Source organism: Cavia porcellus, unplaced genomic scaffold, assembly GCF_034190915.1.
Source record: "Cavia porcellus strain 051 isolate PalLab524CR breed Dunkin Hartley unplaced genomic scaffold, mCavPor4.1 scaffold_6, whole genome shotgun sequence".
In the NCBI taxonomy this organism is placed as follows: Eukaryota; Metazoa; Chordata; class Mammalia; order Rodentia; family Caviidae; genus Cavia; species Cavia porcellus.
In genome coordinates this window covers 72,168,403-72,240,491 of record NW_026947489.1, presented here as the reverse complement: position 1 = coordinate 72,240,491, position 72,089 = coordinate 72,168,403, and the positions used below count along the sequence as shown (strand labels likewise).

Here is a 72,089-nt window from a genome sequence, read left to right as displayed (position 1 = left end):
ACTTTTCATGGTGCTAATGATATTTAGCATTTATTGAGCATTTGTATTTCTTCTTTTAAGAAGCATTTATTTATCTCATGAGTCCATTTTTGAAACTGTTTATTTACTAGTTTATTTGGTATCAAGTTTTATTTGTTTCTTACATATTCTAGAATTTGTTTTTTTTTTTAGTTAAATAGTTATCAAATATTCACAGCCAATCTATAGGTTGTCTCTTCATTCCGTTGTTCCCTTTAATGTATAGAGTCATTTTAATTTGATGTAATCCCAATTGCCCACTTCTGATTCTGTTTCCTCAGTTTTGGGTTTCTCTCTCTTTCTTTCTTAATCTATTTATTGTGCCATGTTGACAACTGAAAGGTCTATTTAATAAGATCTCTATTTCCATTCTTCCGTATGTTCTGCCATTCTATGATTTGTTTCCAGGTTTTGTGTAAGGTCAAATAGGATTTCTTGTCTCTCTTACTGAAAACCATAAAATGTCTCATCAGAACATTCTTGAAGTATCAGAATATACTATAGAAGGCCTTAGAGAATGCTAGCACTGCTTGATTTCAGAAGATATATCCATGACCATTGTTTGACAGTGATGGGGATCAACCCCAGAGTCCTGTACATGCTATGGAAGCACTGTTCCCTGAAATACACTTCTATTCCTTTACAGACATTTCAGCCAGTTAATTTACTAACCAGTTCTTGAGGTATTAGGAAATAATGTAGCAGGATTAGCGTAGTATGATTTTTAAACCAATAATGTCTATTTATACATGAAACACTGAGTGAATCACAAAAGATAGAAAACATAATGGTGCTATGGTAAAGCATTTTTTCTAGGTAGAAAAGAATAATTCACTAATACTATCCATTAGGAGTAAAATAGTAATCACTCATTCACAAGTCACACAAGTGTCTGCTTCAAAATTAACATCAAATAAATTAAATGTAATACAGGAAGTTAAATAGATATACAAAATATGATCTTAAAAGATTATTAAGTGTCATCTATAAATAAGGTAAATGTGTAATATAAGCATTCAGTTAAAAAACACAAATCGTTCTGACATATTTGAAATTTTGAATAAAATTAGAGATCAGGGGCTGGGGATTTAGCTCAGCGGCATAAGCGCCTGCCTTGCAAGCAGGCAGTCATGAGTTCGATCCCTGGTACCGGTAAAAATGAAACAGACCAAAAAAAAAATTAGAGATCAAATTGTGTTGAGTAAAAAAATAGAATCAAAATTATGCAAACAAAAATTTTGCTTAAAATAATCTATAAACAACTATCATGTTCATTAAATGCCCTGTAGTTCTTTTCAGTTGCTATCAAGAGATGCAAGGATACATTGCAAAGAAAATATTGCAGAGACAAGAAAACGTTTTCTGTAAAGGGTATCAAAAATATATTATAAACCTATAATGGTTAATCAATAATTAATTTCATCAAAATCTAAAAAATGAAGCAAATTCAGTACAAATAAGATTTAATTTCAGAAATTAAAATATTGTAAAGAACACATTACAATCACTATGTGAGAACATAAAAGATTAATAAAAATTATAGTATGTAATGATTGTAAAACTTTAGGTCAATACTAGCATCATAAATCTCTAAGGGTTTTATCACATGTATTTTGGCAAAATAGTTCCATATGATTAGAAGACTGTCAAGTAAGTGTAAGATTTTATAAGCATGTATTAATATTTTTGTTTTTGTTTTCTTTGCAGTGCTGGAATTTCAATTCATTATCTCATGCATGTTAGACAAGCACTTTGCCACTAAGCTACATTTCTGGCCTAATATTTTTGAAGCTGAAGTTCAGAAAACTTTTTTAAGTCAGCTGTAAGTTTAGGACTAGATTCTAGTTTACATGATTTTCTATGAGGGAATTAAACTTGTTGTTTTGGGGGGAGACCAGTGAGACAATGTTTCTCAATCTCAGCTGATAGAGTGTAAAGTCTTTCAGAGGGTCAGGGAACAGTAGATGTAGCATATACATCCTGTATCATAGATCTACATTGAAAGGAAATAAATAAATGACAAAATATGAAATAAATGTATAACAGGATTTTGCTCTTAGTATTATTGATAAAGTAAACTAACTAGAAATTAACTATTTAAGGAAAAGAAATTGTATAAGTGGATACATTTATACAATATAGAATCCTAAATTACTATAAAATCTGTAATAACTAGAAATAAAGCTGTCAAAAAAAAACACTTGCAGAGCAGAACGCTGTTTAACTTCATGGTGGACGTAATGGCATTTTGCATAAATAGATATTTGAGATTTACTCACAATATTTGTCGATAGAGAAATTTTAAGTAATTGCATACTTGTTCCTTTATTCCCAACTCAATTTTCTATTTTTTGAGCGGTATCATTTATTGTTTTGCTGATTTTCAAATCCAGATGTCTGAAACACAGTGAAGAAAAAAGGTATATTTATGTAGCTGCAATGTCCATGGTAAAACATAATACAGTGTGGGAGAACGGACCTGAGGCACCTGTTAGCAGCTTCATGTCCTTTATCACCAGCTGTGTGTTCCAGCAGGAGTCCCTGGCTATGCCCCACATCCTTTTTCTGGAAAGACCGCTAAACACCTTACAAACTTTATGTTTTAATAATCATAACTTTTGTTTCATTTGGCAGATATGAAAGTTTGATTTTCCTAATAATACAAAAAAGACAGTGTAGATCTAGACGGTAAACTGAGGTCTGTCTGACTCCAAGTCCTCAGAATAACTCCACAGCAGACATGGCTTTAGGTAGGAATTTTGATAAACTAAGACAAAAAGGCAAGACATCTGGAATAAGACACTTGTCTTAGCTAGAGAATCCAGAAACACAAATTCAAATGGCCAAAACAGGTTAAAAAGAAGTTTGAACTGTAAAATCCTCTCAGTGTCTTTTTGTATGTCATCAGACTGGGACATATTTCACCCTTTTAATGTCATAACTAACCTTTCCCTTACTTAATACTTTGTTCAAATTATAAAACAGGGAAACTGTGAAGAGCATTAGAAAATCAGATTACTCAAATGACTTATGAAAATGATTGTTTTCCAAATGGAAGACTTGGGAAGCTGTGAGATTATAGGATATAGTGTTTTGGGTTTTTTTTTTTTCAGTCAGAATTGAATCTGTAGTCTAAGAGACCCAGAAGTCTCACGTTAGTTGGAAGAGAAAACCTATACTATTTTCGTAACTTCAACAATTAATTAAAACATTAAGAACCCTAAGATTCATATGTTGCTATGAAAAATGCTACCAAAAGTTGTTTAAATTAGTGAATGGAAGAAGGTGAAAGTTTCCAAATGAGAGAGTTTGTGACTGACTTACCTACTAGAACTGCTTTTGGAAACCAGATCCTTTGTTGATGATGTAGTTTTCTTCAGATTCTACATTAATGATGCAATGGAGCTCAATTTGTTTTCTGCAAAGACTCATTTTATTGAGAATGTATCCTCCTTAGTAGGCAGTTCTGTATAGAGTAGCTCTGGGGCACAAAATCTGCTCAGCTGTTTTGTTTTAAACAGAGGCAAAATCTGGAAAGACTTTCCATGTCATTCTCCTGGGGGATCCCCTAGCTACATATTTTCTCATAAGAGTTTAAGTGATGATAATTTATTCAAGCTATCTAGTAAAATCCAAGAAAGAATGTTACAACAACATAATAAAATTTAGGTTTAAAGTGTGCATTTATTATTTTTCTTAGTAGTACATAACACTCAATTCTTTGCACAGTATCCAGTATATAATACAACTGAATCAAGATGTGAATCCCATGCCTAACAGAAATTAAATAAGTTTCACAGACAGGCAGTGACAGCCAGACAGCTCAGCTTTGGGAGGTTATCACTATATTCAGGATCGAAGGGCCTACTTAAACTCTTGCTTCCTGTGCATTAGAGGAACATTCGATTTCATTTTTCTCAGTTCTTCTTTTATGTATGTTAATGGTTTTATGTACATTAGTGTATGTATTTTAGTGGTGTTGTGAACATTATCAGTTTTATTGTGAAGCCATATTTTAGGCATATGTCTAAGTGAAAGAAAAATAATAGAAGGATAGTTCCTAATTTGCTATTGTATAAAATAATGTGTCAATATAGCTCAATTTATTTTTTTATTTTAAAAAAAATATTAAGACAAAAGAGGACATAACAACACAGGTCAGAACAGAACAATTTAAGCAACATAGTGTTTCACCACAAAACAATCTGACATAACTGTAGCTACCATAGTGTATCTTTGCTTGAAGTATTTGAGTATAACTTCATATACTATAGTATCAAACACAACAAGACAGTGTAAAACCATTCAAGAGAATGAAAGTATTACAGGGTACTCAGAACCAACTAACAGTAAATGAACAATGGTTACTATAGTATCTCCTTGTCTATAAAAAATTTTTATACTATCACATATAATAAAGTACAATAAGATACAACATGATAAAACTGATGGAGGCAGAAGAACAAAAAGCTTTGTGGGACTTCAAAACAAGATGATATCAAAATATCACTAGCTATTATAGTGTCTTGTTTTCTCAAAAATAGCTGTTTATATGATCACAGACAATAAAATCAGACAACCCGGAATAAAACCATTCCAACTACTGAGTGAAAACATTATAAGGCTTCAAAGCAATATAATGGGGAATCATGATTACCACATACTTTTATGTATTCTTATCATTTCTTACACTAGGGAAATTATTTGGTATTTATACATGTGAGTTTGATTTATTTTGCTTATGTGTATGGTCTCAAGCTGTGTCCATTTATTTATAAATATCTCAATGTGATCATTCTTTATAGCTGAGTAGTACTCCATTGTATAAATACCACAGCTTTTTTATCCATTTCTCAGGTGATGGACACTTAGGTTGTTTCCAAGACCTGGCTATTACAAATTGTGCTGCTATAAACATGGGTACACATATATCACTGTAGTATGATGTTTTCAGTTTTTCTGGGAATATGCCTAGAAGGGGAATAGCTGGAACGAATGGGACTTACAATCCCAGCTTTTTAAGAAATCTCCAGACTGACCTCAATTTACTGAGAATAAAAATTCATCGGAATTCCTTACAGCAAATAATGAATATTCCCTTTATTTGTCCTCTCTCAATATTACTGATCATTGACCAAATCACTGCCCATCTTATAGTGTATCTTTCTATTACTGTTCTGATAAATAATTAGAAATATACATAAAATGACCAGCAAAATATTGGGGCAGAAAAGAAGTCAAATCATTGCCGTTATCTGAGCTCAAGGCAGTACAGAAATCAACAGGCCTTTACATGGCCTTTACATTTGAGTATCTCTGGTGCTTCCACCCCTTTTCTAGGGGCATCACTAACACTGGATTAGGATTCCCTTTGAATCCTATTTTATATTAACCACTGTTAAGTATCTTATTGTCAAAAAGGGTTATTTTCAAAGGTACTGGGGGTTGGAATTGCAATGTATGAATTGGGAGGGCAAAATTCAACCTACAGAATTAATCCTTGTGATAATTATTGCCACCCTGAGTTTGAAGGCTCAGCCAAATCTTCCAATTTTCTTTAGCTTTCCTAGAAATTTTTTAACACTTTGACTCCAATAAGCCAAATTCCACAGTAGAACTCCAGAATTCCAGTGTACATCAATGTACAACTTAAAAAAAATATTGTTGACCATCTCAATGGTATTTTCTGAACACTGTCAGAGAATATATTTTTTTAAAATCTCAACAAATCATAACATGATTTCCAGTGCCTTCAAAGTACTTTGCAAATTAATTCTAGCTACTTTATTTGAAAATAGGCTTTGTGGTATGGGGCCACATGACCAAGAAACTTTTAACATTTGTGTGGATCTAACTGCTGAAGAAAATTAATATCATGGAATAGTTGCTAAACAATGTATTGAGTGTCACAACTTAAACTGTTTTCTAGATTATTAAAACAGTTTGTCATTACAGTTTTAAGGTAAAGAATTTTGAATGATAGAATTTAAGATTCTGTCATAGATGGGACATTTAATAGGATTACTTTTATTTTTTGACATGAAAAATGGACAGTATGGGAGCCATTATGCTTGATTCCTGACTATAAGATGACAAAGACAAAGTCATTGATAGGGAAGAAAACTCCATCTTAATATGAGAACATAATATCAACAATTAAAGTTTTCCAAAGGATGCTATGTTGCTCTGGGTGCTGGTTGGTTTCCCAGGCCTGAGAGTCTCAGAGCACAGATTTTTATCACTGAACAAGAATAGTATTCATTCCCATAATTTTTATTTCAAGGAGAATAAAACCCAACAATACAAAACAAAATGAAGCCAATCAAAACAAAGAAGTGAAAGTGGTACATAACTTCAAAATGGGATAAAAGGCCATCAACAATGTCTATAGTAATATATTTTGTTATCTTCACAAATGTTGATTTCTTCAGACACAGTAAAATTGAATAAAACAAAACAGAATAAAACCAATCAAAATGGAGCATTGAATAAAACAAAACAATATATTGGAATGAAACCAAACAGTGACAATAATATTGTATTTCAAAAACAAGACAGAAAGAAATCCCCCATATTTCATGTGTTGCATATGGCCATCCTAGTAATACACACTTAGATCACTGCCTTTATCCTACAAAGTCATCAAACAATATAATCTGGCTTCTCTCTCCTGGGCCCCACCTGGTTTGCATGGCTTACTGGAAGACCAAACAAGCTTCTTGATGTGCTCTTCTCAAACCCTTATGGCCTCTCTGACTCATGGTGAACAGTGAACTGGCTTCTCTTCTCTGGGCCCACATGGTCTGACTCATCCCTGTATTTTATCAGTTGATGGGTGAGAGTATATATATGAGGTTGCCCTCTTTAACATTTCTTGAATTTCAAGTTAGTTTTACTTTGATGGCTCGATGTAATTTCTAAATTTTCTACTTCAGTTCATGTTTAAGAGCAAGGTACAATCAAGGTTAAGGGGAAGACAAATTTTGTTCTCATAGTGACCAGATCCCAGATGGCATTCAAAATGCAGTTTCTCCATCAGCTTAATTATTTATTAAACAATTTTTATTTTATTAAACAAATTAAGCTTCTTTCTAAAATTATATTAATGTTACTCATTACATCTATTATGTGCAATAGAATGAACAGAAAGACAAAGATCTGATCAATATAGAATGTCAACCTATTTGTTTCCGAAATGCTGTGACAAGAAAAACTGTACTGTTTAGATGAAAATGTGTTTAACCCAATGAGAGAAGAAAGTATCAATTTAAACAAATAGGTCTGAAAAATATGTACAATGGATCCTATGAATAAACTGAACCTGCTGATTTTTCTGCTAGGGGTGGTGGTGTGTGCCTGTAGCCCTGGTGCTCAGATGACTGTGGCAATGCATTGCCAGAAGTTTGAGGTCACACTGAGGACTACATAGTGAGCTCAATGTTAGCCTGAACTACATGTGTGAGAACCTGTCTCAGAAAACCAAACTAATCCAAATCAAAACAAACCAGATTAAACCAAACCTAAGCAAACCAAACACAAGCAAAGAAACAAAACAAGTAGCTTTTTGGAATAATCAAAATACGATTTACATAAAAATACTATTTTAAACTCTTACATAAAATCACTCATAGGTAGCCTACTAAACATATGATTAAGGTATTAGTTATACATTTGAAATAAACTATCAAATGTTTTGAAATGCTAAATGACAATAAATTTTCTCAAGGTAATAGAGTCCTAAGAGCTTACAGAAAGCACCAATGTGTTCTTATAAATTTTTTAGGAAACTTCCCAAACTCAGTAACTGACTAGTAAGTCTTTTCATTGCAAGCCTCATGTCTTTATTCCTTAGTGTGTAAATGGCAGGATTCAGGATAGGTGTAATCATAAAGTCCACAATGGCAAGAAACTTATCCACTGACACTGTGGGAAATGGCCATGTATAAACAAAAATGCATGGTGCAAAGAACAAAACTACTACAGATATGTGAGCTGAGAGAGTAGAAAGGGCCTTGGCTGACCCTCCTGAAGAGCGTTTCCACACAGTGACCAGGATGAAGACGTAGGAGATGATCAGTAAGAAGAAGGTGCCTGTTGAAATGAATCCACTATTGGCAGTAACCATGAACTCCATTCTGTAGGTGTTTGAGCAAGCAAGCTTTATAAATTGAGGAAGATCACAATAAAAGCTATCTATTTCATTTGGACCACAAAATGGTAAATGAATGACAAAAGCTAGCTGGGCAATTGAGTGAATGAGACCAATAACCCAAGCACTTGACACAAGCAAAATGCACGTCCATGGGCTCATCATGGTCAGGTAGTGCAAGGGCTTGCATATGGCCACATATCTGTCCAATGCCATGGCTATGAGGAGCACCATCTCAGATCCACCCAGTACATGAAGGACAAATATCTGGAGGATGCACCCCTTAAATGAAATGGTATTGTGCCCAGAATATATGTCAGAAATCATCTTAGGAACTGTTAAAGTAGAAAGAAATAAATCAATGCATGAAAGGTTGCCTAAAAAGAAGTACATGGGGGAGTGTAAGTGAGGGTCAATGACCACTGTAAATACAACAAAAATGTTTCCCAGAAAAGTTGTTATGTAAAACACTGTAGAGAAGGTAAGGAGAACATACTGTATTGGTCTAGATGCAGAAAGTCCTAGAAACACAAATTCAGATACCTCAGTGTAATTTTCTTCATACATTGATTTTGTCTGGTATTACCTAGAGAAAAAATAATAAATAATCATAAAAAGAACTTATCCAAAATAAATATTGAATGAAACAGATTTGTGTTATTTTCAAATATTGAATAAAAGAAAAACACACATGTTTACTTACCACAGTGAATTTTGGAAAATTTTGCTTTCATTTTGTTTATTCAGCCAGCTATAATTTCTAACAATCCACTGTATACCAGAAAGTATTTCAGGTTCTAAGATGAAATATGATCATGACTTCAGGTGGAGCTGAACAAATAGCCATAATCAATATATGCTGTGTTAATTAATTTTGTGGAGAGGGACAGAGTATTAAGAGAACAATGTGATTTATACCAAGGATATTTCTCAGACTATGGTGAAGAGACAGGGTACCATTAAACAATGAGTACAGTAAGAATGTTGCCTTTTATCCTACATAGTAAGGAGGCATTGCAAGGTTACAAACAGTAGCCTAATCATATTTCTATTTTCAAATTGTAACAATGTAAGGAACAGAATGAAAATATTAAAGAAACTATAATGACTATCAGGACAGCACTGAAAAACTGTATCACATTATGTGAACAGGATGAAATTGTTCAATCAAGGACCCTCACAATTAAAACTTAAAAAATATGTAACTTGCTTCTCAATATAAACTCAAAGGAGTTTCAGATGATTATTTAAATATTAAAAACAGAAACAAACTTCAAAGAAATATAGGAATACTTGGGTAAATACCAGGTTGGAAAATTCATTCTTAATTATATAGCTACATTAACAAATCAAAAAATAATATTTTGAAACCACTAAAATAGGAACTATTATGTGTACACATTGAGCTATAAAAGATATTATACAATAGGTCTACAGTAATATTTTATATGGATACGTAAGTGCTACAAAATGTAAGTATTATTTATATTATTGTTGAAAACACCTTCAAAATTTCAAATGATCAAGATATTTTATACAAAATTATTTCTTCTTAATTGTTAGAGAAAACAAGGGAAATAGATTTAAAAATGAAAAAATATATGGAGTTTATTGCAAAAGATGATATCTGAATATTCATTAATTATATTGAAAGCAAAACTCATATAATCAAAGGTCACATAGGGTGTTATGTAGCAGAAAATAAATTGTCAAAGTCTTTAAGTATTATAATACCATGGATGAGGCTCTGAAGATGGATGCTTAGGTGCTGGTACCAATGGTACAAACTGATATAGTGTCTACATAAGGCATATTTAAAGAAGATCTCAAGAACGTAAAAGTCTTCTTTACTCATCACTAAGAATACTACCTAAGAAAGTTTGCCTAATAAATTAATGTTAGGTAAACTAAAAAATAAGTTAAGGGAGCACATTACATACATATCTATAGAAAGAAAATTTATAAACAAACTAAATGCTTAGAACATAGAACAATGCTAAGTAAGTACAGTTGAGTAGAAAGTGAAGGTTACAAGTTATAAACTATAGAAATCCTATTTTTTAAAAAATTAACTAGAAAAAATCTAACAGATACTTATCTTTAATATTTATTTAGCTAAATTGATAACCACCATGCTTATGTGCCTTATTAGTTAGAATAACTTGAAATTGTTATGTTAGTACATAAAAATATGGTCAAATATCAATTTTTATACAATTTGATGCAATGTTAATTTTTCTTTATGTAATTTTCTAGACTATCTTTAAGTGGCTAAACATTATAAATGATCTGTCTACACCTGAAAAAAACCCCATGAACTACCCAATTATATAGCGACTACCATGCTGTGGTACAGGCCTAGACATCCTAAGAATTATTGCCATAGATCAGGCATTGTAGCCAAAATAACTGCAGGGGTAATGCTGGAGCTTTTCCGCGAGGGCCCTGGAGGACACGTTTCATAGGGCACGGCTGATGCACAATAGGGTAGGACTGAACAAGGAAGAATGGGGCCAGCTGTAGTGGGGATAGCAACTGGCGTGACTTGCAAGTGCTTCCCAGACATGTATCGATCTAAAAGCTTTAGCAACACAGTGAGTGGAATTAAAATATGAATGCTATGAACTACAAAATCAGTGACTGCAAAATAAAAGAAAACATTTAGCAATCACCAAAACATTTCAGTTTAAAAAGCAGTACTGATAGATTAGTTTCCTGAGTGATAAAAAACAGTGACAAAAAATTTGTTTTTGTTTTCATGTTAGTTATTTTCTAAGTGCTTAAAATATTTTTACTTATAAAATTTTCTTCAAGGATGGGTAAGGTCGTAGATACCTGTAATCCCAGCACTCGGGAGGATGAGGCACAACTTCAAGGTCGGTCCGGGCTACAAAGTGAGTTCAAGGCCAATATGAACCTCATAGTGAGACCCTGTCTCAAATGGAGAAAAATAAATTTTAAAAAAATACTCTCTTCAAAGTAAGGCAAAAATCTTGTCATCAGTCAATCGGAATATTATGAATCACAGAAAGGTCAGTACACTGTCTACAAAGAATAGGTTTCATTTGGAAAAATAGGAAGGCATGCACAGATGTAATAGGAAACATGCATACAGTTTGTCAATAAGCATATTTCCTAAAGTTCAGCTTCATCAATCATTAGGATATCTCATTACTTTTTGTTTTACTAATCAATAGAGAAATAGAGGGGGGGAGAAAGAGAGAAAAGAGGTAGACATGAGAAGGAAATCAGCATTTCTGAAGATTTTTAAAATAAAAATTACTTATATACTTCAAGGTGCTATACATTGAAAATATTTATAATATTTTAAAATGTAAAAATTTATTCCTAGAGATACTAACATAAGAGTGGATGTTTTAAATAAAATGGTAGCATGTTATTTACATATATACAAATTTATAATAGAATGTAACAGAAACATGTCAATAGTGAATGTATTAATTACAATACAGAACATGTCTACCATGGAATAAAGCCAATAAAATCATCCAAAAAGTTCTGTTTATATAGATCTAGAATGATTTCTATATAAACAATAAATAAGAGAATGTAAAATAAAATATTAACAGGACACTTCAAACAAATGTTTGAGCAAACAAAGTTCTCTAAAAATGTGTATGAAGTATTATTTACAGTGAATATTGAAAAATAGGATTTCATTTCCTAAGGCCTACATTTATATGTTATTTAAATGATCTACTGGTAGGTGTTGTAAGTTTGACAGAGAGATGAGTGGTGGGGTGGATATGAGCATGCATGAGTATTTAAATTGATACATAAATGATGCTAGTGGTTTCTTAATAAAAAGTGTTCCTCTTACATCTGGACCCTAGTGAAAACTGATGCTATCAGAACTATTAAAAATAATTGCTTCTCTGGAAATTATCACACACATATAGTAGGTCTGTATTAATTTCTTGTAAAAACCACTTCCAAGATTTTTTCTAAATTTTTAAACAAATGAAATGTACAACAAGAAATTTCCCTCGAACCAAGACAGAATCCAGACTTGTGGCAAAATGATGGTTTTCATTTACTATTGAAAATAGGCATGCATCACTGTTTATTTAAATGCACTTGAAATGAGAAATGGAAAGCAGGAAGAGTGTGAATTTCAACACTATTCATTATCTATATAAGGAAAATAATTGATAGTATTTTAGGCTATTGAGTTTAATAATAACATCCTCACTTACCTGTACCTACCACCTTGTCAAGAAAAGATGCCAGAAAGCAGTATTTCCATCACTCCTGGATCTCTTAAGATGTATTTTCTTCTGCTGCATGCTTAGTATTTCTCACAACTGCTATAGCTCTAAAAACAAACAAACAGCAGCAATGGGTGACCACTTGATGGCCTGTGATCTCATCCTCCAAATCGGTTATCATGGGAATTCTACTTGTGACTCTCTATTGTCTTCAAAATAAAAGTGCTGGAAGTTTTAAAAAACTAAATAGAAATCAGAGGAAACTTGTCTAATAAAACATAAAAATAAATTACCTCAAAAGAAAATTCACATCTGACATTTTGTTTATTCATAATTAAACATGCTTTGGACTAGTATTAGTGAAAAAACAATAGCCTTGACCTTGACAAACAATGTGTACACAAATAAGCAGTCATATGACACTCCTCAATCATACACATTTACTATTGTATATTGTATGAACTCCCTTTCAATGCATTACTTCATTTAGAACTTAATTTTTCTTTTTTTTCAACACATTACATTTTATTATCTTTAAAGTAGTTCTCAAGATAAAAGATATGGGAATAAAAGTTTTTTTTAATTTATTTTATTTAAAAAGATTAAGATAAAAGAGGACATAACAACACAGGTCAGAACAGAACAATTTAAGCAAAATAGTGTTTCACCACAAGATAACCTGACATAAGAGTAGTTACCATACTATCCCTTTCCTTGAAATATTTGAGTATACCTTCAGATACTATTGCATCAAACATAACAAGACAGTGTAAAACCATTGAAGAGAATGAAAATATTACATGGTATTCAAAACCAACTAACAGAAAATGAACAACGATTACTATATTATCCCCTTATCTATAAAAAATTTTGTTTGTACTATCACATATAATAAAATACAAAATGATACAACATGATAAAACCGAGGCAGACAGAAGAACAAAAGCTAGGTGGGACTTCAAAATGAGATGATATTAAATCATTACTAACTGTTATAGTGTCTTGTTTTCTTCAAAATAGCTGTTCATACCATCACAGACAATAAAATCAAGCAATCTAGAATAAAACCATTCCAAGTAATGAGTGAAAATATTATAAGGCTTCAAATCAATATACTGGGGAATCATGATCACTACATACTTTTATATATTCTTATCATTTCTTACACTAGGGAAACTATTTGGAAATTATACATGTGAGATAGATTTATTTTGCTTATGAGTATGGTCTCAAGCTGTGTCCATTTATTTATAAATATCTCAATGTAATAATTCTCTATAGCTAAGTAATACTCCATTGTATAAAAATACCACAGCTTTTTTATCCATTACTCAGTTGATGGACACTTAGGTCACTTCCAAGTTCTCAATACTACAAATTTTGCTGCTATAAAGATAGGTGCACATATATCACTGTGGTATGCTTTCAGTCCTTCTGGGAATATGCCTAGAAGTGGAACAGCTGGAACAGAAAAGATTTCCAATCCCAGCTTTTTGAGAAATCTCCAGACTGACCTCCACAATGGTTGCACCAGTCTACACTCCCACCAACAGTGCAGGAGAGTTCCTTTTACCCAACGCCCTCTCCAGTATTTGTTCCTCGTAGTTTTCTTGATCTTCGCCATTCTTTCAGGAGTGAGATGAAATCTCAGTGTGGTTTTAATTTGCATTTCTCTAATGACTAATGATAATGAACATTTTTTCATGTATTTATTTGCCATTTGTATTTCTTCATCTGAGAATTGTGTATTCATCTCAGATGCCCATTTTTGGACTGAATCTTTGAATTTTGGGGCCTGATTTTTTTTTAATTCTTTATATGTTTTATACAGAAGTCCTTTGTCTGAGGGACAGTTCACTAAGATTTTTTCCCAGTTTGTGGGTTTTCTTTTCACTATGCTGGGGATTTCTTTTGACATGCAGAAACTTTTTAATAAGAGGTGATCCCAGTTATTCGTTCTGGGAAGTATTTCCAGTGCAGTTTGATTCCTGTTCATGAATTCTATACCTTACCCCTATGTCTATAAGGATTTTACCCAATTTGTCTTCCAATAGGTTTAGTGTCTCTGTTTTAATATTCAGATCTTTGATCCATTTAGATTTTAATTTAGTACATGGTAATAGGTATGGGTCAAGTTTTAGTTTTGGGCATGTGGACAGCCAGTTTTTCCAACACCATTTATTTTTTTAACACCATTTATTAAAGAGCCTGTCGTTCTTCCAGTGTTTGGCCCCTTTATCAAAGATAAGGTGGTTGAATGTGTTTGCAGTTGTGGTTGTATCTTGAAATCTATTCCATTGATCTTCAGCTGTTTTTATTCTAGTACCATGCTGATTTTACCACAGTTGCTTTGTAGTATAAATTCAAATCAAGGATTATGATGCCTCCTTCCTTGCCTTTGTTGCTTAGAAATTTCTTTGCAATTCTAGGTCACTTGTGGTTCCAGATGAATTTTAGGGGTGATTTGTCTAGATTTATGAGGTATGTTGATGGTATTTTTATTGGGATTGCATTGAATCTGTATAACAGTTTGGGAGGATGGTCATTTTCACAATGCTTATTTTTCCTATCCATGAACACGGTATGTCTTTCCATTTTCTGAGACCCTCTTCAATTACTTTTTTCAGTGTATTATAATTTTCACTATATAGAACTTCCACTTTTTTTCATGAGAATAATTCCTAAATATGTCATCTTTTTGGTTGCTAGTGTGAAGGGTGTGGCTCCTCATTTCTAGGTCAGTGATTTTGTTGTTAGTGTATAGGAATGCTATTAATTTTTGAGTATTTCTTTGGTATCCAGCTACATTGCTGAATTTGTCTGTCATATCAAGGAGTCTCTCAGTGGAGTTTTGCCGGTTTTCTATGTAGAGTATCGTGTCATCTGCAAATAATGATAATTTAATTTCTTCTTTTCCTATCTTTACCCATTTTATTTCTCTCTCTTGACTAATTGTTCTGGCTAGTATTTCCAGTACTATATTAAATAGGAACGGTGATAAGGGACATCCTCATCTTGTGCTTGATTGTAAGGTAAAGGCCTTCATTTTTAGGCCATTTAGTATGATTCTGGCTGTTGGTTTGTCATACATGGCCTTTATTTAGTTGAGATAAAGACCATCTATTCCAATTTTCTGTAAGGTTTGTATCATAAATGAATGCTGGAACTTATCAAAAGATTTTTCTGCCTCTATAGAAATGATAATGTGATTCTTGCTTTTGGTTTTATTGATATGGTGGATTACATTTATTAATTTACATGTGTTGAACCATCCCTGCATACCGGTAATGAATCCTACTTGGTCATGGTATATAACCTTCTTGATGATTTGCTGCATCCTACTTGCCAATATTGAGGATTTTTGCATCTGTGTTTATTAAGGAGATTGGCTTGTAGTTCTCTTTTTTTAGCTGGGTCTTTCTCAGGTTTTGGTACTAGAGAAATATTTGCTTCCAGGAATGACTTAGGAAGGATTGCTTCTCTTTCAATTTCATTGAAGAGTCTGAGGAGTGTCATCACTAAGTCTTCTTTGTATTTCTTGTACAATTCTGCAGTGCATCTGTCTGGGCATGGCCTCTTAGTAGGAGGTAAGGACTTAATTCCATTTTCAATTTCATTAATAGAAACTGGGCTATTCAGCAGTTTTACATCCTCTTGACCTGGCTTTGGTACTTCATATGTTTCTAAGAATCTGTCTATTTCTTCTGTGTTATCAAACCTATGAGAGGAGAGGTTTTTGAAACAGGTGTTGATGATCTTCTGTATTTCTACAGAGCCTGTAGTGATTTCACCTTTTTCATTCCTTATTGCATGAATTTGAGCTTTTTCTTCTCTTTTTAAAATAAGGTTGGCTAAGGGCTTATCAGTTTTATTTATTCTTTCAAAGAACCAACTCTTTGATACACTGATTCTTTGGATTATTTTCTTAATCTCTCTGTTGCATTAATTTCTGATCTGACTTTTGTAATTTCCTCCCTTCTCTTGGCTTTGGGCTTGACTTGCTCTTCTTTTTCTAGATGCTTTAGGTATAGCCTCAGGTTGTTTATTTGTATTCGTTCTGTTTTTCTAATGTGGGAACTCAGTGCAATAAATTTTCCACTGAGGACAGCTTCCATAGATTTCATAGATTCCAATAAGTTGTATTTGGATTTGCTTCTAGGTATTGTTTAATTTCTGCTTTAATTTCCCCTGTGACCCACTTATTACTCAAGAGTGTGTTATTCAGATTCCATGTATTTGTGTGATTCTTGCAGTATCTTTAATCATTAATTTCTAGATTTATGGTGCTATGATCTTATAACACACATGGGATAATTTCAGTTCTTTTGCATTTATTTAAATATGTTCTGTTGGCTAGTATATGGTCTGTTTTAGAGAATGCCCCATGTACTGCTGAGAAGAATGTTTATTCTGATGTTGGATAGAACACCCTGCATATGTCTATCAAGTTCATTTGTTCACAGGTATGATTCAGTTCTGTTATTTCTTTGCTAACTTTCTGTCTGTTTGATCTGTCCCTTGGTGTCAATGGTGTGTTAAGGTCTCCTGTTACAATTGTGTTATTGCTAATTTGGTTTTTCATTTCTATTAATACTTGCTTTATTTAACTGGGTGCTATGGAATTTGGTGTATATATATATTTAAGATTGTTATCTCCTCCTCTTGAAGTTTTCCCATAATCGGTATGTAATGATCTTCTTTATCTCTTCTGATCATTCTTGGTTTGAAGTTCACATTGTCTGCCAACAGAATAGCTACCCTGCTTTTTTTAGGTTCCTGATGCGTGAAGTATTGTTTTCCATCCTTTGACTTTCAGTTGTGAGTATCCTTTTGGGTTAGATGGGTTTCTTGTAGACAGCATATGGTTAGATGTTGTTTCTTGATCCATTCTGCCAGTCTGTTTCATTTAACCGGTGCATACAGACCACTTACATTAATGGTTATAACTGTTATATGTTGGTTTATTGTTGACATGTTATCTTTCTGCTGTTGCATCTTTATCCTTCTGTTCTGTTTAATTGTCTTCTTTGCTTAGTGTTTTTTTTTCCTAAGTGTATCTAAACTGTCTTTCAGTATTCTTTGCAGGACTGGCTTGGTGATCATGAAGTTCTTCCACTGCTCTTTGCTGGGGAAGCATCTTACTTCTCCATCAATTTTGAAAGACAGTTTTTAGGGTGCATCAGTCTAGGTTGGAAATCATTTTCCTTTAGGATCTGAAATACTTCACTCCATACTCTTCTTGAATTTGTTGTTTGTGCTGATAAGTCTGCTGTGATTCTGATAGGTTTTTTTTTTTTTTATAAGTGATCGGTCTTTTCTCTCTGGCAGCTTTTAATATTCTATTCTTATGTTGGACTCTGGGATGGTGATTATTATATGTCTGGGTGTAGTTTCACTTTGGCTATGACTATTTGGAGTTCTATATGCTTCACTGATCCTGAGGTCAGTTTCCATTCTCATGTTTGAGAAATTTTCAGTGATTACTTCTCTAAATATCCTCTTACATTTTTTATGTTGACCCCTTCTTTTTCATTTATCCCTATCAGTTGTATGTTGTTTTTCTTTGCATCATCTTGCAGCTGTTGAATTGTTATTTCCCGATTCCTTGTTATTTTTGAAAGATCTTTCCTTTCCTGTTCACTAGCTGCAATAATGTCTTCGAGGTCTGAAATTTTATCTTCACTTTCATTGAGGCTGTTTTTACAACTTTCAATGGAATTTTTATTTCTTGTATATCTCTTTGCATCTGCTTTATGTATTGTTTGTTTCTTATATTGGTCACCCAGGGATTCTACCTTTTTGTTAGTTCCTCCAATTATTTAACTGTGTCTTCTTTAGATATGTTCATCATCTCTTTCATTTCTTTTATCATTTCATCTTTTACCTGGGAGATTATTTCTTGTTTGAATTCCTTTATAGCTTCCTGGAGTTGCTTCTTTATTTCAGTTGCTATTATATTAGGTATTTCAGGTGTATGGCATATATTTTCTTCTATGTACATGGCTCCTAAGCTTTCTTGTAATGGACTGGAAGTTTGAGATTGTATTTTGGTCTTTCATTTTGTCATTTTCCTGTATTTCTGTGTTTCAAGTGTTATTCCAAGACTTCCCCAGGGCCTGTTGGAAATCCTCTTGAATGCTCTCAGCTCCTGGAACTCTGGCTTCCCAGTTCTCTGGATTGAGAGAGGGTCACTGGGTGTTGGGCAGCCAGGCCCAAGCCTCTAGTGCAGGTTGAGTGTGGCAGAGAGCTGTGAAGTTCCTTGGCTGGTGGGAGCGATGATCCCAAACTCCTGGGTTTGGGATGGTGCAAGGACAATCACCTCAGGCCACTCAGTTTCCAGAATTAAGGGCACAGGCAGGCCCAAATCCCCAGAGTCTTCCAAGCATGGCAGGAGACCTGGAAGTTGATGCAGGCAGGCCCAAGACCTGCTGAGCTGGTCCAGTGCAGCAGAAGCCATAAAGTTTCCTGGCTGGGACAGGAGTTAGGATCTTAAACTCCAAGGGCTCAGGGGATAATGTTGAGACATTCACCCCAGACCACCTAGTCTCCGGAATTGAGGGCATAGGCAGGCCCAAATCCCCAGAGTCCACCAAACAAGGCAAGAAGCTGGGAAGTTGGTGCAGGCAGGCTCAAGACTTGCTTGAACTTAATTTTTTTAATGAAAAGTTAATTATTACTATTTTTGGCCCAAGTTTTATATAACACCTATCCTGTAGAATGTAAAATGACAGAAAACTTATTGTATTAATGATAATGTTATTAAAATCAAAGTATATCTTTATAATATAAGGGAAAAAGGAAAAATGATCCTATGTCAAGAAAGATTTTCAAAGAACTACTATGACAAACTGAATGATTAAAATATTACTTCATAATGTAAAGTATTTCTCCATTTAGCTTTATTTTACTTTAATTTCATTCATTTTAGTGAGTTATAATTCATATAAAATAAAATTCATCACTTTGAGTATAGACCTTAGTGGTATTTAGCATATTGAGAATTTTGTGCAGCAATCATTTCCACTGAATTCTAAAATATTTCCATTATTCTCAAAGGAAATCTCAGATCAATCAGCAGTTGATTTCAAGTCTACTCTCTCTTTATCTTCTGTAACTGCTAATCTGCTGTCTGTTTGAATTTATTTATTCATATAAATAATGTGACATTTCATATAAATGGAAGCCAAACAGTGTAAGAACTTTATTTTCTGTTTTTTTTTTTACTTAGCATACTATTTTCAAGGATCAGCAGCATGTATCAGCCCATTATTGTTTTTGCTTTGCTGAATACCATTCCATTGCATAGATATAGCATACTTGTTTATCTTTTCATCAAGTAGCTAACATCTAGATTTTGGCTGTTATAAATACAGCTACCATGAATGTTTATGTATAAATTTTTGTTAGAAAACCTATAATTGTTTTGTAACTATTTTGAATAAAAACCTACAATGGAATTATTGGTCATGTTGACATAAGGGAAAGAAACTCCCACCCTATAAGATGTTTGGTATGAATTTGTGTTCTCTAAAATTGAAGAATGAATTTTAAGAACAATGGAGCATAAGAGTAGAATGTATTTATTGAGAGAAAGAATGGTTCCATCTGAGAGAGACACAGAAGGAACCCCAAGTGGGTTGCTGAGGACCTTGTCTTTTCAAGAGATTTTTATAGAGCAAAACCCCAAGGTGAGGTAGATCCAATGCGGGGTAAAAAATGGGAACTCACAAGATGGGCATGAGGTGGGATGGAACTATGGTAAAACCAAAAAACAGACAAAGAATTTCAGACTTTCACAACTCTCTTAACTAGCCAGTGGTTTCTATATTACTGGTTTTTCCTGGGCACTAGCATATGTGTTACAGTCAAAACCATTTGTTCTGTCCATGGGGGGAAGGTATGATATCACTGAATGATTGTCGTGTTATTGCTGCAAAAGACCTGAGGGTCCCTAAGCCAGTGAAGAAAGCTCTGCTTGTTTGACTGTGTATGATGTGTAACTCTCATCCTTTCACAATGGTCTCCAGGCTGAGAGATGCAGTGTTAAAATTCTAGGAAGTTCACATCCTTCTCTTGATGGCTAGAAACAAATTTACATGAGGAACTTGTCAGAGTTCTTATGTCTCCCTCTCAACTTCACATTTTAAGTCCACTTCAGGGCTTTCATAAAAAACAAGCAAAATTAAGATCTGGACCTATTAGCCTTTCCTTCTAGATTAGTAATGTGGATATTGTTTTACATCTTATGGGACATAGTATGGTTATTTTTTGTAAATAGTTGGTTGGCTACAAATAGACACTTCTCTTGCAACTCCGCCAGGTCCTAGGCAGCTTGGAAGAAACTGTCAACTTGTTGGTATCTGTGTAGCAGAAGAATCTGATACCTTGAAGGGTTCTCGATTGATACAAGAGAGCTCTTTACTGCTTGGATAATGTCTTGCCTCATTGGTGACCAAGCAAAAGGAGGATGGAAAAATGTGAGGACAATGCATATTTGCTAGGGACATGAAGTTGAGGTTGCGATGGAGACCCCATGAAGTTAGAAATGCCAACATGGAACATCGTCTAGGAAAGTCTCAGGCTGAGAGCAAAGCCAACCCAAGAGAGAGAGCAAATGAGCTGCAACCAGCAAGGACATAGGTGTGGAGCCACTCACTTAAAATTCCCATCTCACCACCGTCTTCCCCAGTGGTATGACTTAATGCTTGCCCTGATGGGTTTTGGCTTTCTTTGGTCCTATTTTTTCCATATGATTTTTCCTCCTTTCTGGAATAAAGATGTTTTCCTGTGTCACTGTATATTGTCAACATGTAATTCACTTTTTGAACTTTATAGTTTGCCTTGATATTTAGCCCAGTGGCTTAAGTGCCTGCCTGTCAAGCACAAGGTCATAAGTTTGATCCCCAGCACCAAAAGAAAAAACAAGTAGGCTTTAAGAAGCCTATAATTTTGAATAATATGAGCAATATAAATTTTTACAAAATATATTAAACCTAGAATATTGTTCAATTGTCATGAAAATTTTTGAGACCTTAACATTTCTCTATTCTCCACTAAACTGTCAAAGCCATTGAAGTCTAGCCTGTTGTGGGCACAGAGTTGGTCTCTTCAGTGACCAGCTCACCACCACTGGTAATCATTCAGTTCCACTCCACGACTCGTCTGGTTCTATGATGAGAAATGACAACACAATTATGAAATAAAGTGACAATTTTTGTTTTATAAAATCATTATAGAAATAACTATTTAATTGTGCTTACCCATAGGATCAGAAGCTTTATTTATCAGTTCTTTTAACAGCAGACATACTTCCAGATGATGCTCTCAATTCAGAAAGGCTCAGAAACCACAAAGTGCCAAAAGAGAATGATATAGATAGATTGAAAGTTTCCAACCCTAGAGACCACTCTCTAAGTTAAATAAATAACCCTCACTCTGTCATGAACATTGATCACAGCAGAAAATGGCTTTGTTTTGCTGCAATATGATTTTTTTTCAGACTGAAATCAGAATATGCATAATACTTTATCCATGGGAAAAAATCTATCAGATCTGATACTTCTCTGGCAATATACATTTCATACTCTATTCTTAACTTACTCCTAATTCTCTTGGTCTAGCATATTTAGGACAATTTCACATTTTTAAAATACCATCTTACTATGTGTACTGATTTGAATTGTTTAAAGTACTCCAAAGCTTCCTGAAATATCAAGGATTTTTTTCTTGCATTTATGTCTGGGAATCTCTGGACTCCCTAAGCATCAGGGAAAATGCATACTTTAAGTTTGAAGAGCTCTCCGGATGATTTGGTTGAAGAAGAGTTGTCCTCATAAATTCAGAACTATCAGGGTCCACAGTTACTCTAGGCCAAGGGATTCATACAGGCAGACAAGTAAATGAAATTAACAGAAAGTTTCATAAGGAGAAAGTTGATTATCAGTAATTTACATTGAGAAAAACTTGTCAAAAATATGGGGAGAAGAATCTGTAAACAGCTATAAAAATTTTTACTACTGAAATGGAATCGTGCTTTTGGACCAGAAGATTAGGAACAAGAGCAAAAAGGGGAGGGCTGGAGTCAGAGAACACTGGTGTACATATTGTCTGGCTCGTAGCCCTGAGGCTTCTCAGTGTAACAGGTAATATTGATAGTGCATTTCAGAGGAAGACTCTTTTCATGGGCTATTGTGAAGATTCAGTTACAGAAGATTAAGTTTCTGGCACCTGGTAAGGTACATGGAGACACAAGGGACGTAACTTTGAAATTATCAACTTCAAAAGAAAAAAGGGAACTGTACCATTTTCTTAAGAGTTTTAATAACTTTTCATAAGAGTTTTAAATAACATTTTTTGTAATTTTCTTTAAGGGTTATTTAAGTCTTTTGGATAAATAAATATATACTTTTAGTATCAACCACCAATGCATGCTTTAAAGTTAACTCTAACAACTTTACTAATATTGGAACTAATATGAATTACTTAGTAGTAACACTTTCTGTTTTGTAATTCAACTAAATGTTAACAACTTTTGAAGTGACCTGAAGGCCACACTGCAGCTGCTTGCCGGGAGGAGTGAGCTGGGTCAAGCCACGGACTCTGTTCCAGCCTCGCTGACCACCCTCTCTCACCCGGAGGGCACACAGCAGCTGTCCCACATGAAGGAGAGAAGTGGACCAAGGTGCAGGAAACTGCTCCAACCTTGCCTGCGACCTTCTTTCCACCTGGAGAGTACCAGCACTACTGCCACTGCCTGGAGGAGGGAGTAGCACTGCTGAGGAGGTTTGAGGCCTACCTAGGCCATAGGGGGACCCTCTATCAGCCTGGGGAGCTTTGCCATCTAAGGAGCTGGATGGTTCCACAGCATCCAATCCCCGGGAGAGTATGAAATACTTTCTTTAGGGGGTTGGGGGGCTCTGGGCTTGCAGCCAAACTAGATTGGGCTTAGCAGAATTTGGGATTGCCTGAACCATGCCAGGTGGCCCTCTTTCCCTCAGGGAAGCTTTGCTGCCAGAGGGGGCCCTATGTAGCTTGAGGAGGCTTTAGGCTACCTGAGAGGAGCCTGGCAACATTCTTTAATCTGGGGCCTTGCTGCCCAAGGAGAGAGCTATACTACCAAAGGAGTACCAGGAGTCCAGGACATAAGAGACAATTTCCAACATGCCCAGGGAAAGCTTTCTAACAACACTTGAAACACAAAAATACAGGAACATTACAAAATGAAAGACCAAAATGCAATCTCAAACATCCAGCCCAACCCAAGAAAGCTTAGGAGCCACATACATAGAGGAAAATGCATGCCATATGCCTGAAATACCTGAAATAATAGTAACCAAAACAAAGAAGCAACTCCGGGAAGCCTTAAAGGAATTTAAACCAGAAATAATCTCTCAGGTAAAAGAAGAAATGATAAAAGAAATGAAGGAGACGATGAACATATCTAAAAAAGACACAGTTAAATAATTGAAGGAACTAGACAAAAAGGTAGAATCCCTGGATGACCAATATAAGAAACAAACAGAATACATAAAGCAGATGCAAAGAGATATAAAAGAAACAAAAAAAGAAATCCATTGAAAGTTGTAAAACACTGCCTCAATGAATGTGAAGATAGAATTTCAGACCTCAAAGACAAGATTGCAGCCAATGAACAAAAAAGGAAAGATCTTATAAAAATAACAAGAAGTCAGGAAATAAAAATTCAACACCTGCAAAATGATGCAACGAAAAACAACAGAAGTTTGATAGGGATTAATGAAGAGTTCAAAATAAAGGATGTCAAGAGGATATTTAGAGAAGTAATAGTTGAAAATTTCCCAAACATGAGAATGGACACTGATAGGAAGATCAATTAAGCATATAGAACTCCAAATAGCCATAACCAAAATAAAACTACACCCAGATATTTAATAACCACCATCCCAGAAATTGAACAAAAGAAAGAATATTAAAAGCTGTCAGAGAGAAAAGACAGATCACTTATAAAGGAAAACCTATCAGATTCACAGTAGACATTTCAGCACAAACAATAAAGTCAAGAAGAGTATGAAGTGAAGTATTTCAGATCCTAAAGGAAAATGATTTCCAACCTAGACTGATGTACCCTGCAAAACTGTCCTTCAGAATCGATGGAGAAATAAGATACTTCCATGACAAAGAACAGCTGAAGAACTTCATGATCACGAAGCCAACCCTGCAAAGAATACTGAAAGACAGTTTAGATACACTTAGGAAAAAAACACTAAGCAAAGAAGACAATTAAACAGAACAGAAAGATAAAGATGCAACAGCTGAAAGATAACATGTCAACAATAAATCAATATATAGCAGTTATAACCATTAATGTAAATGGTTTCAATGCACAGATTCAAAGAAACAGACCAGCAGAATGGATCAAGAAACAAAATCCAACCATAGGCTGCCTTCAAGAAAGCCATCTAACCCAAAAGGATACTCACAGATTGAAAGTCAAAGGATGGAAAACAATACTTCATGCAATAGGAACTCAAAAAAAGAGCAGGGGTAGCTATTCTGTTTGTGGGCAATGTGAACTTCAAACCAATAATGATCAGAAGAGATAAAAAAGGTCACTACATACTGGTTGGGGAAAACTTCAAGAGGAAGAGATAACTATCTTAAATATATATGCACCAAATTCCAGAGTACCTAGTTAAACAAAGCAAGTATTAATAGAAATGAAAAACCAAATTAGCAGCAATGCAATTATAACAGGAGATATTAACACCCATTGACAGCAATGGACAGATCAACCAGATAGAAAATCAGCAAAGAAATAAAAGAATTGAATCATACCTGTGAATAAATGGATTTGATAGACTTACACAGAGTATTCCACACAACAACAACAGAATACAAATTCTTCTCAGCAGTACATAGGTCAGTCTCTAAAATAGACCATATAGTAGCTCACAGAACATATTTAAATAAATGCAAAAGAGTGGGAATTATCCCTTGCATGTTATCAGATCATAGCGTTATGACATTAGAAATTAATGGTAAAAGATACTGCAAAAAATCCCACAAATACATGGAACCTGAATATCACACTCTTGAATAATCAGTGGGTTACAGAGGAAATTAAAGAAGAAATTAAACAATACCTACGAACAAAAGAAACATAAATACAACCTACCAGAATCTGTGGGATACAATTAAAGCTGCCCTCAAAGAAAAACTTATTGCACTGAGTTCCCACATTTGCACAACAGAACAAATACAAATAAATAACCTGATGTTATACCTCAAACATCTAGAAAAAGAAGAGCAAGTCAAGCCCAACGCCAAAAGAGAGAGGAAGTTATAAAAATCAGAGTGGATATCAATGCAATAGAGACTAAGAAAACAATCCAAAATATCAATGAATCAAAGAGTTGGTTCTTTGAAAGAATGAATAAAATCGATAAGCCCCTAGCCAACCTTATTTTAAAAAGGGAAGAAAAAGCTCAAATTCATGCAATAAGGAATAAAAAAGGCGAAATCACTACAGACCCTATAGAAATACAGAAGATCATCAACACCTATTTTGAAAACCTCTACTCTCAAAGATTTGATAACATAGAAGAAATATACAGATTCCTAGAAGAATATGAAGTATCAAAGCTAGGTCAGAAGATACAGAAATGCTGAATAACCCAATTTCTATGAATGAAATTGAAAACATAGTTAAGTCCTTACCTACAAAGAAGAGCCCAGGCCCAGATGGATTCATTGCAGAATTCTACAATAAATACAAAGAAGACCAAAAGGCAACATTCCTCAAACTCCTCAATGAAATTGAAAGGGAAGCAATCCTTCCTAAATCATTCGTAGAAACAAATATTACCAAAACCTAAGAAAGAACCAACTAAAAAAGAGAACTACAGACCAATTTCCCTAATGAACACAGATGCAAAAGTCCTCAATGAAATATTGGCAAATAGGATGCAGCAAATCAAGATCATACAACATGACCAAAAGGGATTCATTCCAGGCATGCAGAGATGGTACAACATATGTAAATCAGTAAATGTAATACACCATATCAATAGAGGCAAAATTAAAAATCACATGATCATTTCTATAGATGCAGAAAAAGCTTTTGATAAGGTCCAACACTCATTTATAATAAGAACCTTGCAGAAAATTGGAACAGATGGTCTTTACCTCAATATAATAAAGGCTGTCTATGATAAACCAACAGCCAGTATCATACTAAAAGGCCAAAAATTGAAGGCCTTTACTTTAAAATCAGGCACAAGACAAGGATGTCCCTTATCACTGCTCTTATTTAATATAGTACTGGAAATACTAGCCAGAGCATTTAAAAAAGAGAGAGAAATATAAGGCAAGAAGATAGGAAAGGAAGAAGTTAAATTATCATTATTTGCAAATGACATGATACTCTCATAGAAGACCCCCAAAACTCCATTGAAAGACTCCTAGATATAATAAATAAATTCAGTAATGTGACTGATACAAATAAATATTCAAAATTTGATAGCATTTCTATACACTAACAACAAAATCACAAAGAGAGAAATAAGAGAAGCCACACCCTTCACACTAGCAACAAAATAAATGAAACATTTAGGAATTACTCTCCCAAAAGAAGAGAAAAACCTGTACAGGGAAAACTATAATACACTGAAAAATGAAATTGAAGATGATCTCAGAAAATGGAAAGACATCCCTTGCTCATTAATAGGAAGAACAAATATTGTGAAAATGGCCATTCTCCCAAAACTCTTATACAGATTCAATGCAATCCCAATAAAAATACCGTCAACATTCCTCAAAGATCTTGAGAAATCACTCCTAAAATTCAACTGGAGTGAGAAGAGACTTAGAATAGCAAGGACAAATCTAAGCAGCAAAGGCAAGGCAGGAGGCATCACAATCCCTGACTTGAAGTTATATTACAAAGCAACTGTAGTAAAATCAACATGGTACTGGAAACAAAACAGAGCCGAAGATCAGTGTAATAGATTAGAAGATACAACCACAAGTACAAAGACACTCAACCACCTTATCATTGATAAAGGGACCAAACATCTTCACTGGAAGAATGACAGTATCTTTAATAAATGATGTTGGAAAAACTGGCTCTCCACATGCTGAAAACTAAAACTAGACCCATGCCTATCACCAGGTACTAAAATAAAATCTAAATGGATCAAAGATCTAAATTTTTTTTATTTAAAGAAAAGGAAACAAAAAAATACATGGAGATAAAAAAGGGTAGAAATAATACATAATTACAGAAAAACAAACAGTAAGAAATCACTGGTTGACAAGTTACATATTGTCATCTTAGAAATAGCTGTTCAGGTTACAAAATTAAAGTATTTAGAATGACATTCAAAAAGTGACATTACAAACAGTTCTGCTCAATGATCAAAGAAAAACTCAGTAATATGATTATCAGTCCTACACTCTTATTTTACATCTCAAAGAGGGTAACAAACATATCAAAACAGAACAAAACAGTTAAAAATACAATTTAAAGAAATACAGATTTCAAAGCAAGTCCACTGGAGATCTTCACTGTCTATCTAACTGTCTCTAGTTTCTTACAAGTAGTTGTCCCCATCTTCACCCACTTTATATACTTATTGCATATTATAGAACTAATCAAATCATTACAGGATGATAAAGGCTTTTTAGGTTTTCAAGATCCAACATTAGGGAAGACAATAATAACTACCATTGCATCTCTCATTCTCTTCATGGTAGCCGTCCCCATCTCTACATATGCTGAAAATGAACTCAAGAGACCAGACCAATGTCAAGAATTCTAATCAGTGAACAATAGTATTGCTAGAATTTATATCATAATGCTACAAAATTAGCATTGGGTTTCTTAGCATCTCTTCTTCAGAGTATCTGTTCAATACATCATGCATTATATAACCTGTTCCCATAAATAATTTTTTTAAAAAACTCATGTGTGAATCTCTACATATATATCTATCCTCTCTGTATTATAGGGAATACCAAGTCATAACAAGACACCAAAACAAATTCCTAGAAAAACATGCAATGGATAAGACATATAAGACCACAACATAGGTGATCTTCTGTAGTTACTATGTTTTCTCTTGTTATTTTCAATAGATTTGTCCACAACACCGGCTTAATATTGTTAAACATAGTATTACCTATTTTTATAAAAACACAACTTTGAAAGCGTTGTAGAATTTGAGAGCTGTTAATAGTTAATACCAGTATGGATATCCTTTACATCTTGTCATCTTCAGAGTAGTTGCCTTTACTTTTAGGGTTGATACTAACAAGCATACCAAATTCAAATAAAATCAGCCAAGGCCAGCCCATGGTCTTATGATTCAGATTCAATTAAGATCAGTCATAGTAAGACAATGTAAGTAATACAGGATCTCAATTTAAGTTAAAGGAAAGTAAGGATAGTTACCATGGTATAACCTGCTATTTTGGGGTCAGATGTCTGTGCCCTCAAATCTGACATGAGTGGACAGACCAGAACAAATTAAATTCAAACTAAATATGGTGATAAGATAAGACTACTGTGTCTTTTAAATCCTGGTACACTATTAACAATGACCTCTGCCTTTTTTTATAGTGTTTCAGTGCTGTCTATACTAAAGACTATAGCTTACCATCTCTGCCTCATGTCTGTTACTCCACTTTTCTGCTATAATTTGTCCACCTTATTCCCTCATTCCACTGTCTGCCCCATTGCTGGAATCCTGGTATCACTTCCTCTCTTCCTCTGGAATGTCCTTCAGAACTCTCTGTAGGGTTGGATTGGTAGTCATGAACTCCCACAGTTCCTCCTTGTCTTGGAAGCATCTTATTTCTCCATTAATTTTGAGAGAGAGTTTTGATGGGTATATGAGCCTTGGTTGCATATTATTTTCTTTCAGGACTTGGAATATTTCTCCCCATTCCCTTCTTGACTTAGGAGTTTGTGTTGATAAGTCTGTTGTTATTTTGATAATTTTCCCATTGTAGGTAATCTGCTTCTTTTCTCTGGGTGCTTTTAATATTCTGTTCTTTTGGTAGATTTCTGGAATCTTGATTATTATATGTCTAGGCGTAGATGTGTTTTGGTTGTAGGTAGCTGGTGTTCTGTATACCTCTTTTATCTGGATATCATTTCTTTTTGCTATCCATGGGAAATTTTGCTTTAATATATCTGTGAATATCCTTTGTATTTCATTTTTGGTTGCTCCTGCTTCCTCACTCACATTCTTTATTCTTAAGTTATGTATCTTTTTGTCATCTTCTAGCCTTTTAATTGTTTCTTTCTGGTTCCTTGTTATTTTTAAGAGGCTTTTTCTTTCACGATCATATGCCATAAATCTCTCTTCAAGTTTCAGAAGGCTGTCTTTAGTTTCTGTCAGGATATTTTGCCAGTGTTCAGTGGAGTTTTTAGTTTCCTGGTAATCTCTTTGGATCTGTTTCATGTATTCTAAGTTATGTTTAAATTCTTCTTCAGAAGTTTCTCTTTCTTTTCTGATTTCCTCAGTTCTTCCATCTGTGTTCTCTTGGTCAGGGCTTGTCATTTCTTTAATTAATCTCTTTATATCTTGCCTCACTTGGATCAGGAGTACAGCTTTAAATTCATCTATGAGGTCATGGAGGTATTTTTTTTAATTTTGGCTGATGCTGTGTCCAGTATTGGATGGTTACTGTGCTTGTTCTCTTCAGTGTTTAATTCTCCTAGGCTTATTTTCCCATGTTGGGCAGCTGGAGATTTTTTTTTTATCTCTTGTCATGTTTCTGGATTCTTTCAGACTGGGGTGTTCTGGGGGTCTCTGGCCCTCTCCGTATTGCTTAGGGCCTTTCAGAAGCTTGCTGACTTGAGTTTTTGCTGTCCTCCCCAATTTGCTGTTATCTGAGGTAGGCTGGGATGCAGGGTCGGTACAAGCAAGCCTCCAGCGTCTGTGCCAGTCAATCCGTAAATTAGGCTGTACTTTCTGGATGTCACAGAGTTGTGACTATTTTGTACCTGCTTATTGGGCCCCAAGCAGAGGCTTGGTTTAGCCCCAGCAGATCCTGCCAGTTCTCTCTGTGCCAGAAGCAGCTGACTAATGTCACCGTGGCACAGGATTCTGCCCAAATCCCAGCTGTTCTCTTCCAGACCTCTCTGTGACAGGAGCACCAGGACAGTGGGTCTGCCCAATTCCAAGATGTCTTCCGCTAGTTTTCTGTATGATGCTGAAGCCAACATGGCATCAGGCTCTGCCCAATTTCAAGATGTCCTCCACCAGACCTCGCTACAGGGGTGAGTCAGTGATGTCACCGAGCTGCAGGTTCTGCCCAATTCTAAGATGTCTTCCACCAGACTCTCTGTGTTATTGATGTCCCTGTGGTGGTGGGCTCTGCCCAGTTCCCAGATGTTCTCTGGCCAACCCCAGCAGCCGTGGGACCCAGTCCCCAGTACTCACCAGGGCTTGGTGCAGGTCCTTCTCTTGAGTCTACTGCACACCACGCCACTCGCCCTCACTGTGCTCCTGGCACAGTGTGGAATGGTCAGAAAACTGCACAGTATTCAGCTTCGTAGCTCCAGAGCCTTTCACAATCTCCTCTGGTGCAGTCGGGCAGTCCTGGCTGCTTCTTGGGGTCCCAGGTATCAATTTCCAGCAGGCACCAAAAGCCAACACAGCTTTTCCTGTTGGGTCCACAGGTCAGTTTGCTGCATTAAAGGCATGGGATTTGCAGCCTCCCATTATCAGCCTTTGCAGTCTCAGCATGATTTTAAATCCTCCAGCCACACTGTCTTGGTTAATAAGCTTCATTATCCATTCATCTGGCCCTCTCCATGTTGTCATATTCTAGCATCTTATACGATTTCTTCAGAGAGACTCTCTACCCGATCCCCTAGCAAGCCACCATTTTGAATGTCATCCAAAGATCTAAATATTAAAACAGAAACACTAAATCTATTGGAAGAAAAATTGGATGAAAACCTTCCTAGAAGAAGATAGAGAATTCATGAACAGGACTCAAACCACATGGTAATGCTTCCCAGAGTCAATAACTGGGATCACCTCTTATTAAAAAGTTTCTGCACATCAAAAGAAATCTCCAGCACAGTGAAAAGAAAACCCACAAACTGAGAAAAAATCTTAATGAGCTGCCCCTCAGACAAAGGACTTCTGTCTAAAACATATAAAGTATTAAAAATAAATCAGACCCCCAAAATTCAAAGATCCAATCCAAAAATGGGCATCTGAGATGAATACACAATTGACCACATTGAGATATATAGCAGCACAAGTAATAGCCAGATCTTGGAAACAATCTAAGTGTCCATAAGCTGAGGAATGGATAAAAAAAGTTGTGGTATTTTTATACAATGGAGTACTACTCAACTATAAAGAATGATCACATTGAGATACTCATAAATAAACGGATGCAACTTGAGACCATACTCATAAGTAAAATAAATCAAACTTACATGTATAAATACCAAATAATTTCCCTAGTATAACAAATGATAAGAATATGTAAAAGTATGTGGTAATCATGATTCCCAGTCATATTGGTTTGAAGCCATATAATGTTTTCACTCATTAATTGGAATAGTTTTAATCTGGGTTATCCAATTTTATTGTCTGTGATAGTACAAATAGTTATTTTGAAGAAAACAAGATATCATAATAGCCAGTGCTGATTTAATATCATCTTGTTTTGAAGTCCCATCAAATTGTTGTTCACCTGTTTCCATTGGTTTTAACATGTTGTATCTTATTATATTTTACTATATGTGATAGTATAATCAAAATTCTTTATAGGCAAAGAGATAATATAGAAACCATTGTTCATTTTCTGTTAGCTGGTTCTCAATATCCTGTAATGCTTTCATTCTCCTGAATGGCTTCACACTGTCTTGATATGTTTGATGCTACAGTATACGAAGTTGTACTCAAATATTTCAAGGAAAGAAACACTGTGGTGACTACTATTATGTCAGGTTATCTGGTGCTGAAACACAATCATGCTTCAAATTTTCGGTTCTGACATTTGTTGTTCTGTTGCTATGTCCTCTTTTATCTCAATCTCCCCCTTTTTTTCCATTTTTTAAAAAATTAATTTATTTTTTAATTAAGGTAAAACTAAATTTAAAAATAGTGGGATATATTATAGTAATTTTTTATTTTCCTTTTAACCTACTTGAACCCCTATACTGCTCTCCTCATCTTGTTCTGACTGGTTTTACTCTATTCTGTTTTGTTTGATAGTATCAAGTTTGAGGATATACGCAACCACTTTTAAGACAATAAGATTTACTATGATGCCCATTATGGTTTGACTATTATCTTCTTTTGAAGTCCTCTAAGGTCTCCAATATAGGTTTTATTGGTCTTATTCTGTACTGTTTTGTTCAATTTTATTATACCTGATGACATAGGAAAATCTTTTTAAGATAGCAAGAGGCATAATGGTAACCATTGTTGATCACTTGGTATTCTGTTTTTGCATTATGTACTAAGTCCATCCTTATGTTCTAACTGACTTTTTGCTTTGTCATTTTTTTTCTCTTCAAAAAAGAAGTTATAAGAACTACAGGAGTAATAAAACACAAAAAGTGTAATTGTTATTGTAAAAAAGAGAGGAAATGAAAGTGATCTAAAGGATATAACTGCAGGTATATTTAAGTGTGTAGGATAGAAAACCATATTACCGAGTTTTTGTTGGATCATTGAACAGAACTGTCTGGAATCTCACTATATGAATGTCCACTTTGTATTCTTTAATTTTGTAATTTGGTCAACTGTTTCTAAGATGATAATATGTAATCTATTAACTAGTGATTTCTTACTGTATATTTTTTATTGAAATTTTGTATTACTTGTACACTTTTACTGCTTTGTTTTGTTTTGTTTGTTTTTCTCTTTAAATAAAAAAAAAACTTTTGAGGCAAATAATAAGGTAAGAAACCTGCATAGGGCTTTACTTTTTTGGTATAATATAAAATATTCAGGGTTTACTGCTTTTTCATCTGATCTCCTGGTAGAATTTAATGTATACATTAAGAAAATACTTGATGAGTTCTTGTTGTTCTCATGGAAAAAACAAAACCCCCTCCTATAACTGGTAATTTCTAATTCTATGCTTACTGTCATCTCTGGTATATGATAACACTGTTGAATTCAAACAAGAATTTCAGTACCTTCAATTCTATCTAACAACAGGGATACGTACAGGCAATATGTAGCAGAAAATGTGGGGCGATTATGCCAAGAGCAACACAATAATGTAGTTTTTATAAATATGTAGAATATTCTTAATACATCTATTTGGTCATACCTTTTCATAGTAGTGTGTGGTTAGGAAGAGTTAATTATTTTTATGATTCCTAAAAGTCATATTCCTTTTTAAACAAATTAAACTTTTAAAATAAAGATGGTTTCCAGCATTTAGCTAGTAGGTCTTCAATTAATTGTGATACTTTGGGCTGCTACTTTTTGTTGACTCAGTTTTAAAATGAGCATAGTTATTACTACAAGTATAAAACAGTGATTAAAATATTTTAAAACTTACCCGAGCTGTAAATGAATGAAAATAACAAAATCAATTAGGAACTGGCTATCTAACTGCTAAGTTTGAGTGACGGTGATGAAAATCAGTCATTAGGACACAGCAGTGGCTGATGGAATTAATTGGTAAACATTAGCAAATCCCATGAAGTAGGAAAATCAAGGAGACTAAGATGTAAAAGGAAGAGAATACAAAAAGAAAAACTGGAAGAGGAAGGGAAGGACATACTAGGTTTGGGAGGATGGGGAAGAGACAGTACTAGAAGGGAAAAGAATATTGATCTATTTTCCAGCTTTATAGAATTAGGTAACTACAGGCATTACTTTAAATAGTAAGATGAATACAGAGAAAATTTCTGTAATTTGTTGGTAAGGAATACAATTGGCTCATGCTATATGTCATTTCTGTGACACAGCAAAAAAGACTCCTATTAAGGCTGCCTGGTCTGGAACTTCCTGGTGTGCTGCGGTGGGCAGGAACACCTAACCGGCACAATTTGATCAGGCTGTGGCTGACAGGGAGGGAAGCTGGGTCTCCTATATAAGCTTGCATATATAAGGAACAAAGAATATGGGAAAAGGCAGCAACAAGAAAGGCTCCTCGGCCCCCAATCCTGAGAAACAGGTAATAGCAGACACCGCACCAATAGACATAAAGCGCCATCTAGAGAGCCTCATAGATCAGTTCAGGAATGAAGTTATCAATGACCTGAAGCTTGAAGTAAGCACAATAGTTAGAGAAATGCTAAGCACCACCCAAGAAAAAACAGATGGTAGAATGGAAGAACAGAAAAAGAGGGGAGAATTGTTTGATGGAGAAAATAGAGAAAGCATAGAATACATGAAGCAGGTTCAAGGGAACTACCAGGAAACTAAAAAGTCTATCAAAAACTGGCATAACAGCTTGAAAGAAACTAAGGACAGACTATCTGAACTGGAGGGCAGAGTTGAAATATGGGAGAATGAAATAACAAATAACAAATAACAAATAAAAAAATTTTGTTAAAAATAACAAAGAAACAATCAGCAATAACACAAAGACAAGAAGATGATAAGAGGATCCATAACTTAAGAATTAAGAACATAAAAGAAGTAGGGACACAAAAAAATGAACTACAAAAGCTACTCACAGAAATAATCCAGGAGAATTTTCCTAATTTAGAAAAAGGTAAAGATACTCAGATGTTGAGGCATACAGGACCCCAGCCACCTACAACCCAAACAGAGCAACACCCAGGCATATAATAATAAAAATTCCAGAAATTCAATACAAGAACAGAATATTAAAAGCTGTCAGAGATAAGAAACAGACCACTTACAAGGGAACATCCATCAGAATTACAGCAGATTTCTCTGCACAAACCATCAAATCACGAGGAGCGTGGGGGGAAATAATTCAAGCTTTGAAAGATAATAATCTCCAGCCAAGATTGAGATATCCTGCACAACTGTCCCTGGAAATTGATGGAAAAACAAGGTGCTTCCAGGATAAAGAGGAACTAGGGGAATTTGCAACCACGAATTCAACTCTACAGAGAGTATTGCAGGATATTGTAAAAAAAGAAAAATACAAAGAATCCAGAAATAGTGGCGGGGAGGCCACAATGAATGGATCAGAAAACAAAATGAAGAAGACAAACTGACAGCTAATGACAGAAAAAGAGCTCAGAAATGAGGCAGAGAAGATTGGATGATAGGAACAGCTATTTTGGAGAAAATGATGTCTAAATAGGCAATACTGATTTAGTACCATCTTGTTTTGAAGTCTCATCAAGCTTTTGTTCTTCTGTCTCCATTGGTCTAAAAAGGTTGTATCTTATTGGATTTTATTATGTACGATAGTATAAGCAAAAGCTTTTAAAGACAAGGAGATTTTACAGAAACCATTGTTCATTTTCTGTTAGTTGATTCTAAATACCCTGTAATGCTGTCATTCTCTTAAATGGTTTTACATTGTTTTGATATATTTAATGCTACAGTATACGCAGTTGTACTCAAGGATTTCAAGGAAAGAGACAATATGGTAACTACTTTTATGTCAGGATTATCTTGTGGTGAAACACTATTCTGCTTAAATGGTTATGTTTTGATCTGCGCTGTTTTGCTGTTATGCCCTCTTTTATCTCAATCTCCACTCCATTATTTACTTTTTTATTTTTATCCTTTTAATTAAGGGAAAAATAAATAAAAAGTAGCAGGATATATTATAGTAACCCACTTTGACTTTCCATTATCTTGATTTAAAGCCCTGTATTACTCTCACCATCTTGTTTTTGACTGATGTCCCCCTATTCTGTTTTGCTGGATAGTACCAGGTTCGAAAGTTTAGGCAACAGCTGTGAAGATAGTGAGATTCACTATGATGCCCATTCTCGATGACTTTTATCTACTTTTGAAGACCTACAATGTCTCCAATGTTTCAGTTTTGTCGGTTTTGTTCTTTACTGTTTTGTTCAATTTTATTATAACTGATGATATAGGCAATTCTATTAGAAATAGCGGGAGGCATTATGGTAACCATTGTTGATCACCTTGTATTATGTTTTTACATTATCTATTATGTCAACCCTTTTGATTTGACCAACTCTGTTCTGTTATGTCACATTTGGTTTTACTCTCTTCCAAAAAAGTAATAAGAACCGTGGGAGCAATAAAACCCAAAATGTGTAATAGTCATTGTACAAAAGAGAGGAAAAGAAAGTGCTCTAAATGATATAACTGCATGTATATTCAAGTGTATAAGATAGAAAATGATATCACTGAGTTTTATTGGATCATTGAACAGAACTGTTTGCAGTATCATTGTTGGAATGTCCACTTTACAAGCTTTAATTTTGTGACTTGAACAATTATTTCTAAGATGACAATATGTAATCCATTAACTAGTGATTTCCTACTGTTTATTTTTTCTGTAAATCTGTATAACTTGTACCCTTTCTCTCTTTTTTTCTCCTTAAATAAAATTTAATAACAAATAAATTTTTAAAAAAGGCTAAGAGGGATAGGACATATTTCAAAAATCATAACTTCTCTGTAAAACAGTTTAGAGTGAATAGAAATCTCACCTAAGAGTTTGTCAGAAATGTGAGTTACTGAACTCTGAGTATACAGGGTGGAAGTCTGAGGTCCCAAGCATCTTTGTATTTTTAACTGTAAAAATCTTTGTCTCAAATTACATTTTGTATGGCCACAATCTAAAACTTAACCACAGACTTTGGTTTATTTCATCATATAGTTTCAGTTTCATAGTCCACTTTCAGTTTATCAAAAGCCAACTTGTTTGAATTGGAAATGTAATGGCAGTTGGTGTACTTTATTAATTTTAGAATTCTGTAATGAAAGATAACCATCAGGAGCCAGAACTCAGATTTCAAAGCAGACATCACGTTTTGAGTTATATAAGTTTTTAAAGCTTTGTAGCAAAACACAGGCTGAAGCATATCTTAGGTTTTAAGTTATATCTTATAGGTTTAATAAGCTTAGGGGCTCATGATCACAGAACTTTTCTTGATAATGCCTATGACTGATCATTTATTTATGTCCAGGACATTTATTCTTCCACAGATGATTAACCATCTTCTCCCTGACTAGGTTTGTGCTTTTGTATTTAACTATGTGTATTGGTAAAAATAGTTTTGTTGTTTTTTCAAAATTAGATTATACTTTTATTTATAATTGTTTTATTTATATATTCATTAGTGAAATTATTATTGATCTTCAATAATTTGCTAAATATTCTAAGAATATTTAAAATGTATATATTGGGACTTTTTTTTTCAAAAACAGTTCCTCAGCAATAAAGTACACCTTTAAAATATATAATAATTAGTTCTACTAAATTGAATTAATGATAATTTTTGTTTCATACTATAGTATCATTTTTTCATGAACATTGTGTTTGTTCAAGAAAATTATACCTAGGAAAATATTACCTAATACAAGAAATAAACCATTTGCAATTCCTTCCTATGCTTGGGTCTTCAGCTGTGTACCTACCTCTGACATCCTCTCACTTGAAGTTACCATTGCCTTACTTTTTCTCTTTTTAAAATTTCATATGTAGTTTGTTGTAGCACACAAAGGGTATCTTAATACTTTTCAATTCCTTTTTCCCTTTGTAAAACATGCTGAATGAACCCTTTCTGAGCATTCTTCTTCTGTTACTATATTTTACTAGGATATTTCTATGACATCTTATAGAGGAGCACTTCGGTAGTTGTAGTTCAGAACAATATTCCCCACTTTGTCAGTGTGCATTATTGCAAACTCATGTACAATGCTTGCATATATGTGCAATTGATCCTGAGAGTAGAATCACTGAGCCATAGGGTATGTGAATGTTCTAGGATAGGGCCAATTTTTTCAAATCAATTAATCTAGAAATAATTTCTATTAGTAATGTTGTACAATGATTCACATAGTCAGAAAATCTAATACTTTGCCTTTTCATTTAGATAGATTTAAAACTGAATTAAATGGAAGAAGTAAACCAATTTGTGGTGTCAAAATTCTTTATTCTTGAGCTTTGTGACTCATGGGAGCTTCAAGGCTTCTTTCTAGTGATATTTTCTTTGCTTTGTTTGATCACTGTTTTAGGCAACACCTTTACTGTGGTAATAATCATTACTGAGCCCCATTTCAAGTCACCCATGTACTTCCTGTTGGAAAACTTTTCTTTCATTGACTTCTGCCTTTTCTCAGTCACCAAGCCTAAAATGATCAGATTTTCTCATGGAAAACAAGACCATATCCTTTGGAGAGCATGTGTGTCAGATTTTCTTCAGATACTTCTTTTGAGGAGGTGAAATAGTACTGCTTGTTTCAATGGCCTATGACCACTATGTGGCCATCTGTAAACCACTCCATTGCAGTAGCATCATGAACAGATGTAAATGCATTGGGTTAGTTATGACATCATGGATCATTGGCTTTGTACATTCAATTAGCCAGTTAGTTATTATTTTAAAGCTGCCCTTCTATGGACCTAGAGAACTGGATAGCTTTTTTGTGACATTCCATTGATCAAGTTAGCTTGCATGGACACTTATATTGTAGAAATTTTGATAAATGCTGACAGTGATGTACTGGCAACTATCTGCTTCTTTCTGTTGTTGATCTCTTATTCTCATGTTCTGTTTACTGTCTGCTTTCACTCTATGAGTGGATCATCCAAGGCTCTTTCTACCTGCACTGCCCACATCATGGTGGTGGTGTTATGCTTTGGGGCCACATCTGTATCTATCTGTGGCCAGCCAACATTGGATGAGTTCTTGCTGTGTTTTATGCAGTAATAACTCCTCTACTAAATCCAGCCATTTATACCTTTAGAAACAAAGAGATTAAAATTGCCATGAGGAGACTAAAATGTTAGCATATGAATTTCAATGATTATTTCAGGGACTCACAATATTAGAGTGTTCACTGTAAGGTCTCTAAATAGATGTGATTGTCCTATTACACAGCAAAATAGACATGATCAGGAAAAATATGATTTTGACTGTTTATATAATCTAAGAATAATTTTGAAACAGGAATAGTCAAAATTTATAATTCTCTCATAATTTAGAAGTAAATTTGACTGTTTTCTTGCTTTGAAGATCAAATGAAAATTAAATAAATTTAGTGTTTGCAAAGATCACATACATGTATGGGTATATACAAATATACATACATGCGATACCCATTTCTTAACCAAGAAATGACTTTAAAAAGGCAAATTCCTAGCAAACATATGTCAACATATGATCTAGAGATATCAGATTTTAGAAAATATTTCCAGCCACAATTCAGTTTGAGTATTGCATAGATGAGTGATCAAGGGTAACTGCTTATTTATTTCCAGCTTGTTCTATTCAACTCCAACAGTACATAAAAAATAAATGAGAGTTATTTTTTCATTTTAAGATTTTGTTACTGATTCTCAAAATAAATTTCAATCCTCTCACTGTATAATCTTGGAAAAATAGAAAAAAGTATATAATTTATGTCATTTAACTTGTAGGGAAATTTTTGAAATTGTCAAGAGAACTTATTCATACACATTTTGAAAAATAACTGTTTATAGTAAATTTGAATAAAAATGACTTATTTATTCATTAAAATATTTTGTTGTGTTTTATTAAATGTTAAACACAATCTTATCCACTAACATTCATAGAAATAACAAATACAGCATGGTTTTTCCCTCAGGAGGTTACATTTCAGTAAACTTAGAAAATGATTAAGAATTCAAACCATACATATCACTCATGATTAATAACTCAGAATATATAATTAAGATTTATTAGTTTTATTTAGTTTTTTGTTGATTTTTTATTGAGTTAATGAAAATCACAGAGAAATTTATAACATTATTACTTATGTGTTTCAGCACTCCTATTTAACTCTTTCTTCACTGATTCCCCCTCTAGTATTTGTGTAGGAAGCTAAAATTAAGACACAGATATTTCGTTCTTTAACAGAAGCTTGCAGTTTAAATGGTTAAATCTCAGCATCTCAGAAACCATTTTCTAGTGAGGTTATTAGAAAATTTAGAAAATTTCATTAAAAAGCTATACAGAAGGATGTATGTGTGACTTTGTGAGATGAATTGCATAATGTGGCTTCATATAGTTAAATGCAGAGTAAAGTTAATAATTCTATTATTGGTAACTTTAAGTAGTGTTTGGAGTTAGGGAACTATTTAAAGTATTCAACTAGTTTCTTATGCAATGTTGAAATTACCTTTTTATAGCATCTCCATTTCTGTGCCTATAACCCAGCAACAACATGTATACATAAACTACCTTACACTCAACTTGTTTTTCAGGGTCATTTTATTTTCAACTTGAATTACTCACACTGAATATTTTTGATATTAGATATTAACCATGTAATCCATACAGCAACTTTGGAATCTCTTCATAGCATTTTTAATTTCCCTGTTTCTCAATGTAGAAATGGCTGGAGTTAGGAGAGGTGTGAAAACTGAATGAAACACAGCAAGAAACATGTCCACCCAGGTAATGCTTAGAGGTCACACATAGATAAAGACGCAGGGCCCAAAGAAGAGCACCACAGCTATGATGTGGGCAGGGCACATAGAAAAAGCCTTGGCTGTGCCAGTTTCACATCTTTTGCGGGCAATGAGAAGAATACATATGAAAGATATCAGCAACAGAATAAAGTAGGTCATAGTAAGAACTCCACTGTTATCATTCATTAATATTTTCAAATTAGAAGAATCTATACAGGTCAGCTTAAGTACCAGAAGTTTATTACAGAAGAAGCTGTCTACTGCCCCGGGGCCACAGAGTGGCAGTTGTGTAATGACAACAAGTTGGCACATGGCGTGCACAAAGCCGGTTACCCAGGCAGTCACCACCCAATGCACCTTTGCAGGCTCATAATAGTGGAGTAGTGCAGTGGTTTGCAGATGGCCACATAGCAGTCATAGGCCACTGCCACCAACAGGACCATTTCACCTCCTCCAAAACAATGCACAAAGAGGATCTGGCACATGCCTCCTCCAAAGGAAATTGTCTTGTTTTCCTCAAGAAAGTCTGTGATCATTTTAGGAGTGGTAACTGAGAAAAGCCATATATCAACAAAAGACATATGGGCTTAATACGAAGTGCATGGGGGACTACAAATGGGGGTCAGCGACAACTAAGATAATGAAGAAAATATTTCTGATACCATGATCAGAAAAAGCACAAGAAATTTCATGCAAAGCAAGATCTGAATATTCCATGATTGGCAAAGTCCCAGAAATAAAAATTCTGATACAATTGACAGATTTCTTTTATACATTTTGTTTAGTAAAGTCGGTTCTTAGAAAATACCTATAGAGAAGGATGGATTGGTAATTATTGCAAGAGAAAGGGGAATTGATTTTACTTTGGGAATTTGGTGAAACTTAGCATCCAAATCTGAAAAATAATACTTAAAATTGAAAAATGAAGCCTGAGTAAGTATGCGTATTATGTTCAAAAGCTAATAGTGAATGGACTCGAGTGGAAAATGAGATGGAATTTTTATGAAATAATTTATTAAGACAAACCTGAAGGGAGTGGGGGAGGCAGAACAGCAAGTAAAAAGGCTAAAATTTTTGAAATATTCCCTGAAATTTAGTTGTAGCTAGTTTAGTTTGACTAGTCCTGTCAAAGAGGATATGGGTGGGACACCAGCAGCAAACATCCTACCAAATAACAAATACTTAGACCATGTACTAGGAAGGCATGCAAAGTGTCACTGAAATTAAAATTGACAATGGAGTTTTTCTTTGTACTTCTTAAATATACCAGAAAATTAATTTTTAACTTATTACTCTAAAATATATATTTATGGAGCTGGGGATTTAGCTCAGCGGCATAAGCGCCTGCCTTGCAAGTGTGCGGTCATGAGTTCGATCCCTGGTACCAATAAAAATGAAAAAGACAAAAAAATTATTTAAAAAAATAAAATATATATTTATGTAACATTGATAGAGAACAACTACATGAGTCACAATATGTGTATCTGGCATAATGATGTGTTTACAAAATGAGTATTTACATTCTCATTAATTGAAATTTGCAATTCAATGGAAACTATTAGTAAGCTAAAAGGACTTCAAAAATTTTGCAGAATGAAAGTTAATTCAGACCTAGAATGAGAGTTCACAAGTTCTAAAAGGAAAGTCAGTTTTATTCCAGTTTATCAACAGAAAATATCTCATTAAATTATATAAATTGATAATTGAAAAATCTCAGGACTGTGAAATACCATCATCTATAAACCAGTAAAGATGTAACATTTATGTGTTATCCATCACTCATGTGTTTGAGCTATGTGTTTATATGCATTTTCATAAAAATTGTTATAAATGTGTATATGATATACATCTTTGATTCTTATTACTGAAAGTATAAGCAGGTAAAATTTCAGTGTGACTATTCCTATCCAAACAGAACAATGATTTTGCTTATAATTATCCCTAATAAAATAAGAATTCTTATTTTCAGATTAGAAAAGTTATTATTGTTTATTCCCTCCTCCCTTTATTAATTTCTCCATTGGCATTGTTTCACTTTTTATAAAAATATTTCCAGTCTCCTTCCACATTTAAAATTTCCAAGGTGTGGGAAGGAGACTAAGAAAACAATGAAAACTATTATTGCATCATAAACACTGAAGTATGAATTAAGGATAGAAAGAAAGAAATTTTTCTGAAGTAATTAGGTGAAGCCTGGAACTTTGATATTAATTTATTTCTGTTTTTGAAAAAAGAACACTGTCAATGTAAAGAGTGTGAAGATGTGTTGTAAAGATGAACGAAAAAATAAACTCTGATACATATGTGCTCCCTAGGATGAGTGTCATTATTACAAAATACAAACATGTAGTAAAAAATAAAAAAAAAAAGAGGAAACGGAAAAATAAGGGTGTTTCAGCTCTTTCCATCATCAAAAGCATTTTTGATAGAAAAAAATCATAATCATTTTGGTATATTTATATCTAATAAATATTAAGGTAAATCTTATAGTACACTTTCCTAAGTTTATGGTAAACATTCATCTATGGCCAACCCCTTTGTCATCAAGATATACACAATCAAATTTCTTTAAAATACTTTCCAATTATGAAACCTATGGGGTGCTCAAACACAAGAACATATCAAACATACCTCCTTCTTTACAGGGACATAATTTATTTAATTTTTCAATTATGTTTGAGCCAGAAGTGTTTATTAATATTTTAAGAATTCCTACAAGAGGCACTAGGATATTTTAAAATGCAGTTCTTACCTTTAACTCAGAGAGAATTTGTGCAGTGTAAGTGATATCTTCATGTTTGACAATATTGAGAAGTCAGGGAAAATAGACAAATTGTATTGTCTTTTTAAAAGATGAAAATGTAGTAATATGCTTTCAATATTCATAAGTCAGAAGCAGTAAGATAAATACTGCTTGATTCTACTGACATGTGAAATCTAAAAGTATTAAACTCATATATGCAGAGTAGTATGGTGCTTACCAAAGACTCCTGGGATAAGGAGTTAGTTATCCATGAGTGCAATTTCAGTCAGTCAAGAGAAATTAGATAGATTGATTGATGGTACAATTTATGAAGATATAAATTAAAATATATTGCATATTTTAGGTTGGTTAAAAGTGAAATTTCAATTTTCCCACTACAAATAAAAAGTAAAGAGGATTGTGGGTGTGTTAGTTAGTTTGATTTAATCATTTTCATATTACATATATACTACCACATTCTATTGTACCCCATAAATGTACACAATTACTGTGTTTAAAAATAAAAAACTATAATGAATTTTGATCTGATTGTAACTGTAATATTCTTCCATAAAGATTCTTTTTGACATTAATAATCTTAAAAGTTTGTGAGAATGTCAATATTTATATTACATTGGAAGACTTATCCTTGGTGAATTTAGTTGATTTCCTAAAACATATATGGGGTGAATAACTTGGAGAAATTCCATGTTCTTCCTAGAACTTTAGCTTCTTTTTCTCTAGTTACAAACTTTAACCCTGTTTCCTATAGGAATATCACATTGAATTCAAAATTTCTTTTTACTTCTATCTTTATGCTAAAAGTTAACATATGATGCTTTCTCGGATATAAAACTGTGTTACACAACTAAAAGGGACAGATCATTTGATAATGACAGCTGGAAGATGCTGATCTAAGAACTGCGATCTGTTGACAAAAGACTTCGGGGTGTCTCTGAGGTAGCACAATGTGGTATGTGCATTGTTGCTAGAGCATTATGCATGTTTCAATATGAATAGCACAAGAAAGTCTGTGTATTGTTTCATGAAAATGTCAGAGGTGGAACAAACCATTCTCAGCTGCAAAGTTAATAGGTATGTGTGAAGCAAATAGATAGATTAAAATTAAATAACCTTGAAAAGAGTCAAAAAGAACACAAGATGACCTTCTAAACATAAATTTTCTTAAAGGTCAGATTGCCTTTAGTCTGCTTGTCTGATTTGTACTCAAGAAGATATCCGCTGTTGCATGGAGACAGTATCTGGGGAAGTGCTACTCTCCAGCCAGATATATGTAGACATATTCATCGCCTGTAGTGATCCTTTGAGTGAAATTTTTCTGTTCTATGTCCTGGATGTTCTAAAAAGATGAAGGATAATGGATTGTTTTGAACTACAATGGTTCTGTTGAGAGCTTCTTTGATAGGAGTGATATCAACTTTTGCAAGTGTTAAAAACAGGAAGAAACAAGGGAAACCTCATGTATATCAGATAAGTGTTAAAAAGAGCTGACATTGAAAAATTATTCTTATAAGTGACAAAGAGATGCCATCTTCAAGCTTGATCTATAGTTTGATCTGGATAATTAGGTTCAATTAAAGTTTAATTCCAGTGGCAAGAGAAGTATACCAACGTGACATATGGTCACCCTCCAAGCATCCTGATATAGATGGTGATGGTGATTTATACATGGTATGAATAAGCAGGTGTTCTTGGTCACTTGACTTGTTTGGTATTGTCTGTTTCTATCTAACAATGTGACAGTTATACATTGGGTGTCAAACCATTATGATAGTTTAAAGATTGTTTAAAAATAGTATATTTATGTCAGTTTAAAATACATTTATTTTGACCTCTGATTTCTTAAAACACCTTATTTGGGTAAAATTGTCATATAATAAGATTCCTGTATTTGAAGTGCACAATTTGGTAAGTTTTGGCATACACTGTATACATAACCATGAAAAGATCACCATAGCAATACTAGAGATCATGTGCCACAGTAACCACTATCTGCTTGCCTCTTAGTAACTCCTCCTCATCATCTTCCTACATATCTGGCTCTTCCAGGCAGCCACTAATCAATCTTTCTTTCTAATAAAATTGTAACGATAATTAATAGTTTAACATTTTCAAAAAAATGGAAATCCTGCAAGTTGAGATCTCATAGCACATGAGCACAAAACTAGAAAGCAGCATTAGAAACATACACTATGATAACTTTTAATATCCCTTTTCCCTATTATCTATCTTTCTTTTTTCTTTTTCTTTATTTAGTAACTGTAATGGAACTCATGACCTCAAGCCTGACAGACAGGCAGTGAGGCAGTGAGTATATTTCCAACTCTGTGTCTTTTATTTCACATTATATATATATATATATATATATATATATATATATATATTATTTTTTCAAATAAATGAAAGTGATAGCATTGTGTCTGATTTATTTGACTTTACATTTTGGTCTCAAGATGCATCTTTTTTTTTTTTTACAATTAACTGATCTATCCTCTGTGGTGTAGTACTACTTTGGATATAATTACTATATTTTCTTTATCCATTCCTCTGTTGATTGGCATATAAACTATTTCCAAATTTTAGCTCTTATAAATTATACTGCTATCAACGTGAGTATGTGCCATATGATATATTTACCTTTTTTGAGAAGATTCTACTCTTATTTATGAACCTACATTTTGTACAGTTTATATAAAAAGCATGAAGTAGTTTGATGCTTTCTTATTCTGGCCTTTTTTTCTCTCACATTTATCTTGATTTTTATGCTATTGCTGTTTTCACTTTTTATTTCTGAGTAGCGTTCTACAATATTTTTGTATCATAGTTTAATTATCTCTTCATCTGCTGAGAGAATTTAAATAGTTATCTGTTTTGGGCTGTTTCAAAAATTTGTTAAGCACATATATGCATTTGGTTACAAATCTCTATGTGATGAATATTTTAAATTTATTGAGTCTTTATAACACACATTATTGTCTTGCTTGGTAAATATTCTGTGAATTATTCAGTCTGCTATTGAAGTCTTTCATTATGCATTTCTTCTATTGCTTCTTGTATTTCCACCAACTTTCATTTCAAATATTTTAAATCTTTTGTTAGGAATGTAAGTAATTATAACATTTACATTTAATTTATTAGGTTTTACATCAATGAGAAGTAATTTTTATCTCGGGTAATATTTTTGTTTTGAAGCCAGTTTTGCTTGCTAATAGAATAATCTCTGGTTTCTTTAGTTCACAATTACATTATGCTTATTATACCATCTTTTTATTATACTGATATTATATTATATCTATAACTTTATATATATCTATATCTTTATATATATCTATAACTATATATATATCAATAATATAATATTAGTATATTATTATACTAATATTATATTATATTTAGGCTACTGTTTCAGAATAATATTAGTACAAGTAGGAAACATTGGAGTTACAAGTTTCAATACAGTTCCTTACTTTGCTCCTGTAAAATTTTGTCAACTTGAGAAATTTAGAAGCTTTACTAAGTGACTCACTCAGCAGGGAGCCAGGATCCTTACTTTGTAAAGGAAGATGGCAAGGAGATGATGAGAGTGCTATATCCATCCTAGTGGATGGCAGCCTCCTGACAATATGAGGTAAGAAATGAGGTTTGTTCTCCCCCCAATTTGCTCCTGCTGATATTACTGTCTTCTACTTTCTTGAAAAGTTGCCCCTGTTCAATGCCACTCTGCTTTGCAGCCTGCTGATTATGGACTGAAACCTCCACAAACTGTGAGCTAAATAAACCTTATATTCCTTAAATTTGGGCATTAGGTGTTTTATCCCAGCAACAAGAGAAATGTAACCAAGACAGAAGTTAGAACCACAGGAGTGGGATCTTTGCTGTGACTATACCTGATCATGTGATTCATGAGCCTTTGGAAATGGCTCTGGGAAGTTGGGAAAGGTTCAGAGATGTTGCTTGAAAGAATAGTGTTGGAATGCCTTACTCTATTCTGTTTGTAAGATTCTGGTCATTGTCCAGAATCTTGGTAGAAATCCTACAGGTAAAGATCAGGCTTGGGATGTTTCTGCTAGGAAGAAGGACTGGATTGGGTGCTGGACTCCAGATGATATATGTTATGGCTTGAAAAAGTTTGCTCCCCTTACCCCAATCAGTCAGGGAGCATCAGAGAACCACACAGGTCTGGTAGTGATTTACCCTGAAACTATAATCAGCATTGAAGCACTTGTGTGCTGTAACAAAGCCTGCCCAGTGAATTCCACCCAGCCAAGGAGCCTCATTACCCTCTGTGGGACCTGGTAGAGGTCTTTGCAGTGAGCTGCACATAATAGGGGAGCCTCAGTGCCCACAATAACACCTGCTAAAGCTCCACCTCTTAACTCCAAGTAGTCAGGGAGCCTGGGTGCCTGCACGGTGCCTGGTGAAGCTGCACCCCATGACCCCAGCCAGCTAAGGAGCTTCAGAGCTCTACAACAGGTCTGGTAGTAGTTTACCCAGTGAACTCCACCCAGCCAGGGAGCCTTGATATGCTGTTTGGGACCTGGTAGACATCTGCTCAATGAAATCCTTCCAGTCAGGGAGCCTCAGTGTGCCATGCCAGCCATGGCAAAGGTCCATCCAGTGAATTCCACCTAGCTGGGAAGCCTTAGTGTCCATGCAGGGCCTACTAAATTCCCATCAAGTGACCTCAATCAACTAGGTATTGTTGGGGTGCCACCCAGGACCTGTCCAGCAAACTCCATCCAAGGAGGCTTGGCATGCCCCACAGGCCTAGGAAAGGCCCATTTGATGATCCTCACTCAGTTGGGAAGACTCCCTCCTGTACAGACAGCCAACACCAACTCAGGAAAAAAACTGAGACTTTGCAGTCAGTTGCAGAGGAAAACGGAAAAGTGACAAAACAAACAAGTAAAATGCTATCTCAAACCTCCAGCCCATTATATAAAATCCAGCAGACATAAGCATGGAAGAAAGTGTAAGTCACACACCTAAATTTTCTGAAATGATAGAAATTTAAGTAAAGAAACAAATCTATAAAGCTTTAAAGCAAATCAGATCAGAAATAAATCTCTCAGTAAAACAAGAAACAATATGCATAATGAAATATGCCGTTATTCACCAGCTGTCAAATTATTAATTTCCTTAATTTTTAAAAATTTAATGCAGAAGTCAGTTTAAATAACTTGTATTGTGATCTTTTACTTTCTAAAATAAATTTTTATCTTATAATTGATACACATTAATCTGCCCATATTTCAAATGTTTAATTTTAAAATTTTGACTTACATATGAATAAAATTATGAAAACCAACACAATAAGCTGCTAGAATGTGTTTTTACCTCAGCCCTCAAAGATTTGTTGCCCTTTAAGCCCCCTTCCAGTCCCTCAAGCATCCTCCCCTCAACTATTATTTGTGTCTTATCACTATTTTATTAGTTCACATTTTCTTATAGTTTACATTTTTCTTACAGTTTACATTATAACATTAGTTTACATTTTCTGTAAATATATAAATATACCTTCATATAATAGTATCAAGTATTACATATCTTTCTGGATTAGCATTGATCACTTAATGTATCATTCCTCTCATATATATTATGTTCTGTTGATGAAGAGTACATTTATTTATTACTGCATAATATTCTATTTTATTTAATTTGATTATTGATTTATCTGATGAGCAACATTATGTTGCTGCCATATTTTGGCCTTTATAAATAAGGCTGTGATGAACATATATGTATACATTCGTATGTGATCTATATATTTTCAAGGTTATCAAGACTCTTTTTATATACCAGAATATAGTTCTATTCGGGATATGTTATGTTTGCCCCTGAAAATGAATAGTATCTTTGTTGATGTTTCTGATTAAAGTGTTCCATAATATTGGTTACTTCTAATTGGTTCATGGTGTTCTTCATTTCAATCTTGTTAAATTTTTACTATGTCATCTCTTAGTTATTGACAGGAATGTTGAAACATCTGATTACAAATTTTTGTCTCTTTCTCCAGGAAATTGTATCTTATTTTTTCAAATGTTTTTAAGCTCTGTTACACTAAGGATGAACATATTTAAATAGATATATCCTCCTGAATAAGCAACATTTTCTTGATATAAGTGACTTTATTTTTGGTACTATTATTTACAAAGAATATAGTTGGCTATTTTAAAGTAGCCACAGGAAATTTCTTTTGATTGGATTAAAATCATTTTCTAAAAACATAATTTTTAAATAGACTTTTTATGATTGAGTCAATAAAATTCAAGCAAAATTAATGAGGACTATTATTTTCTGTCTAATTTATCACCTCCTTTTCATTTTTTCTTTGATTTTCTTTTATACTAGTACTTAGGTAAAGTGTTAGGTTGAGAAAAAATAATTATTATATTTTTTAAAATAAGGCATGGGTGAAAATATCAAAGGAAGTTCCAATGTACAGAAACACTTTTTCTTTTGGATTTGGAGAAAAATTTCATAAAAAATTCAGTAAGGTGCTCACTACTGTCATAAATATATGTTTTTAATAAAATAAATATAGATGTAATTTAGCAAAGTTGAAGGAGTAAGACTTACTCCTGATCACTAATTGCCTGATCACTAGGTTTCTAGGCATAAAACACTTCGTATAGAATCCACATAGTATTTTCTATATCTCTGCATAGAACTTTTCATTTCATTATTTCTTAGTGTATAAATGACCGGATTTAAGAGAGGTGTGAAAACAGAGTAAAACACAGCAAGAAATTTGTCTATCCAGGTGAGGCTGAGTGGCCACACATACAGAAAGATGCAGGGCCCAAAAAACAGCACCACAACTGTGATGTGGGCAGTGCAGGTGGACAGTGCCTTGTTTGCACCAGTTTTAGGGCTTTTGCAGACAGTAATAAGAATATGTGTGTAGGATATCAGCAAGAGAACAAAGGAAGTTAGGGCCACAAAGCCACAATTCACATTCATGAAAATTTCCAAATTATAAGAATTTATGCAGGCTAACTTCATTATCAGTGGTCTGTCACAGAAGAAACTATCTATTTCTCTGGGACCACAGAAAGGAAGCTTTACAATAAAAACCACTTGACTCATAGCATGCACAAGACCAGCTGTCCAGGCAGTCACCACCAGCCCAATGCACCTTTGCAGGCTCATAATAGTGGAGTAGTGCAGTGGTTTGCAGATGGCCACATAGCGGTCATAGGCCATTACCACCAGCAGAACCATTTCAAGAGCTGCAATGAACTGAGAAAAGAATACCTGGGACATGCATCCTCCAAAAGAAATGGTCTTGTTCACTCTGAGAAGGTCCGTGATCATTTTAGGAGTAGTGATTGAGGAAAGCCACATATCAACAAAGGACAGATTTGCCAACAAGAAGTACATGGGGGAATGCAGATGGGTGTCAGTGATGATTAAAGTCACAATGACAATATTGCCAGGTATGATGAACAAGTAAAGCATCAAAAATATTACAGAGAGTAACACTTGAATTTTCCAAGAGTGGCAAAGTCCCAGAAGCACAAATTCTGTCACCATAGACTGATTTCCTCCAACCATCTTGTTCATTGTTTTCTCTGAAATAACCTAGAGAGGATAGATTGCTAGTTATTTAGAATGAGAAAAATTAGATAATTTTTACACTTTAGTACTCACATTCACATTTAGCATCTACACCAAGGAATAAAATTATTACTGTGTTGAGAAATCTTAATCAAGCACATATGGTTTTGTACCTGCAATTGAAATAAAATGTCCAAGATTGAGTTTCCAAGAAGCAGAGACTAAGGTAAGTTTTCTATGAAAGCGATTTATTGAACATTCGACCTCACAAGATGATAGTAAAAAAAAAATAGTACTTCAAGAAGTAAGGCTAAAGTAAGATTGACACTTGGAATCCAGCCTCCGTCCACTGATCCTAGAAAAGAAGCTGAGTGGAGCAACAAGAGCCATCACACCAAATAATTAGAATTAGCTCAATTACAAGAGTCCCTTTTACATACAATTCTGGTTTCATTGTTTCAACTGCCAGTAATTAAACGTACTCTGTAACTGTTACCATTTGTCTTTAGTCCTTCAAGGGAGAGACATCATATTTACGTAACTTTTGTTATAATATATTGTTTAGCTTGTTTCCTTGTAATTTTAGTTATTGCTAATTTGTTTCTTAGCCTAGTTTGTTTGTTTAACCACATCATACATACACATTTACTAGCAAGCAATCTTATATACTATGTAAGATTCCATACTCTTTACAGTTTCAGGTAAACACAGAGGACTTGGAATGTATTGTCTAGTGGTAAGTACATGACAAAATGTTCTTGCATAGTCATTAGATAAATGCGGATTGTGTTAGTTTTTCTCTCATTGCTAGACAAAACACCTGATGCTCAAAATTAAGGAAGGAAAAGTTTATTTATCTCATAGTTTGTGGAAGTTTCAGTCCAGAGTCAGTTGATTCCATCGCAGAACAGCATGACAGAGGGGTAATAGTTCATGGCAGCAGAAAAAAGCAAAGGCAACAAGACCAAATAATGAGTAGTGCAAGAGAGAAGACTCTTTCTGTACTTTATACTGTTTGTATGCCACATCCACCTTAGTGTGCATGTAGCACTCATATCCATCCATAATCACACTACTGGACCTTAAATCAATCACAAATTCTAGAAGCCCTCACCCATGACTGCATGAGATTTTGAGGGGATATCCAGACACAAACTGTAGCACAGATAAAAAAGTTCTGTCTGTCTTATCTAAGTCAGAATGGCTGTCATCAAGAACCAAAAAGCAACGAATGTTGGAGAGGAAGTAAGGTGAAATAAACTCTCCTACATGGTTGGTGGAAATACAAATGAGCACAAGAAATATCGAAGTCAGTATGAATACAGTTCTTCTCAAAAGGTAAACATGGGAATTCCATTTGACACAACTATACCTGTGCTAGTTATATTCCTGGAGTTAGACATTCTAATATACCAATACATATATACCCATCTTTATAATGCAGCAGTTTGCAATGGTTAAACTGCTGAAACCGATAAGACGTTCACAATAGGTAGATGAACAAAACAGTTGTGATGTATATACGTAATGGAATATTATTTCTCCAGAAAAAAGAATGAAATTGTGTCATTTTCAGGAAAATGAGTGAAACTTGAGACCATCATGCTGAGAAAAGTAAGTAGGGCAGAAAGATAAATATTGCATGATTCTCTTTTATGAGAAGCATATAATACAAATAAATGAATAAAATGAAGGAGAGGTGATAGGAAACCAAAAAGAGGGGACTTTGGTTAATTACAAAAATAATATATGTTGTAATCCAGTGCAAATGATATGCTAAATTATATTTTTCCTCTATGATGTAGAAAAAATTTTCAATACTCAGTTACACATGTTCTATAGGATGTTACCAATCTAAATTTTAGCTTATCCTTTTAAAAACACACAGTGGAATAACCTTTAGAAGAGAAAGTATATGCAGGCCTTATAATACTCATCATTGCAAAACGAGTTGAATACAAAATAACCACACAATTCACCATTAATCAAAACTTACTGCACAATTAATTTAGTATAGCAAACTAAGTTGACTGGACTAAAATCAGTGTAGTTCATTTAGAAAGATATTAAGCAAATTCAAAGGCAACTTGAAGATTCTGACTTCAAGAACTCTAAGATGCTTTTATAACTCAAGCTTATACATAGATCATGTTTATGTCACTTATATGAATGAATACTGGTAAATGCCTTGGGTTTGAAATATTACCATCTCACAACTATCAACCTTTCTATTATTTTATTTCTCTATTTGTATATATTATATATATATATATTTCTAAAATGGGATAAATCACATATATATGTGAACCAAATACATCTTAACTTATAGTGCTGAATGAAATTAAATTTTCAAATTTATTAAAAATGATTCCTCTTTAAGGGCACAATGATGTTGTTTATATTGATCTTTACTGAATTCAAAATTTGTCTTAAAAGGGATGGTAAAATGACAAGGTGCCATTGCTTTTTCTCTCTCAGCATTATTTCAGATTCTGGCAGTACTATTTATTCTCTTTGATAACATGAAGTCTACACAGCAGTCCTAGGAGAAGGGGTGCACAATGAAAACTTTTACCTTGCAGTGACCACTATATTCCCCTCTCTTTATAGTAAGCACTTAGAAACACAGATTAAGAATGACGACAAAGAAAATTTTCCTAAATAAATCAGGCAAAACATATATTTGCTTTGTATAAGGGAATGCATAATAATGATCCTACAACCTACAAATATATAAATCTATTATAATAAGAAAGATTTGTATAATTTCTTCCAATACAAAACCCAATAAGAGATCTATGATTTCTGAAGTATGTGAACAACTTTGCCTTTTTCTTAAAAGTACTTTGTAAATGCAAATTATCAGTACAAGTTTTTCCAGGAGAAATTTGCAGTGACTATTTCTGACCTTGTTGATTAAGTGGCAGAGAAGATAGCTAAGAGCAATATCAAGATTTCAACTGTGTTTGAGAGAGGAATTTGCTAAACGGCCACTATTTATACAGCTAGAAAATATTTCACCAACAGAAAATCATACTATTTTTAAAATCAGTTTGTAATTGTTCATATAGTATACCAGTACACAAGCATTACTCTATCAATATTAACCAAACTATTTTGGAAAATTAGCAGAGTTACCAAGATTATTTAATTCTCCAATTTATTTGAAATCTTAAACTGTTATGTATTGACTTCAGCTGAAGAATATTTCTACATTCATTTCAACTGTGAATAAGACATTTAGTCTAATGCATGAGTTATGAAAACGAACCAGCACACATGCCAAAGAGTCTTAGTCATCAGAGAATAAGGTTTACTTCACCTTGCTACGTTTCAAGAATTTTTAAATTTTATTTCAAAAACCTATTGACAAACTTTTCTGTACTTGATGTAAATGAAAGATATACAATGAGCTTTTTAAAAGTACTTTTGAAATACTACTACTAAAATATTTATTTGTGTAAATTGACCTACAACACTCAGCAGCCATGTAGGATACACAGATATATTGCTTGCTCTCCAGTGCTTAACAGTTTTACCCTTTCTTGTTTCTTCATAGGTAGAGTCTCAACATTTTAAAAGGACCACAAAAGGCAATAGGACATTATGGCTTATTTGAATTCTTACCTATTATGCAAGGTGATTTCATACAAAAAAGGACAATATTCCTTCTGAAACTAGTGAAACAGAAAAATTAGGAAAGGAACCAAATCATACTGCTCTTTTAGGACAACTAAAATAAGCAGTGTTTATTTTTAGCCCCTGCAATATATGATGCCCTTGCATAGTTATGTTTCTAAAACCCTCTGAACTATGAGATTCTCTATACTTACATTTTTGCAAGATGAAACTTGTCCTCAGAAGATTTAATATTGTCACATAATCATTGCATTAGATACATAAGAAGAAAGTCCAAGTTTCTTCGACTAGCTTGTAAGGACTTCATTATCAGGCATGAGTTTTAATTGTTTGTGACATAGTGTACCTTTTTATTCAATAGGTAATTCTTTTCATTTTTGGCAGTATACAAAATGTCCTCCTATGCAATGCTCATGATGACATAAAAATCATTGTCTTAAATATGAGGATCAATTTGAAAAATGATATTTGGAAGTTCAAGTAGCCATGAAAGAACTGTGATCCTCTTACATAGACATAAAAGCCTCTCTGAAGCAGGTGCTGGGTTGTGTGTGCTCTGCTATTAAAGATACTGAAAACATTCAGAAAGGATACAAGATAAGGAAAGCAAGTGTGAACTGCTTTTTGAAAGTGACAGAAGTTAAATAAGCCATTTACATCTCTAAGTGTCATGGACATATATGAACAGATAGCTGAAATATTTTAATTAAAAATAGAATGTAGAGCATGAGATAACTTACTAAACTCAGTATACTCTCTTAGATATAAGTCTTTTTTAGTCTTCTCGGTAGATGGGTGAGATGGCATCTGTGTTGGGTGGACAAAGTATTCCTGCAGTGTTTTCCCTTGGCCTGATGTATATTCATCATCAGAAACTGTCTCATGGGTATAATTATCTTATTCTATATTCCGAAGAAAACAGGAACTATAAATGAATCTACCTTGGACCACTCTAGGGAATTCTTTGCTAATAATGATTTCAACTTTTGAATCTTCTGGAAATCAAAACAGAAAGGAGAAAAACCCCAAATAAATTGCTCAGCATTAAAATTAGCATTTAATTGTTCTTCATTTAATAAAAAAAGTACCAAGGATATAACTCTACTATCGCTGTGCCTTAATTAATCTTGATTTACACGATTACATCTTTGTAATCATGTAAATTTTTGTTCTCCTTTACCCCTATATCATATTCTATGGTGTGATGTATGCTTATAAATAACTCCTAACATTAGGTGCCCTGATGCCTAAATAGGTGAATAATCTTAGTCAGATACTGGTTTTCTTGTGTTATCTGTGATTACTTGAGGTCCTGAACAGTAATTCATTAGTTGTTAACTTATTGGGGTATTTTAGAGTTTGCTAAAGACTGCTAAATATTGGCAGCAGGATCTATGTCCATTAACAGGTGAGTGGATAAAGAAAACATGGTATTTTGTGGCATTTTTAGAAAAATAGATGTACCTTGAGATTGTAATGTTTACTGAGTGAATCTCAACACACAAGCTGAAATATTACAAGGTTTGACTTTTCACATTTTTTCAGTTTTACATTATTTTTCGTTAGTACATGTTTGCAATACATGCATTTTTCAGTCACTCAGGGAGTGGGTACATGTGTGGGACAGAGCTTGGTTTTCTTTTTTTTACCTTGTTTCTCTTTCATGAGAGTCCCAAATTATAAGTAAACAGGAAAATAAAAGATTGACAATATGAAGTGGAGTAATAGATTTTAGATGAGAAGGGGATTAAGATATGGTGGGAGTGAGAAATCAAGGAGAGGATGGAAAAAAAAAGAAGAAATTAATATGTGATGTGTAAATTTACCAACTCCACAGGAGTATGGCAGACACTACAAACTGAATACACATAGTAATAAAGTATAGAAAAATATATTATGTGTCTACTAATCCCCCAAACTAAGTACATTTGTGGTATTTTGACATTTTTAGATATTAAATGGCATTTTGTGATGTAGTAGAAAGATAATAAATTGCTCATAATCCTAGTTAAGACAATGAACACATGCCCAGTTCCCAAAGTCCAATGGTCCCTTGAAAATCACCTCCTTGCTCTCTATATGTCATCTACTTCTCCAGACAGCCATCAATCTGATTTGCTAGTTGTTAGGTTACATGTTCTCGACTTTTATTTAAAGGAAAAGAAGTCCTACATATCAGTGTGCATCTATCTGGCTTCTTTTTCTCAGCGTGCTTCCTTTTGTCTGCACCACATAGTTGTGAGCATCAGTACCATCTTTCTTTTTATTGCTGACCAGTATTTTACTCCTTCATATGTCATAATTAGGTTGCCAATTTATCTTTTGGAGGAAATGTAGATACTTTACAATTTTTTGGCTACAGAAGTAAAGATGATAAAAACACTGGGGTACATCTTTGTGTGACTTGAGTATTTTAAGATTATTTATATGAAGAAAGCCGTTGTAAATATATACACATCGGTGTTTTGTGTCCTACATTTTAAATAGGTGTGTAATTGAAAGACATGTGATCTCATTTGAAATTCTCTGGTGATACAATGAACATTCATCTGTATATCTATTTTCCATTTGTTGGTTTTTATCAAACTGCCAGCATAATTTTTCACATAGATTAACATTTTCTTAAAAATGAGTGCCATCGGTTCCAGAGGCTGGGTGGCCTGGGGTGAGTGTCCCCCACACCATCCCCTGAGCCCAGCTAGTTTGGGACACTCACTCGGCCCCAGAAAGGGAAATTCAAAGCTTCCTGTTGCACTGGACCAGCACTACAGGTCCTGAGCGGGCCTGCAATGGCAGCGCCACTCGCTGCCGTGCTTGGCAGACTCTGGAGTTCTGAGCAAGTAGGCGCCATCAGTACCAGAGGCCGGGCTGCCTGGGGTGAGTGTCCCCCACACCATCCATCCAGCCCAGCTAGCTTGGAACACTTGCTCGGCCCCAGACAGGGAACTTTGTGGCTTCCAGTTGAACTAGACCAGCACAGTGGGTCTTGAACCAGCCTGCACAGGTCTCACCACTTCCTGCTGGGCTTGGTAGACTCTGGAGTTCTGGGCCTGCCAGCACTATCAGTTTCAGAGGCTGGGTGGCCTGGGGTGAGTGTACCCACATGATCCAGCTAGCCCAGCTAGTTTGGAATCCAGCTTGGCGGGTCTTGAGCCAGCCAGCCCAAACTCCAGTGACCCTTTCTCAAACTGGGGAACTGGGCATCCAGAGTCCTACTAGCTGAGAGCATAGAACATGATTTGGAGTAACACTTGAAACACAGAAATATAAGAAAATGACAAAACGAAAGACCAAATTACAATCTAAAACCTCAGGTCCATTCCAAGAAAACTTGTACATAGAAGAAAATGTATGTCATATACCAGAAATATTGGACATAATAGAAACTGAAATAAAGAAGCAACTCTGGGAAGCTTTAAAGGAATTAAAACTAGAAATAATCTCCAAGGTAAAAGAAGAAATGATGAAAGAAATGAAGGAGATGCTGAACATATCTAAAGAAGATACAGTTTAAAAATTGGAGGAACTAAACAAAAAGAATCACTGAATGAACAATATAGAAACAAACAGAATACATAAAGCAGATGCAAAGAGATATACAGCAAATCAAAAATTCCATTGAAAGTTGGAAAAACTGCCTCAATGAAAGTGAATATAGGGGCTGGAAGTTTAGCTCAGTGGCATAAGCGCCTGCCTTGCAAGCAGGCAGTCATGAGTTCGATCCCTGGTACCGATTAAAAGGAAAAAGACAAAAAAAAAAAAAAAAAAAAAAGAAAGTGAATATAGAATTTCAGACCTTAAAGACAAGATTGCAGCTGGTGAACAGGAAAGGAAAGATCCTTTAAAAATAACAAAGAATCAGGAAATAACAATTCAACAACTTCAAGATGATGCAAAGAAAAACAAGATTAGAGAAGCCCCTTCCTTTGTCTGAAGGACTGAATATTTCTGCAAGCAGGGAGGGATCGCAGGTTCCTGGGGCACCGTGGCCTGTGGTGAGTGCCCAGCACAGTCTGCCCAAATCTCAGACTGTTCTGGACCCCCAGGCTTCTGGGTGCAGTGAAGTGGAGCAGTGGGTTAGAGGCCACTACAGCCGCCTCCCCATCCCTCCCAGCTACACTTGGAGGTCCATTGAGCTCCCTACAGGTGGGCGGGCCTACACTATCCACCGAGCCCAGCCGCGCCTAGCCATCCTCGTGCAGAGGAGGAGCTGGGCGGATCTGGAGTGCCTGCAGAAGCCCCTTCCTTTGTCTGGAGGACTGTGGATATCTCTGCAAGCAGGGAGGGATCACAGGCTCCTGAGGCACTGCGGCCTGTGGTGAGTACCCAAACCCGGCTGCGATTGAAGAGCTGTGGATCTTCCAAGGGGGAGGTGGGTGCACAGTGTCCCTGAGGCCCAGCTTGTCTGGAACTGCGGAGTTCTGAACAAGCAGAGGAGGGCCATTGGTTCTACAGGCCCAATGGCTTGGGGTAGCGTGGTGGCAGAGTCTCAGTAGCTACAAACATAGAAGGGGATTTTCAACAGATCCTGAGGAAGCTTTCAAATAACACTTGAAACACAGAAATATAGGAAAATGACAAAACAAAAGACCAAATTACAACCTCAAACCTCCAGCCCATCTCAGGAAACCCTAGGAGGAATGTATTTAGAAGAAAATATATCCCATCCACCTCATATATCAGACACAATAGCTACTGAAGTTGACAAGCAACTCCAGGAAGCTTTAAAGAAATTCAAACTCGAAATAATATCCCAGATAAAAGAAGAAATGATAAAAGAAATGAAAGAGATTCTAAATATATCTAAAGAAAACACAGATAAAAAATTGGAGGAACTAAACAAAAAGATAGAATCCCTAGACGAGCAATATAAGAAACAAACAGAATACATAATGCAGATGCACAGAGATATACAAGAAATAAAAAACTCCACTGAAAGTTGTAAAAACCGCCTTAATGAAAGTGAAGATATAATTTCAGACCTTGAAGACAGGATCGCAGCTAGTGAACAGGAAAGGAAAGATCTTTTAAAAATAACAAGGAATCAGGAAACAGCAATTCAACAACTGCAAGACGATGCAAAGAAGAATAACATAAGAATGATAGGGATTAATGAAAAAGAAGGAGACAACATAAAGGATATCAAGAGGATGTTTAGAGAAGTAATAGCTGAAAATTTCCCAAGCATGAGATCAGAAACTGACATCAGGATCAGTGAAGCATATAGAACTCCAAATAGTCATAACCAAAATAAAACTACACCCAGACATATAATAATCACCATCCCAGAAATCCAACACAAGAATAGATTATTAAAAGCTGTCAGAGAGAAAAGACAGATCACTTATAAAGGAAAACCTATCAGAATCACAGCAGACTTCTCAGCACAAACAATAAAGTCAAGAAGAGCATGGAGTGAAGTATTCCAGATCCTAAAGCAAAATGATTTCCAACCTAGACTGATATATCCTGCAAAACTATCATTTAAAATAGATGGTGAAATACGATACTTCCATGACAAAGAACAGCTGAAGAACTTCATGAACACCCAGCCAATCCTGCAAAAATATTGAAAGACAGTTTAGATACACAAAGGAAAAAACCACTAAGCAAAGCAAATAATTAAACAGAACAGAAAGATAAAGATGCAACAGCAGAGAGATAAGATTCCTACAATTAACCAACATTTCACAGTAATAACCATTAATGTAAATGGTCTCAATGCACCAACCAAAAGAAACAGACTAGCAGAATGGATCAAGAAACAAAATCCAACCATATGCTGTTTACAGGAAACCCATCTAACCCAGAAGGATACTCACAGACTGAAAGTCAAAGGATGGAAAACAATTCTTCATGCAGCAGGAATCCAAAAAAAGGCAGGAGTAGCCATTCTGTTTGCAGACAACATGAACTTCAAACCAACAATGACCATAAAGGATAAAGAAGGTCACTACATACTCGTAAGGGGAAAACTCCAAGAGGAAGAGATAACTATCTTAAATATATACGCACCAAACTCCAGAGCACCCAGTTATATAAAACAATTATTAACAGAAATGAAAACTCAAATTATCAGTAACACAATTGTAACAGGAGACCTTAATATGCCATTGACACCAAGGGACAGATCAACCAGACAGAAAATGAGCAAAGAAATAACAGAACTGAATCATACCTGTGAACAAATGGGTTTGATAGACATATACAGAATGTTCCACCCAACAACATCAGAATACACATTCTTCTCAGCAGTACATGGATCATTTTCTAAAATAGACCATATATCAGTTCACAGAACATATTTAAACAAGTGCAAAAGAGCTGAAATCATCCCTTGCATGTTATCGGATCATAGCGCTCTGAAATTAGAAATTAACGATAAAAGATACTGCAAAAATCCCAAAAACACATGGAAACTGAATAACACACTCTTGAGTAATCAGTGGGTCACAGAAGAAATTAAAGAAGAAATCAAACAATACCTAAAAGAAAATGAAAATGCAGATACAACTTACCGGAATCTGTGGGATGCAATGAAAGCGGTCCTGAGAGGAAAATTTATTGCACTGAGTTCCCACATCAGGAAAACAGAACAAATACAAATAAATAACTTGATGCTACACCTCAAACAGCTAGAAAAAGAAGAGCAAGTCAAGCCCAAAGCCAAAAGAAGAGAGGAAATTATAAAAATCAGAGCAGAAATCAATGCAATAGAGACTAAGAAAACAATCCAAAGAATCAACAAATCAAAGAGTTGGTTCTTTGAAAGAATAAATCAAATCAATAAGCCCCTAGCCAACCTTATTAAAAAAAGGGAAGAAAAAGCTCAAATTCATGCAATAAGAAATGAAAAAGGAGAAATCACTACAGACCCAATAGAAATACAGAGGATCATCAACACCTATTTCAAAAACCTCTACTCTCAAAAGTTTGATAACACAGAAGAAATAGACAGATTCTTGGAAGCATATGAAGTGCCAAAGCTAGATCAAGAGGATGTAAAACTGTTGAATAACCCAATCTCTGTTACTGAAATTGAAAATGTAATTAAGTCCTTACCCACCAAGAAGAGCCCAGGCCCAGATGGATTCACTGCAGAATTGTACAAGAAATACAAAGAAGACCTAATGCTGACACTCCTCAAACTATTCAATGAAATTGAAAGGGAAGCAATCCTTCCTAAGTCATTCCTGGAAGCAAATATTACTCTAGTACCAAAACCTGAGAAAGACCCAACTAAAAAAGAGAACTATAGACCGAACTCCCTAATGAACACAGATGCAAAAATCCTCAATAACATATTGGCCTATAGGATCCAGCAAATCATCAAGAAGAATATACACCATGACCAAGTGGGATTCATCCCAGGAATGCAAGGATGGTTCAACATACGCAAATCAATAAATGTAATCCACCATATCAATAAAGCCAAAAGTAAGAATCACATGATCATTTCTATAGATGCAGAAAAAGCCTGTGATAAGGTCCAACATTTATTCATGATAAAAACTCTACAGAAAATTGGAATAGATGGTCTTTACCTCAATATAATAAAGGCCATTTATGACAAACCAACAGCCAGCATCATACTAAATGGCCAAAAATTGAAAGCCTTTACTTTAAAATCAGGCACAAGACAAGGATGTCCCTTATCACCACTCCTATTTAATATAGTACTGGAAGTACTAGCCAGAGCAATTAGGCAAGAAAGAGAAATAAAAGGGGTAAAGATAGGAAAAGAAGAATTTAAGTTGTCATTGTTTGCAGATGACATGATACTCTACATAGAAGACCCCCTAAGCTCCATTGAAAAACCCTTACATACAATAAATAAATTCAGTAATGTGGCTGTATACAAAATCAATACTCAGAAATCAATAGCATTCCTATACTCAAACAACAAAATCACAGAGAGGGAAATAAAAGAAACTGGACTATTCACATTAGCAAGCAAAAAAATGAAATATTTAGGAATTACTCTTACGAAAGAAGTGAAAGACTTATACAGTGAAAACTATAATACACTGAAAAAGAAAATTGAAGATGATCTCAGAAAATGGAAAGACATCCCTTGCTCATGGATAGGAAGAACAAACATTGTGAAGATGGCTATTCTCCCAAAACTCTCATACAGATTCAATGCAATCCCAATAGAAATACTATCAACATACCTTATAGATCTAGAGAAATCACTCCTAAATTTCATCTGGAACCAGAAGAGACCTAGAATCGCAAAGGCAATTCTAAGCAGCAAAGACAAAGCAGGATGCATCACAATCCCTGACTTGAAATTATACTACAAAGCAACAGTAGTAAAATCAACATGGTATTGGAATCAAAACAGAGCTGAAGATCAATGGAATAGATGAGAAGATACAACCACAACTACAAACACACTCAACCACCTTATCTTTGATAAAGGAGCCAAGCAGGTTCACTGGAAGAACGACAGTCTCTTTAATAAATGGTGCTGGAAAAACTGGCTCTCTATTTGCTGAAAACTAAAGCTAGACACATGTCTATCACCATGTACTAAATTAAAATCTAAATGGGTCAAAGATCTGAATATTAAAACAAAAACACTAAATCTATTGGAAGACAAATTGGGTAGAAACCTTGGAGACATAGGAGTAGGTAGAGAATTCATGAACAGGACTCAAACCGCACAGGAAATACCCCTCAGAATCAATAACTGGGACCACTTCTTATTAAAAAGTTTCTGCATGTCAAAAGAAATCTCCAGCATAGTGAAAAGAAAACCCACAAACTGGGAAAAGATTTTAGTGAACTCTCTCTCAGACAAGGGACTCTTGTCTAAAACATATAAAGAATTAAAAAAACTCAGACCTCCAAAATTCAAAGATCCAATCCAAAAATGGGCATCTGAGATGAATATGCAATTCTCAGATGAAGAAATGCAAATGGCAAATAAATACATGAAAAAATGCTCATCATCATTGGTCATTAGAGAAATGCAAATTAAAACCACACTGAGATACCATCTCACTCCTGAAAGAATGGCCAGGATCAAGAAAACCAACAACAATAAATGCTGGAGAGGCTGTGGGGAAAAAGGAACTCTCCTGCACTGTTGGTGGGAGTGTAGACTGGTACAGCCTTTGTGGAGGTCTGTCTGGAGGTTTCTCAAAAAGTTGGGATTGGAAATCCCATTTATTCCAGCTATTCCACTTCTAGGCATATTCCCAGAAGAACTGAAAGCATCATACCACAGTGATTTATGTGCACCTATGTTTATAGCAGCACAATTTGTAATCGCCAGATCTTGGAAACAACCCAAGTGTCCATCAACTGAGGAATGGATAAAAAAGTTGTGTTATTTCTATACAATGGAGTATTATTCAGCTATAAAGAAGGATCACATTGAAATATTTATCAATAAATGGGCGCAGCTTGAGACCATACTTATAAGTGAAATAAATCAATCTCACATGTATGAATACCGAATAGTTTCCCTAATGTAAGTAATGATTCAAATATATAAAAATATGTGGTAATCATGATTCCCTATTATGTGGCCTTGCAGCCTTATAAAATTTTCACTTATTAATTAGAAAGGCTTTATTCTGGGCTTCTTGATATGGAAATATTTGAAGCTATAGTATATGAAGTTCTATCCAAATATTTCAAGGAAAAAGACAGACACTATGGTAACTACTATTCTTTAAAAAAATTATTTAGTTATTTCTTATGTTTATTTCAATTAAAGGAAAAATTAAAAAAATTAGGATATATAATAGTAACTCTTTTCGATTTCCTATTAACTTGTTTTGAAGTCCTGTAATGCTCCCAGGATCTTGTTTTGACTGATTAGACTCTGTTCCATTCTGTGCGATAGTATCAAGTCTGAGGGTATAGGCAACTACTTTGAAGGCAATAAGATTCACAAAGATGCCCATTCTGGTTTGACTATTGTCTCCTTTGGAAGTCCTGTAATGTTTACAATGCCTAAGTTTTATTGGTCTTGTTCTCTACTGTTTTGTCCAACTTTATAATATCTAATGAGATAGACAAATCTTTTTAAGGAAACAAGAGACAACGTTGATAACCATTGTTAATAACCTTGTTCTACATCATGTGCTATGTCTATCCTTGGTTTTGACTGACAGCTTTGTTTTGCCATACTTGACTTTATTCTCTCCCCCCCAAAAAAAGTAATAAGAACTAAGGAGTAATAAAATCCAAAATGTGTAAATTTTGTTGTAAAAAAAGAGAGGGAGGAAAAAAAAAGAGCTCTAACGGATATAACAGCAAGTGTGTTTAGGGTTGTTAAATAGCTGACTATATTAATGTTTTTGGATCATTGAACACAGCTGTTTGCAGTCTCTCTGTTTGAATGTCTACTTTATATTCTTTGATACTGTGATTTGAGCAACTATCTCCAAGATGATAATATGTAATCTATTAACAGGTGATTTCTTACTGTTATTTTTTTGTAGTTCTGTATTATGTGTAACCTTACACTGCTTTGTTTTGTTTTGTGTTTTTCTCTTTTTCCTCTTAAATAAAAAAAAAAGAAAAACAACATTAGATTGATAGGGATAAATGAAAAAGAAGGAAACAATATAAAGGATGTCAAGAGGATATTTAGAGAAGTCATAGTGGAAAATATTTAAAACATGAGATTGGAAATCGACATCAGGATCAGTGAAGGATACAGAACTCCAAATAGTCATAACCAAAATAAAACTACACCCAGACATATAATAATCACCATCCCTGAAATCCAACATAAGAATAGAATATTAAAAGCTGTCAGAGAGAAAAGACTGATCTCCTATAAAGGAAAACCTATCAGAATCACAGCAGATTTCGCAGCACAAAAAAATAAAGTCAAGAAGAGCATGGAGTGAAGTATTTCAGATCCTAAAGGAAAATTATTTCCAACCTAGACTGATGTACCCTGCAAAAATGTCCTTCAGAATCGATGGAGAAATAAGATACCTCCATGACAAAGAACAGCTGAAGAACTTCATGATAACCAAGCCAAGCCTGAAAACAATACTGAAAGATAGTTTAGATATACTTAGAAAAAAACCAAAAGCAAAGCAGACAATTAAACAAGACAGAAAGATAAAGATGCAACAGCAGAAAGATAATGTGTCAACAATAAACTAACATATAACCATTAATGTAAATGGTCTCAATGCACCAATTAAAAGAAACAGACTGGCAGAAAGGATCAAGAAACAAAATCCAACCATATGCTATCTACAAAAAAACCATTTATCCCAAAAGGGTACTCACAGACTGAAAATCAAAACATGGAAAACAATACTTCATGCAACAGGAATGCAAAAAAAAAAAGGCAGAGGTAGCTATTCTGTTTGTAGACAATGTGAATTCAAATTAATAATGATTATAAGAGACAAAGAAGATCATTACATACTGGTTAGGGGAAAACATCAAGAGGAAGAGATAACTATCTTAAATATATATGCACCAAATTCCAGAGCACCCAGTTATACAAAATAAGTTTCAACAAAAATGAAAAACCAATTTATCAATAACACAATTATAACAGGAGACCTTAACAACATTGACACCAAGGGACAGATCAACCAGAGAGAAAATCAGCAAAGAAAGAACAGAACTGAATCACACCTGTGAACAAGTGGACCTGATAGACATATACAGTGTGTTCTATCCAACAACAACAGAATACCCATTCTTTTCAGCAGTACATGGAACATTCTCTAAAATAGCCCATATACTAGCCAACAGAATATATTTAAATAAATGCAAAAGAGTTGAAACTATCCCATGTGTGTTATCAGATCATAGCACCGTGAAATTAGAAATTAATGATAAAAGATACTGCAAAAATTCCACAAACACATGGAAATTGAATAACACACTCTTGAGTAATCAGTGGGCCACAGGGGAAATGAAAGTAGAATTAAACAATACCTAGAAGCAAATGAAAATACAAATACAACTTACTGGAATTAGTGGGATGCAATGAAAGCTGTCCTCAGAGGAAAATTTATTGCACTGAGTTCCCACATCAGAAAAACAGAATGAATACAAATAAATAACCTGAGGCTATACCTCAAACATCTAGAAAAAGAAGATCAAGTCAAGCCCAAAGCCAAAAGCAGAAAGGAAATTACAAAAATCAGAGCAGAAATTAATGCAATAGAAACTAAGAAAACAATCCAAAGAATCAATGTATCAAAGAGTTGGTTCTTTGAAAGAATAAATCAAATTGATAAGCCCCTAGTCAACCTTATTTTTAAAAGGGAAGAAAAAGCTCAAATTTATGCAATAAGGAATGAAAAAGGCAAAATCACTACAGACTCTGTAGAAATACAGAAGATCACCAAAACCTATTTCAAAAACCTCTACTCTCAAAGTTTGATAACACAGAAGAAATAGATTCCTAGAAACATAGAAGTACCAAAGCTAGGTCAAGCAATGTAAAACTGCTGAATAACCCAATATATATTAATGAAATTGAAAATGTAATTAAGTCGCTGCCTACAAAGAAGAGCCCAGGCTCAGAAGGGTTTACTGCAGAATTCTACAAGAAATACAAAGAAGATTTAATGCCAACACTTCTCAAACTCTTCAATGAAATTGAAAGGGAAGCAATTCTTTCAAAGTCATTCCTGTAAGCAAATATTACTCTAGTACCGAAACCTGAGAAAGACCCAACTAAAAAAGAGAACTACAGACCAATCTCCCTAATGAACATAGATGCAAAAATTTTCAATAAAATATTGGCAAATAGAATGCAGCAAACCATCAAGAAGATTATACACCACGACCAAGTCGGATTCATCCTAAGTATGCAGCGATGGTTCAACATATGTAAATCAATAAATGTAATCCACCATATCAATAAAGCCAAAAGGAAGAATCACATGATCATTTCTATAGATGCAGAAAAAACTTTTGATAAGGTTCAACATTCATTTATAAGAACCTTACAGAAAATTGAAAAAAAATGCTCTTTACCTCAATATAATAAAGGCCATGTATGACAAATCAACAGCCAGTATCATACAAAATGGCAAAAAACTGAAGGCCTTTACTTTAAAATCAGGCACAAGACAAGGATGTCCCTTATCACCTCTCCTATTTAATATAGTACTGGAAATACTAGCCAGAGCAATTAGACAAAAGAGAGAAATAAAAGGGGTAAAGATAGGAAAAGAAAAAGTTAAATTATCATTGTTTATAGATGACTTGATACTCTACATAGAATGCCCCCAAACTCCATTGAAAGACTTTTAGATATAACAAATAAATTCAGCAATGTAGCTGGGCAAAATCAATACCAGGAATCAATAGCATTTCTATACACTAACAATAAAATCACTGAGAGAAAAATAAGATAAGCCACATCCTTCACACTAGCAACCAAAAAAAATGAAATATTTAGGAATTACTCTCATGAATCAAGTGAAAGACCTATACAGGGGATACTAAAATACACTGAAAACAGAAATTGAAGAGGATCTCAGAAAATGGAAAAACATCCCTTGTTCATGATTAGGAAGAAGAAATATTGTGAAAATGGCCATTGTCCCCAAACTCTTATACAGATTCAATGCAATCCCAATAAAGAATACCATCAACATACTTCATAGATCTAGATAAATCACTCATAATTCATCTGGAGTGAGAAGAGACCTAGAATAACAAAGACAGTTCTCAGCAACAAAGGCAAGGCAGGAGGTATCACAATCCCTGACTTGAAGTTATACTACAAAGCAACTGTAGTAAAATTAACATAGTACTGGAATCAAAACAGAGCCAAAGACCAACAGAATAGATTAGAAGACACAATCACAACTACAAACACACTCAACAACCTTATCTTTGATAAAGGGTCCAAACAGGTTCACTGGAAGAACAACAGTCTCTTTAATAAATGGTGTTGGAAAAACTGGCTCTCCATATGCCAAAAACTAAAACTAGACTCATGCCTATCACCATGTACTAAAATAAAATCTAAATGGATCAAAGATCTAAATATTAAAACAGAAACACTAAATCTATTGGAAGACAAATTGGGTAAAAGCCTTGAAGACATAGGGGTAGGTAGAGAATTCCTGAACAGGAATCAAACCACACGGGAAACACTTCCCAGAATCAATAACTGCAATCACCTCATTAAAAAGTTTCTGCATGTCAAAAGAAATCTCCATCCTAGTGAAAAGAAAACCCACAAACTTGGAAAAAATTTTAGTGAACTGTCCTTCAGACAAAGGACTTCTGTCTAAAACATAGAGAATTTTTAAAAATCAGACCCCCAAAATTCAAAAATCAAATCCAAAAATTGGCATCTGAGATGAATACACAATGCTCAGATGAAGAAATACAAATGGCAAATAGATACATGAAAAAATGTTCATCATCATTAGTCATTAGAGAAATGAAAATTAAAACCACACTGAGATTTCATCTCACACCTGAAAGAATGGCCAAAATTAAGAAAACCACCAACAACAAATGCTGGAGAAGCTGTGGAGAAAAAGGAACTCTCCTACACTGTTGGTGGTAGTGTAGACTGGTGCAACCATTGTGAAGGTCAGTCCAGAGATTTCTCAAAAAGGTGGGATTGGAAATCCCATTTGTTCCAGCTATTCCACTTCTAGGCATATTCCCAGAAAAACTGAAAGCATCATACCACATTGATATATGTGTACCCATGTTTATAGAAGCACAATTTGTAATAGCCAGATCTTGGAAACAACTTAAGCATCCATCAACTGAGGAATGGATAAAAAGTTGTGGTATTTTTATACAATGGAGTACTACTCAGCTATAAAGAAGGATCACATTGAGATATTTATAAATAAATGGGGGCAGCTTGAGACCATACTCATAAGTGAAATAAATCAATCCCACATGTATAAATACCAAATACTTTCCCTAGTGTAAGTAATGATAAGAACACATAAAAGTATGTGGTAATCATGATTCCCCATTATATTTCTTTGAAGCCTTATAATGTTTTCCCTCATTACTTGGAATGGTTTTATTCTGGATTATTTGATTTGATTGTATGTGGTGGTATGAACAGCTATTTTGAAGAAAATAATACATCGTAATAGCTAGTGATGATTTAATATCATCTTGTTTTGAAGTGCCATGAAACAGTTGTTCTTCTGTCTCCATTGCTTTTATCATGTTGTATCTTATTGGATTTTATTATATGTGATTATATAAACAAAATTTTTATAGACAAAGAGATAATATAGAAACCATTATTCGTTTTCTGTTAGTTGGTTCTAACTACCCGGTAATACTTTCATTCTCTTGAATGGTTTCACACTGTCTTGATAAGTTTGATGTTATTTATACGAAGCTATACTCAAATATTTCAAGGAAAAAGACACTATGATAACTACTATTATGTCGGATTATCTTGTGGTGAAACACTATGTTGGTTAAATTTTTCTGTTCTGATCTGTGTTGTTATGTTGTTATGTTCTCTTTTATCTCAATATACTTTTAAAAAATTATTTATTCATTTTTTAATTAAGGAAAAAATAAATTTAAAAATAGCAGGATATATTATAGTAAGTTTTTAATTTCCTTTTCACTTGATTTGAACCCCTGTATTGCTCTCACCATCTTGCTTTGACTGATTTTACTCTATTCTGTTTTGTTTGATAGTATCAAGTTTGAGAGTATATGCAACTACTTTGAAGGCAATAAGATTAACTATGAAGCCCATTCTGGTTTGACTATTATCTTCTTTTGAAGTCTTGTAATGTCTCCAATGTTTTGATTTTATTGCTTTTGCTCTGTACTGTTTTGTTCAATTTTATTATAACTGATGATATAGGCAATTCTTTTTAAGGTAGCAAGAGGCATTATGGTAACCATTGTTGATCACCTTGTATTCTGTTTTTACATCATGTACTATGTCCATCCTTTGTCTTGACTGACTCTGTTTTGTTTTGTCACATTTGGTTTTATTCTCTCTCAAAAATAGTAATAAGAACTATGGGAGTAATAAAATCCAAAATGTGTAATTGTCATTGTAAAAAAGAGAGGAAAAGAAAGTGCTCTAAAGAATATAACTGCATGTATGTTTAAGTGTGTAAGATAGATAACCATATTACTAAGTCTTTGTTGGGTCATTGAACACAACTGTTTGCAGTCTCACTGTTTGAATGTCCACTTTGTATGCTTTAATTTTGTGTCTTGAACAACCATTTCTAAGATGACAATATGTGATCTGTTAACTAGTGATTTCTTACTGTTTATTTTCTTGAAATTCTGTATTACTTATACCCTTTTTCTGTTCTGGTTTTTTTCTCTTTAAATAAAGTTTTTTTTTTTAAATTCTTACATTTGTATAAATAGAAAAGACTCAAAGTAGTCTAAACAACTTTGATGAAGGAACAAATTAAGAACTCCAACCCTTGCCAATCCCATGATTTATCACAAAGTTACTCCACTCATGAGACAATAACATTGATATCATGATAGACAAATACCAACTTGAAGTCCCAAAATAGATACCCACGTAACAGACAGTCGATTCCTGGCAAAGATGCAAAAGCAATTAAGTTGACAAAGGATTGCGCTCTTAATAAATATACTGGAACAACTGGAAATCCACATGCAAAAATCCAAACCTCATAGCACATCGAAAGTTTCTTAAGACACCCAAAAGTCAATGACTCATGGTGGGTACTTAATGGAAAGGCAAGTGTGGGCTAAGTCATTGCTTGGCTGAAGCCATTCTCTCTGGGGTAAAATAAATGTTTTTTTTCCTTATCATACTAATGAAATTATATGATAATTGTACATGTGTGATATATTTATTTCACTAATATGTTCTCAATATATATCCATTTACCTATAAAAATGCTCACTTTATCATTCTTTATGGCCAAATAGTATTATCCATTACATAAAAATACAAGATTTTTTAAATCCATTTCTCAGTTGATGGGCATTTAGGTTGCTTCCTATATCTGGCAATTATAAATTGAACTGCTATAAACAGTGCACTTATATCACTGTAGTATGATGTTTTTAATTCTTTTGAGAAGATACACAAAAAAGGGAATAGCTTGGGTGGGTAGGATCTCCAATCTTAGTTTTGTGAGGAATCTTCATGTTGATCACCACAGCGATTGATACCACCAACCTCTATTCCTACCAACAAAGGTGATGGGCTCCTTTTTCCGCAGAGTCCCTC

General features: G+C 34.2%; 2 protein-coding genes and 2 pseudogenes across 2 annotated transcripts; 1 reads left to right on the top strand and 3 right to left on the bottom strand.

Annotated features, from left to right (window-relative positions):
* Positions 1 to 7,786: 7,786 nt before the first annotated feature.
* LOC100724931 (olfactory receptor 4F15-like) lies at positions 7,787 to 8,737 on the bottom strand. Its single transcript, XM_003469500.3, has one exon. It carries the CDS (start codon positions 8,732 to 8,734, stop codon positions 7,787 to 7,789), a length of 948 nt encoding a protein of 315 aa, XP_003469548.2. The 5' UTR covers positions 8,735 to 8,737.
* Positions 8,738 to 38,395: 29,658 nt separating this feature from the next.
* Positions 38,396 to 39,291, top strand: LOC100724654 (olfactory receptor 4K2-like; annotated as a pseudogene).
* A 1,485-nt stretch (positions 39,292 to 40,776) lies between these two features.
* LOC134476320 (olfactory receptor 4K14-like) lies at positions 40,777 to 41,711 on the bottom strand (annotated as a pseudogene).
* Positions 41,712 to 50,302: 8,591 nt separating this feature from the next.
* LOC100724377 (olfactory receptor 4F4-like) lies at positions 50,303 to 51,265 on the bottom strand. Its single transcript, XM_003469499.1, has one exon. It carries the CDS (start codon positions 51,263 to 51,265, stop codon positions 50,303 to 50,305), a length of 963 nt encoding a protein of 320 aa, XP_003469547.1.
* Between the last annotated feature and the right edge of the window lie 20,824 nt (positions 51,266 to 72,089).

Bases quoted from the DNA above. Each gene is read 5' to 3' on its own strand.
- LOC100724377 (XM_003469499.1), bottom strand. From the start codon at position 51,265: ATGAACAAGATGGTTGGAGGAAATCAGTCTATGGTGACAGAATTTGTG.
- LOC100724931 (XM_003469500.3), bottom strand. From the start codon at position 8,734: ATGTATGAAGAAAATTACACTGAGGTATCTGAATTTGTGTTTCTAGGA.